This window comes from Hibiscus syriacus, unplaced genomic scaffold (assembly GCF_006381635.1).
Source record: "Hibiscus syriacus cultivar Baekdansim isolate YM2019G1 unplaced genomic scaffold, ASM638163v2 tig00111582_pilon, whole genome shotgun sequence".
NCBI classification, from domain to species: domain Eukaryota; kingdom Viridiplantae; phylum Streptophyta; class Magnoliopsida; order Malvales; family Malvaceae; genus Hibiscus; species Hibiscus syriacus.
In genome coordinates this window covers 7,126,230-7,198,318 of record NW_024063126.1, presented here as the reverse complement: position 1 = coordinate 7,198,318, position 72,089 = coordinate 7,126,230, and the positions used below count along the sequence as shown (strand labels likewise).

Sequence of the window (72,089 nt, the reverse complement as noted above, 5' to 3'; positions counted from 1 at the left end):
TGCAACTTTATTATTTCATCTGAGTTATTATTTTTCTCTCATAGACTAAAGGTAAAGTTTTAAGTTTGATCACATATTAAGTTATATAAAATGAGAAAAAAGATAAAATCATCTATAAAAGGTGATCATAGATTGGAACAAATTTAATGAGATAAAGTATTATTTTTATTATGATATGAAAAATTTATTAATATTTAATATCAAATAGAATTTAAAATAAAAAGTAAAATATCTTTATTTTTTTTATTAAGGTAAAGGTTATTATAAAACAATATATCTTCTAAGTAATTTTAACTATTTAATAAATAACACTAAAAACGGATAGATTAAGTACTAAATATATAATTTATCCTTCAAACTAAGCCAGCATGTATACAACTAAGCGGAGATGCACGTCAAAATCCACGCCAAACTTCATTATATAAAGGATAAATTACATCTTTAGTCATTTAATTATTTTTTAACATTTATTTCAGTCATTAAAGTTTAACTTTATTATTTCATCTGAGTCATTATTTTTCCCTCATAGACTAAAGGCAAAGTTTTAAGTTTGACCACATATTAAGCTATATAAAATGAGAAAAAAAAAGATATAAACATCTGTGATCAAAGATTGGAACAAATTTCATAAGACTAATAAAGTATCATTTTTATTATGAAATGAAAAATTTATTAATATTTAATATCAAATGGAATTTAAATTAAAAATAAAATCACTTTATTTTTTTACTAAGCTTAAGGTGATTATAAAGTAGTATATGTTTTAAGCGTTTTCAATTATTTGACAATAAACACTCAATTACCCTTACAGTTGCTAATACTTGAACCCTTGACCTGTAGGAAAAATAACAATTCCTTTAACCATTGAGGTAAATTGGTTGGTTCATGAAAAAATCTCTTATTTAAATCTTTAAAATCCCAACCCAACCCCACCTCCACGCCTTTAACATTCCAAACCCAAAACCTTGTACATCACCCCAATCTCAATCCTAGATCTTTCTTATTCCTCAAACAAAAAAACTTTTCCTACTAACATAAATGAATAAACATAAATTCATAGAAGAAAATAAATGAAAACAATTTTCGTAAACAAAAAAAAAAGAAATCTATGCAAATAATTCCTTTTGTTAGGGTTTGACCAGATTTGGTTATCAATTTAAAAATTAAGGGTAAATAATCCTTCACATTATCGATCCATCCTATTTGAATCCCTCTATTATTAATTCTCATTAACCCCTATTTATTTAAGTCGCTAACATGGTTGATGGACTAAAATTGAACTAAAGTTAAGGGTCGAGGGACTAAAATTGAATGAATCGATAACATCAGGGACTAAAATTGAATAGATCGATAATGTTACATTTTAATTTTAAATCGATGAACAAAGTCGGTCAGACTGAAAACATAAGGTATGAAGTCATTGATCTGGGATCTGGTATGAAGTCTCTAATAGTTTAGCTCCGATCAAGCTGGTAATTCCTTATGAACTTAAGGCGACCTTTGGGTGGGTTCTTAGGCCCACTGGGCCTAGGGTAATTCCTTATAGACCCTAAACCACTCCCTTAGGGTGGCTCCTCTACTTTGTGCATTGGGTAAATCCTTATGGGCCTAGGAGCAATCCCCTTAGGTGGACTTTCTTTCTGAAGCTCATTATAGTCCTTTGACTATGCATCCAGGAGGAAATAAAATGTATCAAGATTTGAAGAGTCGATATTGGTGGACATGTATGAAAAGAGATATCACTGAGTTTGTTTCTAAATGTCTAACCTATCAGCAAGTAAAAGCAAAACAAATGTACCTTCGAGGTTGTTGCAACCTATCTCCATTCCACAGTGGAAATGGGAACGAGTTACTATGGATTTCATGACAGGTTTACCTCTAACACCTAGTAAGAAAGATTCAATCTGGTGATCATTGATAGATTGACGAAGACATCACACTTTATTCCAATTCGAGAGGATTACTCTATGAACAAATTTGTGAAATTATATATCAGAGAAATATTGCGACTTCATGGAGTACCTATTTCAATAGTTTCGGACAGAGACCCAAGATTTACTTCGAGATTTTGGAAGTCGTTGCATGAAACATTGGGAACTAGACAAAGTTTCAGCACGACTTATCATCCTCAGACAGATGGTCAATCTGAGTGAACTATTCAAATACTTGAATACATGCTAAGGGCATGTGTTATTGACTTCAAAGGATCATGGGAAAAATATTTGCCTTTAGTAGAGTTTGCTTACAACAACAATTATCAATCAAGTATCAAAATGGCTCATTTTGAAGCATTGTATGGAAGAAAATGTCTAACACGCCTGAATTGGTATGAATTAAAAAATCGAGATATAATTGGTCCAGATCTGTTTAAGGAGGTGGAAGACAAAATGAAGATCATCCAAGATAATCTCAAGATAGCTGCCGATAGACAGAAATCTTATGTCGATTTAAAAAGAAAAGAGATTGAATACCAAGTGGGTGATAGAGTATTTCTTAAAGTGTAAAATTGGAAAAATATTCTGGGATTTAGACGAAAAAGGAAATTGAGTCCAAGATTCATCGGGCCATACGAGATTGTAAAGAGAGTTGGACCAGTAGCTTATCAGATGGTGTTACCTCCAGAGACGGACAAGATTCATAATGTATTTCATATATCGATGCTTCGAAGATATCAATCAGATCCTTCACATGTGATTACAATAGAGGAAATTGAGATTCAACCGGACTTATCATACGAAGAGGAGACAATAAAGATTTTAGCGCATGGAGTCAAAGAACTAATAAATAAGACAATTCCACTGGTAAAAGTTCTTTGGCGAAACCATAAAGTTTAGGAAGCAACTTGGGAACAAGAAGAATATATGAAGAAAAAGTTTCCTTATCTGTTTAAGTCAGGAATGTAGATACGTAAGGAAAATTCGAAGACAAATTTTCTTTAAGGGGGAGGAATTGTAGTACCCCAAATTTTTGTCTAGTGACTAAAATGTATATTTTGAAAGTTTGGAGACTAAAGTGTAAAGTTATAAAAGTTTAAGGACTAAAAATATAATTTTCAAAATTTAAAATATGAATTTGTAAATTAGTAGTTTAGCTCAAGACAATTATTTTAGTGGGTTTTAGAATTTTGATATGGAGTTTTCATAAAAGCCTATCAAATGACAAAGTTTGATATATTATTCGGATATCCGGATCAAATTATAAGTTTATAAAAATTTCAAGGGAGGTATATTTGGGTTGGAAAAATTATATGGATATTTTTAAATAGTGAAAATTTAAGTTGGATCGGTGAAATTTGGTGAGAATTGCACTATAAAGTGAGATAGTGCAATTTAGTGAATAAAATGAAATTTTGGAAAATTGGCAGGTCAAAAAGAAAAATTGAGAGATGAGAATTTTAAAGCTATTTAATAATATTAAAATGGAGATAAAAGGATGGTATGGTGGTAAAAATTAGGATTTATTAAGGGTAATTTTGACTTTTGGGCTAAAATGAATTTTTAATTCATTTTAAATTGGATTTTTAAAGAGATACTCTGCGAGAAATTTCAAGAAGTTCAACTCATCTTCTCCATTCTGCCGTGACTACATAGCCAAAGGTGAATAAGTTTTTATTTTTCATTTTTGATCCATTTTAGTGAGAATTTGGACTAAAGTGTGAAATAGGAAAATGTTCTACACTTAATTCTATACAAAATGGTGTAGGTATTTCATTGTTTCATGCTTAAATGGTGAAGTGGGTATTTATGGTGGTTGAAGGGAAAGTTTAATTTCAATGAAATAAGGTTAGTTTTTAAAGCTTGGAGGGTTGTGAATCATATTCAAGCATTAAAATGGATGGAAAACCAATTGAAAATCATATAGGAGCATTAGACCATTAGGAAAATCATATAGGAGCATTAGACCATTAGGAAAATCATGTGAATGCTTTGGTTATTGGTTAATGAGATTGCGTATTATAATTTTTCATAGAATTGGATGAATTCATGATAATTGTTTTAGTATCATGCATGATATTGTTGCGTTGCGTGCATGAAATAGTAGGCTTAGCCAATGGAACTATGTTAGTTATAGTTATTGTAAGTTAGCTTGATTTCAATCAGACAAAATGGAAGTTTGACTGCAGAGCAATGAGCTTATATGTTTTGATTTGACAAAGCGGAATGCCAGTTATTTACTCGAATCTCAATTTAAGTGAAATATCCTGGGAGGCCTAGGATAGTGAGCGAGTAATAATGTTGTTTTAAATGCAAGTTATGGCCTTCTATTTTGATCATGATCATGGAAGAAACATGGTAAAGATTTGAGAGTACTCTATAAGTTGTAGCTACCCATTTGAGAACATCCGAGGCGATGGAATTGTCCGGTTAACATTTTAGAATGCTCTATAAGTTTAGGGAATATATCCATTTCTTGGATATAATTTTTGTAGAACATATTGAAGCAAACAAAATCGAAGCTAACAAATATTACATTTTAGAATTCTTAAAGCACAAGATTGTCATGCTCGGAACAATGCATAGATTAAAAGCTCGAATCCGACATTAGTATAACACTTCAGAGTATAGTATTCCTAAGTACAAATTTTATTGGTTGAAGACGAGTTTTGCGAAAAGTAAAGTTATTATGCCCTTTTCTTTGATGAAGTTTAGTCGTTGTAAACTGATATGAACTTTCTATTTTCGGATATAGTAGGATTGAAATTAAGTTTATTATAATATTAATTAAAGTACTAATTTTATTCGAAATTGTTTATATTGGGAAATTGATGATGTGAAGATCGTGATCGAAAACAAATCGAATAAAAAAGAAAAGGGTTAAGTTCGAGGGTGCAAGGAAGATAGTAATTAAAGTGCAGTGAGGCAACAAGTGAGTGCAATTACTTATTTAATTATTTTGATCGATGACGACTTGCGATAAGTCAGCCTCATTTCAATTGACAATATGATTTATAAAGTTTATAAAGAATATTTTTATAATGTTCTATATTAGTTTTATAAATGATTTAGGGTATGAACTGCCTAAGCATGATATGTTTATGATGGATTTATTATGATACATCAGCCTATTGTGTATTATAGTGAGAATTGTTGGTATAATTGACATGCCATTAGTTGAGTATTGATCCATTATCAGCTTTGAAACATTCATGTATCAATGTTATCATATCAGCTTTTGTACATTCATGTACCAATGACCAAAACTGTTGGTGCTCATTTAGGTTATAATGACACTAAAGTGCATCATATCTCATTATTAGTTACGATTTGCATCGTGTTGTGCATAGTGCGCACCTTACTCACGTATCTTATGTTCTCATAAATATGCATTGGGCTATGAAAATGAATATTCAAGTTGTGAATGATTTCCAGTAAACGGAAAGCATGATATGCTTATTTTATCAGATATGATTTATTAGAATATTCATGAGTTCATGAATTAAAAGAAATTTAAGGTCTTAGTGAAGAAATCGACTTGGATATGTTGGTTTGCAAGTTTAATGTTTTAATTTGAATTATTTTATTTATGTTTATGATATTTTCATTTTTTTCTCTCACCTTAGATTATTACTGTCTCACTTAGTTATACTTAGCGCATGATGATTTTCATGCGTAGGTTCTAATAAGAATAAGTACGACCAGTAAGGAGCCATCAGAGCATCTTTTTGGAAAGACGTACCTATCATCAATATCAGTAAGACATCTATGATGTCACTTTTGACTTTTAGTGGCATGTATAATTATGTCAGTAGTTTCTATTTATCGTATTTATTTTAAATAGTATGTGATAGTAAACTAGAACTACTTTAGTTTATTTTACTTAGTATAGTTTTATCGATATTTATGCATGAAAAGAATATTTATATTATTATGATTTAAAAAGATTTTACGAAAAGGTATGATTTGGTAAATTACTGATTAACAAATTTATTTTTTTCTAAAACAAAGAATTTATTTATAAGTTAAGATATTCATAAAATATATTTTAAAGTTAAAATAAAAGTGTTTTAAAAATGAAATAAATTTTTAGACAATTTTAGTTCAGTAAATGTTTTTAAGTTGATGTGACATCTTTGACTCGTTTATCGAAATGTATACGAGTTAAGGGTGTTACATTTATTGATATCAGAGCTGTAGGTTTAGTCGATTCATAGCTTAAATCGAGCCTATTTTATATAAAAAATATGTACATACCACTAGGATGTCGAAATTACTGATCTGATATGGTCTGATGATTTTATTTAGGATGTTGCTCCTTACTAAGGTAATGTTATGTGTTTGTGGTTAGATGTCGAATGCAGAGGGCACTAGAAGAGGTACCGAATAGGAGGAGATACATGAGGGAATCGATAGTGGAAGTAGTAATGAGGTTGCGCATGAACCTCAACAGTAGGTAACACATGCACAACAGGAGATGTCAACATTAGATCAGGTAACTTTTGTTAAATGTCAGTCTTACTACCTTTCAAGATGTGGTAAATAAAGCTAAGGATCTGGAAATGGCACAAAAAGAAAGATGTTTGATCAGAGGAGGCATTTAAAGAGATCAGGAGGATCATCCTTATCTCAATCTAAAAGAGGTTGAGGATCAGGATACCAGTACCAGAGTAAATCAGAAGTTGGTGGTTCTAGTCGTAGAGGTTTTGAGGCTAAGGAAAAAGGGCGTTAGTCATAGACTAATTAGAATTAAAATCGACATTAGAATCTCAGAACCTGTCAAAAATCATTTCAAAACATTTGTGGCATAAAACTAATTAAAAATCCCATTTTCAAATCATGTTTACAAATTATTTTTATTTATCAATTTAAAATCATATGATTCAAGTGGCCTCCATAGTTCGAGGTTGGTGAACATAGCTCTGATGCATCTAAATGTAACCCCTTAGATCAAACCTAAACGTTACGGTCAAATCTAGAATGTTAAATTGATCACCAAAATGATCTAAATATTAATTCATAAATTTTAACAGATATGAAATAAGATTTTCAAATAATTCATTTGTTTATTATCACTTTGTCAGAAAATAATTGAAAAGAAATGTAATTTAAATATGAGAATATGATCCTCGAGATGTCAATCTGTCCTAACATCCTGAGATATCTGAAAGGGATAAATAAAGGGGGTGAGCTATAGAGCTCAGTGCAGTCAAAATGTGCGAATAAACAAAATATTCAAGAAAAAAAATCAACAAGCATTATCTCAATCCGAGTCATAATATTCTTGGTATGAATAAATATGCAAATGTAAATGCACTCATACATCGTACATTGTCCGAAGAGTAAGTTCCCTAGAACACTTTCTACTACACACCATTTGAAGTGGACTCCGCCTCTAAGGGAGGAGCCACTGAATCCGAAGTAAAAGTCACCCTGTCGAGTGAATACACTAAACTTCCCCTATCAATCCCAACCTAATATTACATGATAACATAACATATATCTGATTTCTGATATGATCCCATTGTAAAAAGAATTACATAATCACATAGTTTGAATCATAGCATAAAGTCAAAATTTGATACATCAACATGCGTCACATAGCATATAACCGATTTGCATTTAATACAAACAATTTTCATAAAACAATCATGCTTCCAATTCAATTTCCAATCAATCAATAGAAATAAAATAACTATAGCATCGGAAGAAGACACATAAAGATTCATATTCATTACCACTATATGTATCAGAATTTAAATATTCTAGATTTAACAGAAAAAACTATTAAACAAAATTAAAATGGTTGTAGCACGGTAAGACACACACCTTAAATCGTGTAGCAACAATTATACTAGCGAACAAAGACTTTTATGGTCGAATCTTGAGTCAAAGGTTTAGTGGAGAGATGTCTCACGATTTAAAAAAAACTAACTAAATTAATAATAGCAGAATTTGAAATGAAACAATAAGGGAGAAGATGAATTTATTCTCTCTTTATTTCGTGGCAATACATAGGGTTTATGAAAAATTAAAATATTTTATAAATTTATAAGATCAAACTCAACTAAAATAGAGATAGAAGCTCTATTTAAAGATCAACTCTAAAATAAATAGTTTACGAAATATATTTTAGAATTAAAGTAAATAAAAAAATATATTCCTTCTATCCCATAAAAAATATCCCTTATTAACTTTTTAAAAGTAAAAAATTTTAAACTTTGATCATAATTATTTTAAATATTTAAATTTTATAAAATATATATTTGAAAACTACTTGGTTGAAGGTTTTAAAATATATTTTTACTTATTTTCATCAATAATAAATTTTAAATAATAATTAGTAAAAATTAAAAAAATTGACCCAAAAAAGTAGGGAATAATAGATAATATAAAATAAACATTAAAAAAATATCAAAACTTGAATTCTAGGTCCGACAAAAAAAAAGATTTAATAGGATTACTTTGGTTAAATGACGAGACAAGACCTCAAATTTTATGAGGTTTTCAGAAAATATTTTTTAAAATTGTCATTTATTCAATTTAGGCACAAATCCAAATCTGAAACGAATAAAAATTTTGAATTATCAAGACTAAATTATCAACTTCTATTTTGGGGTGTGACAACTCACCGTCGATCGGCACCGCTGTGCCACTTTTATTTTACCTTTGAGTCGTTTTCGGTGTCGTTAGTCCAAGTTGAGGGGCGGACTCAATTGTTGGTGATTTTTTGAAGAGGTGAATGCTGGAAAATAGGGAAAATTAACTTTCTATTTTACCCACTTTGTTACCCACCCTTCCTGATTAATTTCCTTGCAAATGGAAGATTAATTCCATCTTTTCCACAAACAGAATGATTTCCACGTAAAGGGAATGGCTTTCAATGTTGCCTCCGCTTCTTCTTCCCTCTTTTTCAACTGTCAGTTCTTTGAAAATACATAATAGATTACTTCAAATTTATTCGTTTTAATTTTGTATTTTTTCCTTCTTTTGTTTCCTAATTCGAAGTAGTTGTATTATAAATTTTATATTTTCTGCTGCTGTTAGTGCATAACTCTTACTCTTTCCTTTCTTCTCCCCCTGTTCTCTTTTGAATTTTCTAGAGCAAAAACTGAAAATGCATTTGGTTAGAGCTCAAGTGAGGAATGAATACGGGCTTGGCCAGTCGGAGCTTTACAAGGAAGCTAATAGAGAAGATCCAAAAGTTGTTATCGACAGAGTCACCGTCGTTGACCTCATTGGGATCTTGATCTAGTTAGGGGATCTTGCTGAGTACGTTTAATTTTTTATTCAGTTTATTGGCTTTAGGATATCACTGGTTGGTTACACGACGAGGAAGATGAAGTACCTAACAGAAACTGGAAAATAGAGGGGGAAAGTTTTATTTTATATTTTTTAAAATAATATCTGTTTTAAAAGTGCCCTATGTCATTTTGTTAGTGGTCATAAGGTTCTGCATCATCCTCTGTGAAGAAAATGAGTGAACCCGTTAACGGTAGAAAACATCGATGTATGAAATCGAAAATTTTAAAACATCTTTGTCTTAGCTAAAATAAGCATATCTTAAGATTTTAATGTTCAATTGATGCATTTCAAAATGTATTGAAAAACTAACTGAGTCGATTTTGTTTCAAGAAGATATCATGTTTCAATAAAAATGTTTGGGTCTTGTAAATGGTAGGTCGGACGAAATTGTGTTTTACAATTGTAACAGCAACATTGAGAGAAAATATTACTTCATTCAAACAGTCAAGATGGGACTCTTCATGAGGCTTGGTATCAATTCAAGAAGTAGTTGAAAAAACTTCTTAGGCATGGTTTTTCACATTGGGCACAAATTGTAATTTTTTTTTAGAATGGGATGAATTTGAATACAAGGATTGTCATTGATGCTCGACAAATAATACACTATTAAATAAGACATTAATGAAGTGTATGCCAATCTAGAATGAATTGAGCGAATGATTTCCAATATTCCATTGTCAGAGCAGATACTGGAAAAAGAGTAGCAAGGGTGATCGAGTTGGACGCAATTGATTCACTATCACCTCAAGTTTCAACCTTGAAAAATATGATTAAGGAGATGAGAAACCAAATGCAATTAGTGCAATAGATGATTTTTTTTTCGTTTTGTGAAGGAAACCGTTTATTTGAGGATTATCCATCCAATTCAAAATCAGCTTGTTTTATAAGAAATGTCATCGAATAGTACTAATCAATTTCAACAAACATATACCTCAAGATGGAGGGAACAACCAAGGAGTTATTGGAATTATCAGGGAAACACGGATGTAAATGCAGCATATGACAACAATTTGGGCACTTGGATTTAATCAACAACAGTTTGGGTAACAACAACGTTTGATGCCACATCAAGCATCGTCTTTTTTTATTGGATTTTATGTTTAAAGAATACGTAGTAAAGAATGAGGTAATTTTGCAAAGTCAGTCCATTGTAATTCAAAGTCAAGCAGCATCTTTGAGGATGTTAGAAACGAAAATTGGCCAAATGACGAATGTTTTAAGTAATCATATATAAGGTACGTTACCCAATGACAATGAAGCTATGCAACGAGAAGGTAACGAGCAACGTAAAGTTGTTATTTTTGCGAAGTGGTAAACAAATTGATGTGGGAGAATCGTCAAAAGTGGAGAAGTTGGTGTCACAACGAACATAGGAGTTGGAAGATGAAGATGTGAAATCAATAGTTAAAGAGTTAGAGCATGTTTCGAATAATAGTAAAACTATAGCTACAATAGCCAAGAAAAATGTTTTAGGCAAGAAGAATGTGAATGCGGAGTACAAATCTTAGCCACATTTTCACAACGATTCCAGTAAAGTAAACAAGATTATCAATATACCATATTAGAGAAAATGTTAAAGCAAGTTAAGACAATTGTTCCTCTTATGGAGGCATTAGAGAAAATATCGAATTATGAAAAATTCATGAAGGATATGTTGTCAAGAAAGAGGAAGATTGGTGTGCATGGAAGGGTACCATTAATGGAAAAATGTTCAACGATATTAAACTGTAAAGTATTGTCTGTTGGAAATATTGGCTGCAAAATTACACCGTTAGCATTGACTGAAAAATAAATAATAATTCAAAACGTTGAAATCGTGTCATGGTAAAACCACTGCCTTAGAAACGAATTCGCCCCGATGTGTGTAATCGCTCCAATATGCAGATCGTCCCCTGAGGTTAGCACAGTTTCTCTGAGATTTTGTACACCCAAAATCGGAGTGGTTTGTCAGAGATATTGCTCTTCTTGATCGAAAAGTAGAGAATAGCTTAGAACACTTTTTTAGAGTGGATTGTGAGCTGTGTAGTGAATTGAGAAGCCGAATAAGACTTTTTATTTATAGGCTTGAAATAAAGGTAAAAGGGTCCAACAAAAAATCAGATTAAAATCTGATTTAATTATAAAATTAAAACCCCTGTTATAATAGCTGGATGAACATGATGAACTTGGCTACGAATCAGTCCAGATTTATTGCATCAATACTCAGTCGTGTGTAACTCCTGCAATTAAACCTTGTAACACCTAAAATAAATAGCTTGTCTCTCCTTTGAACAAAGCTGCAAATCAGTCCAGATATATCTTAACGTATATATTTAATTTAGGAAAAACAACTGTTAAATTATTTAATTTTCAAAAATCAAAACAACTAATTAACTAGTTGTTATCCTCTTAATTACTTAGAATTTAAACAATCTTCAGTAGCCTATAAATATGAGAACGAAGTCTTTCACATTTTCCATTTGTTATTTCATATTAGACATGTATTTTCATGAGCCTCGACCTCGACCTCGACCTTGACCACGAGCATGAGCACGAGCACGAGATGGACGGATGGCGGCGACGATGCACGAGAGTCCTCTTTGTTGTCTATCACTCAACAAGTGTGTGGATAATGCAAACCTTAAATATCCATTCCCAGTTGTATTTCCTATTCTATGTGGGATTGAACATTACCAACATTCCCCTACTAATGCGAAAGAATTATTCTGAAACTTGAAAACAATCCTTCCAGAATAGCAGTTGCGAGATTAGTTGCTTAAGCACTAGTGAACATATATATAACTAGTACATGGTGATGATGAGCAATCATTCTCTTAGATAAGTGAAATTATTCTTGAACTTTCTAAGATAGGGGTAAACTCATAACACACAACTAACCCCTTCATCCACCTGAGTCCTCGATGTGTAAGATATATATATTTGGCCATCTTACCTCAAGATTCTAGTAAGTGTGCTAGAAAAACAACCCAACGTTTTTCATAGAAGGTAGCTAACCCTTCTCACTGATGTAGGTTATTTCATCATATTTATCTCGACATAAACCACCCTTAACAGGGCTATGAAATAATTAAGAGCTTTTACAATAGCTCAACCTCACAAAGAGTACGCATGGTGACTTTCTTCAAGTTCATTATTAATGAACCACCCAAACTATGTGATAAGAAGTCATTAAGAATAAAAATTCATCTTCATTAATCGGCAAGTTAAATAAGTCTTTCTCACAAGAACCATCCAAACTCTTGGATTTGAATTTATTAAGAGTTTTAACAAACTCAACCTTTTTGTCGGTAAGTTCATCTTGTCCTTTTCAAATCGAATTACCTAATCAACTTTGGGTCATGAACTTGTTAAGAATTGATATTCAGCCAAAATAGGTAAATTCATCAAGTCTTTCTCATTAAGACCACCCAAGCCTGGGCTATAAATTTATTAAGAGCAATTAAGCTCATCCTGGACATGTACATTACTCATCATAAGGATAGGCAAGTAGAAATGTACACTATGAGTCTTTCCATGGTTTCGTTTAACCACATTGAACTTATATAAATAAGTTGGGTATCCACCACGAATTCCTCAACCAATGGACTTAAGACCCATCCCCCTCGACGAATCTAGGACTAGCTTCCAACTTAACCCTTTTGTAAGAGGATCTGCTAGGTTTATTTCGGACTTCACGTACTCTAAAGAGAGTACTCCATTCTTTATTAAGTGTCTAAGCGATTCATGTCTTACGCGAATGTATCTTTTCTTACCATTGTAAGCTTTGTTCTTCGCCACACATATTACAGGTTATGAATCACACAAAAAAGAAACTAGAGAAGCCAGTCTTCCACAACAGAGTTTCTTCTAACAAATTTCTGAGCCACTCATCTTCTTGCCCATCTAGGTTAAGCGCTATAAACTCTAACTCCATGGTATAACGAACAATACAAATCTGCTTCGCTGATTTCTACGAGATTTCTGCTCCACCTAAATTAAAAATATACCCACTCGTAGAGCTTACCTCATTATTGTCAAAAACCTAGTTGGCGTCACAATATCATTCAAGTACCGTAAGATAGCTAACAAACTCAATTTTCCAATCTATAGTACTCTTAAGATATTTTAGAAAGCGTCTAAGAGCATTCCAGTGTTCACTACTAGGATTATGGGTATATCTACTAAGTCTGCTCATAACATAGCCAATATCAGGTCGAGTATAATTCATTAAGAACATTAGGCTTCCGATCACTTTATCATATTCTATTTGGGAAATGCTACTTCCTTTATTCTTAAAAAGATGTATGCTAGGGTCATAAGGAGTTCAAACAGGGACGATGTCAAAACTGTCAAATTTCTTTAACACTTTCTTAATATAGTATGCTTTACTTAAAAAAATCCCTTTTCAGTTTTAGTAACTTTGGCTCCTAAGATTACATTGATTTCTCCCAAATCCGTCATCTCAAACTTAGTGGACAATAAACTTTTTGTTTTGTTAATGGACTAAATGTTAGTACTGATCATCAACATACAAACTTACGATGACACAAATAGTGTCAAATATCATCGAATACATATATACATCCAAACCATTCACAACAAAACCAAAACTAAGGATTATGAAATTTCTCGTACCACTGTTTAGGAGCTTGCTTAAGTCCATAAAGTGACTTTTTAAGTCTACAGACTTTGCCTTTCATACCAGGTGCTTCAAAACATAGTGGTTGCTTCATATAGATCTTCTCATCTAGATCTCTATTCAGAAATAAATTCTTAACATCCATTTGATCTACTTGCAACTTGTGAATAAAGGCTAGTTCAAATAATGCACAGATCGTTGAGATTTTCATAATGGGAGAGTAATTATCGAAGAAGTCTAAACCAAACTTTTGAGTGAACCATTTGATGACTAGCCTTGCCTTGTACCACTGGATCGAACCATCTGGTCTGAGTTTCTTCCGGAAGACCCACTTGTTGCTGATTGGTTTGAATCCTTTATGCAAGTCAACTAATTCCCAAATATAATTAGACATTATCGATTTTAGTTCATCATTGATAGAGCTTTTCCAGAAACTAACATCATTGGATCTTATAGCTTCTTTATAAGTCTTAGGATCCTCATCTAACAGAAATATTTGAGTTATAGGATCAGAAAGAGAGTCTAAATCAATTATCTCAGAAATAAATGAAGTAATGAAATCTGGTCCAAAAGAGGTTTCAACTCTTTGTCTCTTACTTTTTCTAAGCTCGAAAATGATTTCTTCAGAAGACCTAGCAGGTACATTAGAAGAAGTGGATAAAATATTTTTTATTTTTGTTTTTTCATTCAGTCTTGGTTTCTTTAAGGGAAAAGAATATTTAAAGAAAACAAAATCCCTTGACTCAAAAATAGAATAGTCTTGTAGAAACATGAATCTGTATGAGGTACTGTTTGTAGCATTCCCTATAAATACTGCATCAATGGTTTTAGGTTCGATGGTGGACATCTTAAAATCTGACAACCCCAATTTAGCCAAACACCCCCACACTTTAGGTATTGTAGATTTAGAGCGCATCCTTTCCACAACTCGTATGGAGTATAATCCAATTTCTTATGAGGTACTCGGTTCAATAAATGATTTGCAGATATAATGGCATCCCCCACATGTTATACCGTTTTGTTGAGGAAAATAAGGGGCTGAAGTTTCGTGAATTATGCCATTATTCTCGCACACCTCTTTTAAGAAATTTGATCCATATTCACCACCTCTATCGGATATATATTTTATACACAAATTTTACATTTGTTAAAGCTAGTTATGCCTGGTTTACGCAAAACATTCATTTTCATCAATTTCTTTAAAGCATGAATATTCACATTTCCTAATCTAGCATGCCACATATAAACATTTTCAACATTGTAAGAAGAAGTGGTAACTTTATTCTCATTAAGTTGAGTTTCTTTGACAAATAAACCCCCAGTTAGGAAACATTTTCCTACATACTCATTGTTTCGGGAAAGTACAAGTTTATCTCCCTCAAAAACTAACTTAATGTTTGACTTATTCAGAAGCCCACCACTTATTAAATTTCTATGCAAGACATGTACATATATAACATTATTCAAGGCTAAAGTTTTATCGAAAGTCAACTTGAGTAAAACCTCGCCTTTGCTTAGCACTTCATAGCTGCTAGAGTTCCCCGTATACACATGTTCACCTTCGTTCCCATCCTCAAACTTGGTGAAAAAGTCCTTCCTTGCACAAAAGTGTTTTGAAGCACTAGTGTCAACCACCTATTCAGAACTGTTCTCCACCAGATTGACTTTTGAAACCACCACAACAATGATGTCATCATCTTTTTCCGCAACATGTATATGTAGCTTGTTGTCCTTCTGGAATTAAAGTCGTTCGCCGATGACATACTTCTTGATGCCCACATCATTAGCACCGTACTTCTTCTCCAAAGTGTCCCATATCACCTTGGCACTTCTTTCTCTAAGGAGCATGTCGAACAATTTGTTAGAAATGTGGCTGAGAAGGTTTCCTCGTACCGTCTTATTATTATCCTTCTCGTATTTTTCAGTGGTAGTGATGGCAGTAGCGGCGGCTAAGGCGGCTAAGGTTAAAACCACATCAGTGATAGTATCATCTACAACACGTAGTTCAGATCAAGTTGCTCGAAAAAGATTGGAAAATAAATAATAATTCAAAACGTTGAAATCGTATCGTGGTAAAACCACTTCCTTAGAAACTAATTTGCCCTGATGTATGTAATCGCTCCAATAGTCGGATCGTCCCCCGAGGTTAGCACGGTCGCTCTGAGATTTCGTACACTCGAAATCAGAGTGGACTATCGGTGGTATTGCTCTTCTTGATAGGAAAGCATAGAACAACTTAGAACATTTTTTTAGAGTGGATTGTGAGTTGTGTAATGAATTGAGAAGCTGAATAAGGCTTGAAATAAAGGTAAAAAGGTCCAACGAAAATCAGATTAAAATCATATTTAATTCTGAAATTAAAACCCCTATTATAACAACTAAATTAACCTGATGAATCTGGTTACAAATCAGTCCAGGTTCATTGCATCAATATCCAGTCGTCTGTAACTTCTGCAATTAAACCTTGTAACTCTTGTAACTCCTAAAATAGAAAACTTGTCTCTTCTTTGAACAAAGCTGCAAATTAGTCCAGATACATCTTAACATACATATTTAATTTAGGAAAAATAGCTGTTAATTTAATTTTAGAAATCAAAACAACTAATTAACTAATTAACAACAAATTTAGCCACGAGCTCAAGCTAAGACGAACAACAACAGTAGCTCACGAGAGTCCCCTTATTCTCTATAACTCAACAAGGGTGTGGAGAATGCAAGCCTTAAATACTCATGCCCAGTTCTATTTCCCACTCTATGTGTGATTGAGCATTACCAACATTGTCGACGTTAAAACGGGTATGAGTTCGAAAACTCGGTGAATTCTCTAGGCTCTACCGTAAAAGCAATAGCATAGGCATTTAAATCCATGATGCCATCATGCCTAAGTGTAAAACGATATCAAACCAAATCATCATCGTTATCTCATGCCAAATGTTCTAAAATGTAAATCATACTTTAAGAAACTTTCAAAATGATGTTCATCATGCTTATCCATATATAATTCAAAATATAAAAAGTTCATTAATGATACATTGGGTTGTAGCACGTACGAAATAAGTATCGACTATGACATTGGATATACAGATCTTCTAATGACACCAAGTAACAAATGACTCATACGAATTACGATTTACATAAAGAGATTAGTGATTGGGATAAAAATAGGTCCTTCTAAATCGGGGTCAAAATGTGCCCATAGCAATTCCAATCACAATGAACCAAGAATAAAATACACCCATAGGAGTTTCACAACACAATTTCCTTAACGGTTTAGACTAATGAGTAATTATTTCGAGTATACTCAGTTTATGGCATGCAAATTATGTCCAACGATTTCTACGTTACTTTAAGTCAATATAACCGAGTCAAAATCATGAAAACTCCATGTTTTAGAACATGCTTAAGTATGATTCTCTTTCAAATCAAATTCAAAAAATTATCACAACCACATCGATGCATCATTTACCAAATGTGTGCTAACGGTCACCTATTGTTTTCAGATTTTCAAACATATTTCTCAACATGTTTATTTTTAGAAGAACGTGACAATTTACTAGACAATAAAGGTATTAAGTAACGTGTAATAAATAATTGGGTTTTTAGAAGAAGATTTTTTTTTTACAAATTCTAAATCTAATCCTAATCCTACATAGAGAAATGAGGGACTCTAGATAAATAAAGGGGAGTGCTCATATTGTGTCTAGAACTCATAATCTAAGAAAATATAAATAAACAAAGATTAACAATTTAGCTAACGACTAAATATACTTGCTCTAAAAGAAAAAGAAGTTAATTACAATAAGGGTCAGAAAAGTCTTGTAGAAACAGGATTTTAAAAAGTGTTGTATAAAAGTGTAGTTTAAAATTAACTGTTTGATATTTTTGTTAAAAAATGGGTTTAAAAAGATAAAATGTCCATTATAGATATTATGTTATAAATTAAAAATATAAAATTATAAATGAAAAATATAATTATAATAAAAATATATTTTATAATAACTCGCTACTAATATTTTAATATATAAATCATGAATTTTATTTACTTTTAAATAATTAAAATAAATTATTTTTTAAGGATGTTAGTATTAAATTATTAAAATAAAATGTACATATATAATTGAGTGGAGTCCATGCATTAGTAAGAGTAAAATTATAATTTGCTTCCAAATGCAAAGTTAAAAATGAAAAGGCTAAAAATCTTAACTTTTGTGGTTGGTTTGAAACCACCGTTTCCACTATAATTTTTTTTTTTAATTTTTTACCCGGTTGATGTTAATTTTGCGATCAAAACATATTTTTAAACTAAAATTAATTTTAAAAAAGCATTAGCAAACGGAACTTAACTTAAATAGAAATTATATAAACGGAACTTAACTTAAATAGAAATTACATAAACTTTCAAACATACAATTTTTTCTTTTATCCTATGCTTAATCATTTCTCAACTATTTTTTTATTTTCTCTCTTTTCCCTTATGAATTAGGTACCGTAATATTAGCAGGAGAGAAATATTCTACACCTGCTTTACCCATCTATTCGCTATCTTGACTAATAAATAAATAAATATTTGATGCTAAATTGCTGCCATTCTAACTGCAACTTGGTAATCAAATATCTACAATTCCTAAATGGAATGTTTACTGAGATTTGCATGTGTGCCAATGCCAACTAAGGCATTTACGACAATTGTGTCCACGTCCTCCAACTGCAACAACAAGAGGATGATAAATGGATGGTTATTCAAAGCTCAACTCAGCAATGAAAATGACCCATTGCTCCAATCGGCAATCCACTCGGCTTCTCTTCATTTTCAGGAGACCCACAAACAAGGCAACTAATGACCCATTTATAGTTTTCTATCTTTCAGGGATTTAAATAGTGGTTGTTTTATAATAGTAAAGCTATCGTCTGAAATCATTATTTTACAGTGGTGATACCCGTAATGACCATAATATCACCCATTGTTATTGTAATTATGATAAACGCAATACAACTGAAAATATAAATATAATTTAAATCTCTGCTATCTTCTATTCTTTCTAGTTTCTGAAACAATCTGTAATATTTATGTATTTACAGAGCCTTTGTTTGTGGATCCATATGCGGGATGCTTTGTTCCACCTCACACTCGGATGGATTTGGAGAATCCATTGAAACATTATTGCATTGCGACCAAGTTCATTGATGATAAGCTGCTACGCACCTCAAACCACATGGATGGGCTTAACCAAGTGCTTTTAGGATGGTCGTATAAATTTATGTTAGGTTGATCTCATAAAATTTTAGGATGAACGAACATATAAATTTTTAGAGAGACAATAACAAATTATAAATAAAAAATATTTATGAAAATTTAAAATTTTAAGAGAGACAACTGTCCCATCAATTCTCCTTCGGTCCATCCCTAGTTCTTTTACTTTCACTAAAATAGTGTTAAATTACCCCATTGCATAAGAATCTAGACCTCTTTTAGTTACAAATTGTAGGTTGTGATTTCAAGGATGAATATATGATTTTATGTTAGGGGTTACTTAATAAAAATTTAGGATGAACAAATTTATAAAATTTTAAGATCAATGAAAATAGATTATCAATAGAAAATATATGAAAATTTGAAATTTTAATAGGTCCACCAGTCCTCCTTCAGTCTATCCTGATTGTTTTACTTTCATTGAATTTAAGGTTGAATAAAATAGTGTTACATTACCCCCATTGCATAAGAACGCTAAACTCATTTAGCTACAAATCGCAGGTTGTGATTTTATCGAATGGAATGGATACTCGGGCATATAGACTTAAACCCTCATATTTGATATTTCTCCTGACAGAGTCTTCCAAAACGCAGCTGGAATGCTTCAAGGTATGATAAATTACATTTTTAGTATCCTAATTATCACTTTTGTTACATTTTGGTCAGTCAACTATTTTTTTTAAAATCATGCCTAACGTTTAGTTTTGATTTCATTTTGGTCACCCGCGGTTAAAAATCAACAATGATGTTGATGTGTCACCATAAGATAATGCTACATCATCATTGAAAAATAAAAAAGCCACATCAGCAGTTCTGTGAAAATTTTAACGGTGGGTGACTAAAATGAAACAAAAACGTAACATTAGGTATGATTTTTGAAAAAAAATATTTGGATGACCAAAACGAAACAAAAGGGAAACGTGTAGTTTACCAAAGAACTATTTATTCATGACTAGTAATTCAACATATACTGAGAGAATGTTGTTTGAACAAACTAGGTGTTGGGGCTAAGGTACCAAGAAACTGTTTGTATCTTCACATTCCATTAGACTCTACTGATATTCAACAGACATTGCGTTTGAAAGGCTTTAATGGAAACCGTCCAAGCGTTTGGGCGATCCAGGTTTATATATAAGGCTTTTCCCCCTCTGCAATGTATTATCAGCTGAAACTTGTGAATAACTTTCTGAAGGAAATTTCTTTGCTTTCATATTGTTGGTAGGGACTTCCTGTGATGATTTTGGAAAGGTTTGAAGAGGTTTTCTTGACAGTAAGTGCTTTGGTTATGAAAGGATGTCAGTTTTTAGGGGAGTTGCCTTCATGGTTGGCCTAGACTGAATTCGGTTCCAAGGTCTGTTGTATGAATATATATAGTCACTTTGACTCTTATTATTTTATTTTAGAGCATTTTGACCCCAACCATTTCATTTTAGGATAAAAAGCCCATGTTTTAGAGTGTTGGTAGTTTGTTAACTAATGATTTCCATTCACGGAAGCTGGAAGGGTCTTATTGTCCCAAAATGAAACATTAGAGGGATAATGCCAAAAAAAAAGGATCAAAATAACAATTTTAATAAACGTTAGGGGACAATTTAAGTATTGTGCCTTTTTCTTTAAAGAAACACATTCCATGATGTCTGGTCTATTGTTTGTTGCAGTCTAGTACAAAGGAATGGATGAACAATCTTTTTATGAGCAAGAGTTTCAAGGTGGACATGGTTAGCTACAATGACGTAGCTAGAAAATTGAGTATGGTAGTGAAACCGGTGGAACTCTAGAACATACTCTTCATTTCGGAACAATTGCAGTTGTCCGAAGACCAATTGCAATTTCTTGTTTTTGTTTCAAAGTAGTAAAGCATCAACGTATAGCATAAGTGTTCCATGTTCTTTTCATATGATTTTGGGGTTAACTAATGGTATCTCTTCATGAAAAGATGAAAGCTCGGAGGACAGAGATTCAGAGGGTGGAGGAAGATGGAAACAAGGAAGGTTTTGAGGAACATTAAATGTAAATGCAATTTGTGTTTTTTGTTTTCATCTGGTTTCTCTTCTTTATGTTTTTTTAATAGTATATAACGTGATTACATGGTAGTATCTATTTAGAATATTTTTTAATTATTGACAACGTACATGGATACTTGAACTCGGTACTTCTAAAAATAATAACATTAATGCTTCAAGAAATGATGAAAGAGTATTAAGTTGAGTGACAAGGTTGTAATTGTTCAGAATATTTCTTAATTATTGACAACGAACACAGAACTTATAAACACAGCTGCTAAAACTCAGAACCTAAAAAAAATAACATTAATGCTTCAAGTAATGATGAAATAATAGCATTTATCTTCTTTAAAGTTGAGTGATTAAATTGAAATAAATTTAAATTTCAGTGACTAAAATAAAATTGACAAGATAGTTGAATGACGAATATTGTATTTTACCCTTTCTTTATACATTAGTTAATATTTACTACATTGACGATTATGTGATTTGTTGTTATCCTGTCAGATTTTGATTGGTATTCTTATTCGAAGGTTGAAGGTCTTGGTTTCAAGCATCACGTATGTAGGGATATAACGTTTAATATCAAAGGATTAAAAATATTTAAATAGGTACCACTTTATATTCAGTCCAAATTTATTAAAAAATACATTAACGATTATCAATAAATCAAATAATAACCCATCATCTAAAGGGAAGCTTCTTTATACATTTCCCCCGTCTCCCTATAGGTTTGTAGTGTCCAGCTCTCAAATTGTGCTAGATAAACATTCCTCACTCAATATTTTTGTAACTCTTATTTTAGCCACTGAAGTTTAATTTTTTTCAATTTAATACACAATTTTTGAATTGTTCTCTTTTTAATCATTTGGTCATTAGATAACTAATGATATTATGATATGACAACCAACAGCAAAACCACCTATGGAAGAAAGAAGGCTAAATGTTCAAGTAATAACCTAATCTTTTAGTGGTTGTTCACACTAGGATCTAACTTTCAAAACAATCAAATAAAGTCGTGCGTTTTTAAATCTACTCAAACAAAAGTTTGACTTTTCACTTGATCGAATAGGTCCTAACATTTTTTAATATACTCAAATAATCATTAATTTAGTTGAATTATATGATACGGTACATAATAATCAATTTAATACTCTTTCATCATTTTGCCCCCAACCTTTAAAATTTAGTCAAATGGTTGGATTTTGACAAATAGAACTTCTTAAAGCATTAAAGTTGTAATTATGCTGACATAGCAGTTCGTGTAGTAGTCCAATATACATTACTGTTGAACTGGATAATTTTTTTAAAAATATTTTGAATATTTTGGTTTTTTTAATAATTATATATATATATATTTTAAACTTTTAAGTAATGTGAATTGTTTAGTAGATTACATATCAACTTTATTAAATTTTAAACCATCACCTGTAATGCATGTTTTAATATAAATAGGTGCCTTGTACATACATTTTGAATACAAGATTGTGAACATTATAAAATTTTTATAAATATGATCGTATCTCAACACCTATCGGTCCATCGTTGCTTACAACCACAATTTGTCAAAAATGACTAGCTGCAACAGGCCAGATAGAGTCGACTGAGCATTCAAATGATCTTTTGTGAAATTCTAAACACTCCTACATATAATAGATACACAATACTACATAATTAACAGCCTCAGATACAATACTACATAATTAACAGCCTCAGATACAATACTGCATAACTGTGGGAGAAAACCTTTCGATCTTGAAACCTGGTTTCAATCTTATCTTTCTCGGATTGCGGGAAAAATTCCTCTCCATCCATTTTTCCATGAGTTAATTACATCATATATCCCCAAACTATAACCCTCATTTTAAATTGTTCCTTAAACTTTTGAATAATCCAATTTCATCCCCAAACTATAACTCCCATTCTGAATTAGTCTTTAAACGATTAAACATTCTAATTTCATCCCTAAACTATGACCCTCTTTCTAAATTGGTACATAAACTTTTGAATATTCTAATTTCATCTCCAAATTCATCCAAATATGTAATTAGTTTCAACCATAGTTTAACCTAAATTTTATTTTTGGATAAACTACACATTTAGTTCCTAAACAATCAATTTTGATCCATTTTAGTACCTAAACTTTCAATTTTTTCAAAAACATGCCTAAAATTTAGTTTTTGTTTCATTTTAGTACTATGCCATTAAGTTTTGAAAAAAATGAAAGTCTAGGTACCAAAACATGTTTAGTACCTAAATCATACTTAAGTTTTGATTTTTTTAACATTTAGTTACTAAAATAGATCAAAATTGATAGTTTATGTATTAAACGCGTTAAATTTTTAACGACGATATATTAAAATGAAACAAAAAGTAAACTTTAGGTAAAAAATTAAAATTTTAGGTACTAAAACGGACTAAAATTGATAGTTTAGGTACTAAATGCATAATTTACCCTTTATTTTTTAGAAACATATAATAATATAACTTAGCCTGACGATTTTATTAACCAGGGATGAAATTAGAATGTTAAAAAAGTTTGGGGATGAATTTACAATGCAAGACATAGTTTGGGGATGAAATTGAAATATTCAAAATTTTGAGTACTAATTATTATGGATTTACCCATGAACCATTTCAGATCATTGTCCTTTCTGCTGATCAGCATCTTGATACTCGAAGCCAGGGCTTGTATTCCGGAGAATCCTTACGGATTTACACTAAAAAAGAATAGTTTCTACAGCGTCCATAGGGATATGCTCGGGGGACCATATTCTACAAAACAACATTAAGCGTGCAAATAGCTTGCAACAGAAACAAAACTAAGATGATTTCAAAAGAAATCTCTACCAAATTCTTGTTTCCAGACTAATTATTTTACGTTTTTTTTCCATTTTTGTAAAAGGAAGAAGCAAACAAGAAAAAAAAGATAATACCATTGAATGCAAGGCACCCCACAGTAGAAGCGTTTGTGTAAAAGGTTAAGCAGCTTTCCTCCACGTAAATCATCACTCTCTATCTCTAAAACAAGCTCGTACAAAGGCCACAAAATAACAAAGAACTGCGACCAATAAATAAAAGATAAGCTTATGAACTTAGAATAAGGACAGAGAAAATAAAAAGAAGCTTAAGGCCTTGGGTGACAGTTGCTAAAATGGGCATGGTTTCCGACAAACACTTTCTGCTTGATTTGAAGAACAGCAGACCTATAAGCAGTCACATAAAAAATTATATTGAAATGGGTAAACTACATTATTAAGTATTTGAACTTAATCAAACATGGTTTGGGGTTTGTTTCTGCAACTGCATTATTAGTTATGAACTAATGCAGTAGAGAAAGAGGTAGCAAAAGAGTGAAGAAGAGGAACCCATGTCGGAGAAGGAGAGCACGTGCAAAAGCCAAAAGGGTAAAGGGATAAGTAATTTTGCACGTGCCCTGCTTCTCCAACAAGGAGCTACTCATCTGCTAAAAACGTTTGAGGATAAATGAAGAAACTAAAAACTCAAAAGCAAGTTTATAAGTGCGAAACAGAGAGAGAATGGTGATGGGAGGAAATTGAAAACAAAATCTATAGGGAAGCATTAGCAACAAAAAAAAAAGTAATGAGGATGGCATGCCAATGACATGCCAATGACATGCACTCATAGTGGAACCGTACGCCAGAGAAAAAAGAGATGTCGGGGTTGATTTCAGAAAATCTAGGCATTCCACTAGCAGAAGACTCTAAAAACCTATACATCAACAGTACTATCGAAAAAGAGACGATTTGACTAAACTGACACCTTTATGCCATAATATTTATTCTCTAACACCCTTTAACCAATATTTCTCGAAGTAGTATCCTTTTGGCTGAGATGACACAAAGACGCATCCCCATGGACGCGTTTTACCTGGGTTTATGCTGACTGGGATGCCACGCGTGTAAGGCGCATCCCCGGGGACACGCTTTCACGGGGTTCTGCTGAGTCGGATACCACGAGGGTAAGGTGCATCCTCGAGGACGTGCCTTTCATTAAATGCCATAAATGCCCATCCGTTTTTCCCCCAACTACCCCTCCTCCTCCCCTATATAAACCCCCTCAACCCCCCTCATTCTTCACACCAAAATCATCTTCTCCTCTCTTATATAACTCAAATTCTTCAACTATTTGAGTTTTAAATTTCTTATTAGTAGTAAGAAATTTATTTTTGAGTTAGTAGTTTTTAAATAGTTTTATATTTTATAGTAATATAATTATATAAATATTATTTTTTATTAAAATAATAATTATATAATAATTATTTATTTGAATTTATTAATTAATTATTTTTGTGCTAATTATATATTTTTTTGTCTACAGTTATGATGGAAAGTGAAATGCTGTTGCGATTAGATGCAAACCATATCTCCAGACATTTTAGTGATATGATCATATTTTTTTATAATTAATGTTAATATTTATTATTATTTTTAATTTAAATTTGTAATGAATTTATATTAATTATAAATTTTTATAATGCATATTGTTTAGGAAACTGATCGTATTTTAGAGACTTTTATTAAAAACCCACGTATACCGACACAACAACATATTTTTCATATTTGTCTTCTGTCGGGTTCGGGTATATTGCATCAATTATTGGCGGTTGCAAAATCGAATCTGTCCTAATTTATGCATTGATTGAGAGGTGGAGGCCCGAGACACACACATTTCATATTCCATGTGGAGAGGCTACAATTACATTGGAGGATGTCTCTATGCATCTGGGGCTTCCCGTCGATGGGAATATTATGTGTGGTATGACGGATGGTGATTGACAGTCAATGTGCATGGAGTATCTTGGAGCTGCTCTGCCAGAGTTTAATGGAGGTAGAATATCTTTATCATGGTTGAAAGCTAATTTTGAAGTTCTGAATAAAAATGCTTCAGATGATGAAGTAAAGGCATGTGCTCAGGCTTATATTCTACGAATCATTGAAAGAATATTGATGCCCGACAAATCTCGCAACCAGGTGCATTGTATGTGGTTGCGACATCTGATTGATTTTGATGAAGGTGGAAGATATAGTTGGGGCGCTGCATTGTTGGCATTTCTCTTTAGAGAAATGTGACGTGCGACAAATTATAAGAAAACTGCTATCGGTAGATGTCTCCTTCTTCTACAATCATGGGCGTGGTTTCACATGCTTTTCTTATGCCCAATCATCAATGAACCATACGTATTCCCCTTATCATTGAGGTAATTTTCGAACTAAAATTTGATTTAAATATTGTTTATTAAATAGGGTGATATTTAGTTTATATTATATTTCATAGGTGGTCGATGAAAAGAAAGAACCATAGAGATATACCTACTGGACTAGAGGAAATATGTTTACTTATTGATACAAAAGCTGGGTCTGAGGTATGTTTTGAAATATGTTTAAATATGAATATTTTAATTTAAAATGTTAGATATAATTAGAATATTATATTTATTTGAATTGTATATTTATATTTCAGTTTCAGTGGATACCTTATGCGAGCGATGAAGTAAAGGCTTGCATCCCACCCCATTTGAGTGGGTCATTAGAGGTTTGAATGTCAATTGTACCTCTTATATGTTATGCTATTATTGAGTGGCATCCAGTTGATTGCGTGCTCCGTCAGTTTGGTTGTATGCAATATATTCATGGAGCACCTAGGAATTTAGACGACATGCATAACATAGATAGGCGAGGCAAGAAAGAGGTTAACTAGGTGGTGAGACACAGAGATTGGATTGCGCTTTGGGAGAACCGATATGCACAGTTGGCCCCTCCACAATTTTACGCTGAAACTGGTCATATGGTTACGGATAACTATATGGACTGGTTTAATGAAAATGGAAATTCGTTTCTACTTTCTGCAGAAGCATGAGGGGTTAACATTCCTAGGCGCCGAGAGAGACGTCCACCGTCTCAATATCATCATCCCCTGACTCGTGGACGGAGAGAAGGCGCTATCGGTTCTGCATCAATCCCACCACAACATCCTATCCACCGATGATGATACCCAACCCTCCAGTTCAGATGCCATCTCTTCAGGGGTATATGCCAAGCCCACCAGTTTATATGCTATCTCCTCAGGGTTATATTCCTAGCCCTCAGGGTTACATTCCTAGCCCGCCAGGTTACATGCCTAGCCCGCAGGGTTTTATGACACCATATGGAGGTGCATATACGGCTATGTTTAATGATCCAACATATGGTTTATATGCATCTTATTTGGTTGGTGGTCCTTCTCCACAAACACCTCAATCTCCATATGGATCACAGACATCGATGCCAATGTTTTCACACTTTTCTCAATTTTCTATGAACGGTGGGATTGTTAGTAGCACTCCTCCAGGGACGTTATTTTATACAGGCCCTTCAGCGTCATCTACAACACCAGCTGAAGAAAATACCGATGATGATGATGATAGTGAAGATGAGGAGACAGAAGAACAAGTTCCACGAAGAAATCCTCAGCGAAATAGACAACCACCGCCCTGTGAAACTCATTTGAGAAGACGACATCGGTGATCCAGTTGCATTTTAATGTTATTTAAATTGTTATATTTCATAAATTTATGTAATTTGGTTATGTTATTTAAATGTTTCATGGTTGTTACAACAATATTTTTAATGTTATTTTTTATTCAAATTTAACATTAAATGTTTTTAATATACAAATTATAGTATTCAAAATTTAAAATTAAAATACAAATTATGGTATTCGAAATTTAACATTAAATTCAACTTAATATTCCAATTGTATTCAAAATTAAAAGTTATATTCCAATTATAGTTCACATTACTTAAATTGAAATTAAATTTATCCATACGCATGATTTTATCCTTAACATATACATTAAAACATATACATTAAAACCAACTTATCACTTCACATTTATTCATAAGAACATGTCGATGCTCATTCCATACAATTTCAATGTCACAACCAACTTTTCACTTCAAATTTATTCAATTTATCCATAACATTTTATCCAGTTTATTTAAACAACCAACTTATCACTTCACATTTATTCGTAAAAACATGTCGATGATCATTCCATATAATTTCAATGTCACAACCAACTTATCACTTTACATTTATTCAATTTATTCATAACATTTTATCCAATATATTCAAACAACCAACTGATCACTTCACATTTATTCAATTTATCCATAACATTTTATCCAATTTATTCAAACTTCACATAATGTTTTAATTTAAGTTATGAACTTAAATTTATCCATATGTAAAATTTTATCCTTAACTTGCTGAACTTCCAAAAAAAAACATAATTTTTTTTTTATAATTTACCTGATTTCACCATCCATCTATAGTTCCCCGGGGGACATGAGTGACATAATAGGGCAATGATAACATATTCTCTGACAAAATAATGGAAGGCGCGTCCTCGGGAACGCGCTTTCAAGTCCCCTAAAAAATAATAGGTACTGACATGAATAGTTCCCTAGGGGACATGAGTGACATAATAGGGCAATGATAACATATTCTCTGACATTTTGGGTAACAATCGAAGGCGCGCCCCCGGGAACGCACTTTCACCACTTTGGGTACTGACATGAATAGTGCCCCCAAGGGACATGAGTGACATAATAGGGCAATTGTAACATATTCTCTGACAAAATAATGGAAGGCGCGTCCCTGGGAAAGCGCTTTCATCACTTTGGGTACTGACATGAATAGTGCCCACGAGGGACATGAGTGACATAATAGGGCAATGATAACATATTCTCTGACAAAATAATGGAAGGCGCCCCCCGAGAATGCGCTTTCACCACTTTGGGTACTGACATGAATAGTGCCCCTGAGGGACATGAGTGACATAATAGGGAAATGATAACATATTATCTGATAAAATAATGGAAGGCGCGCCCCCAGGAACGCGCTTTCACCACTTTGGGTAGTGACATGAATAGTGCCCCCGAGGGACATGAGTGACATAATAGGGCAATGATAACATATTATCTGATAAAATAATGGAAGGCGCCCCCCAAGAATGCACCTTCACGTGAATAGTACCCCAATTATATACACTATTATATGCAACGTATTATGGACTTTCAAAACAAACTTCAGTTCACAAGCTTTCAAATTCTCAAACTCTAAATTTCTCAAAAATCTCAATCCTCTATTCTTTGAAAATGAGTCATCTTTCTGTTGTTGTTTTATATGATGGAGAAATTAAGGAAGCTGAACAGGGGGTTGTTTTTGGGTCAGATCATTATATCCCCTTAACCTCGAAGAGAAACATCTTTTTTGAGGAGTTAATCACAAAAATTTCATTAAAGATTCGTGTAGCTGGCCGGAGAAGACTATCTTCACTTCAGTATAGATTTCCTACTGAACTTTTTCCACTCATGTATACATCATTTCAGCTTTCAAACGATGATGATGTTTCTATGATGGTTGATGCTCATATGGGGAGTTCACAATCTCTTATTAAAATATATGCCACTTTTATTGAGGTTCGTGCTTCTCGTGGTCTCTCATATTCCTCTCACTTTGGCATTGCATACCAAGCTGATCAAGTTAATAGCCCGACGCAACTGATCTGTAATGATTTCACATCATTAATGGCGGATCCAACTCCAGATGCCATGCCATCAAGTTCAATAGGAAGACATTCATCAGCAACTGCTTATGATCTCAACCTATATGGCTTCACCAATAATCCATATGACAACATCTCTTCTACTTCAAGGGGCAGACATTCATCTGCCAATGTTTTCAACTTACAAATGGAAATGCCATCGAGACGACAGCCTATTCACATCCCACATGATACAATGGCCTCAAGTTCAAGGGGAGGACACGTAAGCGGGAACTTATTTGACCTCAACATTGAATTATCGGAGGAACCCTCATTTCCACCAGAAGAACCTCTTCGGGAGCCAGGTACAGATGGTGCTGAAACGGGATTATTCGTTGAACCTGACTCACCACAGTTTAATGTACATTCTGATGATGATGAGGATGATGTTCCGATAAATACAACACCAGCCGAACTTCCTGCACATATGTATGGGGCTGATTATGATGCAATGTACGAGTCTGAATTTCAGGATCTTCCTGATGTTGGTAACTATGGACTTCAGTCATGAGTAAATGACTGTGATTTACATATTGGAATGGAGTTCGCATCGAAGGAGGAAGCAATGATGACAATAAAGAGTTATAATATTCGTAACTCAGTTTAGTCCCGAGTTGATCGATCTACCACAGAGAAATATGTCTGCTACTGCGTCCAATGTGACAAAGGATGTCAATGGATGGCCCGTGTATCAAAGAGGAAGAGGAAGAACAACTTATGGGAACTAATCAGATACAACGGTCCTCATACGTGTTGTGCAAGTAGTATAAACTAGGATCATTCCAACTTGGACTCCAACATTATTTGCTAAGCAATCATGCCCATTGTGAAGCAAAGCTCTCATATAGCTGTTTCAGTGTTGATTTATGCTATACAGTCACAATATGGTTACATCATCTCATATAAAAAGCTTGGTTGGCAAAACAAAATGCCATTTGCAAACTTCATGGAGAATGAGATTCCTCTTACAACGAGTTGCCTAGTTAGTTTCATGTTGCGCAAAGACTCAATCCTGAGACAATTGTTGAGTTCAAAACTCAACATCATTACGTGAATGATCGAGTGGTTTGCGATCACTTCCAATTCTACCGTGTCTTTTGGACTTACCCTTAGTGTATTAATGCAGTCAAGTACTGTAAACCAGTTGTCCAAATTGATGGTACTTTCTTGTATGTGAAATACAAGAAAGTTTTATTATTGGTTGTGGTCCAAGATGGAAACTGCAATTTCTTTCTGTTGCTTTTACCCTCGTTCAAGGAGAAGACACTGAGTCCTGGGCTTTTTTCCTTAAAAGAATTCCGTTTACATGTTGTCACCAGGGAACAAGTATGCATTATTTCAGGCCGAGGAGCCGGGATAAAAGAAGCAATGGAGTCTTTGGGTACAATGTATAGACCTCCACATGTTCAACATCGTTATTGTGTCCGTCATATTACTGCAAACTATTATGGAAAGTACAAGAAGAATGATGAATGTAAGTTAGTCGTGCGGATGGGTATGTTACTTTTTCCCAATTTTTCTATCATTTTCGTATTACTTATTTATACTTCATATTAACTATTACATATTCCTAATGGCTTAGGTTACGAACTCTTACCTCAAAGGTTTGAGTCTACGCTACAAGAGCTGTTTGGCAAAAATAAGAAGGGGTGTGAGTACATTATGGACATCAACAAAGAAATGTGGAAAAATGCGTATGACGGGGGGGGGTATCGCTATGGTCATATGACAACCAACTTGGCTGAAGTAATAAATTCAACCTTAAAGGGGGCGTGTCATTTGCTAGTCACGGCGTTGGTCAAAATAACTTATTTTCGTTTAGGTTAACTCTTTGCAAAGCTCGGTGGACAAGCTCTTACTTTAATGCAAAACGACCATATTTACCACCCAAGACTAGTAGCTGATTTACAGAAAAAAGTGGTTGCATCAAATGGGATGTTGGTTACAAATTTTTCTCGCACCCGTGAATTGTTTCGTGTTACCGAAATGCCACGTCTGCTACAAGGGATTGAAGCTAACTTTTTCAGAGTTAATCTGCAAGAGAGGTGGTGTGATTGTGGTTTCTTTCAAGCACTCAAATATCCATGCTCTCATGTCATTGCAGCTTGCTCACATTCGCATTTGGACTACAAAAATTATTTTGATCCCGAGTACTCAAGGTATATGAATTTGAGTTTCCGCCCATAGGAAACGAAAGAGACCCAGATGAGATTCAAACTTGGCTTACAATTGTACCAGATCCATTGCTATTAAGGGACTCAGGTCGTCCAAAATCTACTAGAATACATTGTGATATGGATATTCGGGAGAAGTCAACAGAACAAAAATGATGTGGGCATTGTAGAAACATTGGGTACAACTGGAAAAATGGTCCAACTCTGTTATCATCACATAACCATTAATCCTTATGTAATTAATATTCTATTTAAATGAATGTTTTTGTTTCTAATATTTAAATGTAATTACTTTTTCTATAATTTCTCAATGTATGTACACCTAAATAAATTTTATTTTTTTAAAATTTTTATTTAAAAATTATTTTATGATAGTTATTTAATATAATAATTAATATTATTTATTATAAAAAAAGTAATTATTAATTTTAAAATATTATAATAATTCCACCTTCCAATTAGAGAAAAAATATTAAATTAAACAAATTAAAAGTTATAAAAATATTTATGTATACGATGACACAATTCATGTTCTGATTGGAAGATTAAATTTTTTAAATTAAATTAAAAGTAAGACTAAATTGATAAAAATATGTAAGTATTGAAGATTAAATGTGTAATTATACTAATTTTATTAACTTATGCATCAATATTTTCGTTAAATATTGATAACAAATGACTAGATTGATAACATTTAAATAATTAAGTGATAAAATTAATAGATCGATAATAAAAAAATAGATATATAACCATACATGTAATATTATAATTTCATATATTTTTCCTATAACTACAATAAGATCAAAGATGGTTTTCATCTATTGTTCTATCCGATTAATGTCGCGTGGAATAGGTGAATGCCAAAGTCCCTGAAACATATAACACTAAAAACTAAATTCACTCCACCTTTAACACACATTTAAAAAATACATTAGATAATTCTTATTATTAAACAATAAAATAAAATCTTTATTATTAAAAAATAAAATAAAAGCTTTATTATTAAAAAAATACCAGCGTGGCATCTGACTCAGTAGAACTCATATAAAGCGTGTCCCCGAGGATACGCCTTACACGCGTGGCATCCTAGTTAGCATAAACCCAGGTAAAGCGCGTCCCCGGCGATGCGCCTTTGTGTCACCTCAGCCGAAAGGGTGCTACTTCAGGAAATATTGGTCAAAGGGTGTTAGAGAGGGAATATTACGGCAAAAAGGTGTCAGTTTAGACAAATTACCCGAAAAAGATGTGTAACATTTCTTTCTTCCCTATTGGACCCATTTTGTGGGTATATGTATTACCATTTAACCACCCCTTCTTCTTCTTTTTCTTTTCAAATTTTAACAACTCCTTGGTGATGAACCTGTAGATGCAAGAAGTAGAAGGGAATAATGTAGGAGTGCACGTAGGCTTTGCGTGTTGGACGTAAAGGTGCAAACTTTTTTGTAAAATTGTGAACTCTAATATTAATCTCAAAACTCAACGTAATTCAAATTCAAATACAAGTTTCAATGTGATGATGGAAACAAGATGGGTTGGTCGGTCGTGAGTAGTTCACCCGTTCTGATTTAGGCGGAGTGGTGCAATCAATGAGAGTACAATCATTGATTGGTGTGTGAAGGAGGAAGAAAATAGATTATCATAAGGCGGTTGGTTACAAGAAGTCCATCACCTTTTTCAGTCTTAGTTAAAGGTTTTTCTGGTAGCCTTTAGCAGGGTTTCAAATAGCGGTCGAATAGCGGTATCGTGGTCATTATATCACAATCGCGGCGGTGTCCGAAACTACTATCATTGAAAATAACGGTGTTAAGCGGGATCACACAATTAGCGACGGATCGCGACCGTTATTTTAATTTAAAAAAAAGGGTTTTTATTAAAAAAAATAAGCTCCTTCGAAAAAATTTACGATCGTGATATTCACAATGACCGCAATAGTATCCATTATATCCACAATCATGATAAACACGACGTGACCGAAAACGTGACCGCAAATGCTATTTAAAACCCTGGCCATTATTACACATGCCAGTTGTAGGATCTTGATAACTATTTGTAGACTAAATAGGCTAGGTGGATCCAATAGACATACTTATGATTTCGTTCAGGGGCATCATGTGGGCCTATTAGTGGGCTTGTCTATTAGAGGTCTTATGATCTATGCAATATAATTGATCTGAATTTCTCTATGCTTATGGGATGTAGGCTAGTCGGAGGCTTGGGAGTTTCTGGAGATAATCTCTAGAGGTATAACAAATAGTCCCCATCGAGAGGAATGCCATAAAGTGGTTGGACCTGAGAATTATGAAGAAAAACGTGTTTCGTCGATCATAGATGGTTCACCCCTTTGTTGGGACCGTCGACACACCCCATGTGTAACACACTCAACCTGTATCCAACCCAGATACGAGTCTGAGGTGTCACATTGACTTTTTAAACTTTGACTCATGACAAAAAATCAAAGAAATTTAAAACTTTCATTATAATAACATTGTTTTACACAAGTTAACCAAAACAAGACAAAACTGATCAGAGCATTTGTAATTCACAATTTCGTTACATGCCAACACACTATATACAACCAAATATCTACACTTAACTATAATTCTAATCTGATCTGTGGAAATGAGAGTTTGATCTGTCTTGCTCCTCTTCACTTCTCCTCTCGCTTTTCAGAACCTACGTGTGAAACACTCACACGCTAAGTCGATGACTTAGTGAGGCAAATAAACATATAATGTAAATTATAACTTGTAATCATGCATGAATAATTACTACTATTATATCATACCACTCATATCCTTATTCATGTAACAAATACATACATACATACATACATACATACATACATACATACATACATACATACATACATACATACATACATACATACATACATACATACATACATACATACATACATACATACATACATACATACATACATACATACATACATACATACATACATACATACATACATACATACATACATACATACATACATACATACATACATACATACATACATACTACATACATACATACATACATACATACATACATACATACATACATACATACATACATACATACATACATACATACATACATACATACATACATACATACATACATACATACATACATACATACATACATACATACATACATACATACATACATACATACATACATACATACATACATACATACATACATACATACATACATACATACATACATACATACATACATACATACATACATACATACATACATACATACATACATACATACATACATACATACATACATACATACATACATACATACATACATACATACATACATACATACATACATACATACATACATACATACATACATACATACATACATACATACATACATACATACATACATACATACATACATACATACATACATACATACATACATACATACATACACATACATACATACATACATACATACATACATACATACATACATACATACATACATACATACATACATACATACATACATACATACATACATACATACATACATACATACATACATACATACATACATACATACATACATACATACATACATACATACATACATACATACATACATACATACATACTACATACATACATACATACATACATACATACATACATACATACATACATACATACATACATACATACATACATACATACATACATACATACATACATACATACATACATACATACATACATACATACATACATACATACATACATACATACATACATACATACATACATACACATACATACATACATACATACATACATACATACATACATACATACATACATACATACATACATACATACATACATACATACATACATACATACATACATACATACATACATACATACATACATACATACATACATACATACATACATACATACATACATACATACATACATACATACATACATACATACATACATACATACATACATACATACATACATACATACATACATACATACATACATACATACATACATACATACATACATACATACATACATACATACATACATACATACATACATACATACATACATACATACATACATACATACATACATACATACATACATACATACATACATACATACATACATACATACATACATACATACACATACATACATACATACATACATACATACATACATACATACATACATACATACATATACATACATACATACATACATACATACATACATACATACATACATACATACATACATACATACATACATACATACATACATACATACATACATACATACATACATACATACATACATACATACATACATACATACATACATACATACATACATACATACATACATACATACATACATACTACATACATACATACATACATACATACATACATACATACATACATACTACATACATACATACATACATACATACATACATACATACATACATACATACATACATACATACATACATACATACATACATACATACATACATACATACATACATACATACATACATACATACATATACATACATACATACATACATACATACATACATACATACATACATACATACATACATACATACATACATACATACATACATACATACATACAACATACATACATACATACATACATACATACATACATACATACATACATACATACATACATACATACATACATACATACATACATACATACATACATACATACATACATACACATACATACATACATACATACATACATACATACATACATACATACATACATACATACATACATACATACATACATACATACATACATACATACATACATACATACATACATACATACATACATACATACATACATACATACATACATACATACATACATACATACATACATACATACATACATACATACATACATACATACATACATACATACATACATACATACATACATACATACATACATACATACATACATACATACATACATACATACATACATACATACATACATACATACATACATACATACATACATACATACATACATACATACATACATACATACATACATACATACATACATACATACATACATACATACATCTCTTATTCTCTTGTTCATATAATCTCTCATGTTCATATCATATATCTTAACATATACTCACTTATATCATATAACATATACAATCAAGCAATTATATCATCATTTTTATTTTTATCACTATCATAGATTCCTTTTATCATCTGATCTTATAATTACCATTTGTACAATCATATATCACACATAACATTTCACAAGGAAACAAACATATCATCATATCAAGTTTATTTATATTATCTCTTTATTAGCCCATGTGCACTATGCTGTCACCACAACTCGTATAATTCCCTCAAGGGGCACTGAATATTTGTCCCAAAGGATCACTATGTCCCGAAGGACCACTGATAATACCTCGACTCTTGGTATGCCAACTATACCCCTAGCTCTCATATCACATAACATGGGCATTATCTTTTATACCATTACACATCTTCACATAGCCAGATAGCTTTTCACATAACATTTCCATTTGCACATGTAATTACTTAACTTATTTTCACATAGCTCATGTTCCATATTCATATCTCATAAGCACGTAACTCATATTACTTATATTCACATATACATTCACATCACTAATTCATATAAGCTCATGTATTCACATGGGTCATCTCTCATAGCATATCACATAGCTTCACAACTCATCTCATATAATTTTATGCATATACCCTTATATCAATACCATATAACTTATCTTACCGATTTGCATAATCCCTTACAACATACAAAGTTTATACTAATTCCATTTATTTACTTAATTCAACCTCACGTATTTTATTATCTAAACCTATATTCACATATGATTTCCTATATAATTCTTATATAACTACTATTAAATGTTAGTATAATAACTTATGCTAGTGTTTCTTAGTTACATATGATTCTCATTTTCTATCATATATATACATCAATGATACTCAACTTATTTCAGTCTTCATTTAATCATATGAGTCCATCATATTAGTTACATAGAATCTAACTTACATAACTTATACTTGGTTATCATATTTCACATAAATCATTGCCCTACAATATACTATATGTCATATAGTTCCCTTCCACTTATAACATTCCCTAAAGTTTGTGTACACTTATTATATATTTTACCCATGGTTCTTATATATTCTCCTAGTCATACCCATAATTCATCATTTCCTAACCTATATTACTTGTTTATATAATTCTGGGTATTTATACCACCAAATGTATACCACTTTCTCTTGTTATTACATAAATCTTTATTATCTACATAGTTCATGATCATATAACCTATATCATCTTCTTATATATTCACATGAATTAGATATATATTTATATATATATATATATATATATATTCATATGATTTACTACTCTAACATATATCCATACATATCATAAGATATAACACATATACTTATACAAACCACATGCTTATATTCATTAATTCATGCATTCTAATATAGGAAATAGACTTAACACAAGTCTTATTTCCATGAATCACCATATACAATACACTATGCACTCACCATAGCCTTGCTTTGGTTCAATCCTAATTCTTCGATTGTTCCGAAACATGATTACGCTCTAAACCTATATAGTAATACATTGATACGTATCAATATACTAATTGATATCTTCTAAACTATCACTTTTTGGGCTAAAATAAAGATTATTTTCATCTTTTAATAAAGGTATGCATCGATGCACTACACCATGTATCGATGCATCCCTTGACGGGTGCATCGATATACTCCTTATGCATCGATGCACTAATTGCATTTGATGTTCATTTATTTGAGAGTGCATCGATACACATTGAATGTGCATTGATGCACACAGCCCAAAAATGATACTTTGAGCACGAAAATCCCTTCCTGATCCTCTCAACTCTTTATATTTCACCTTCTTTAATATTTTTAACTTTCATACATATATTTACACTTATTTCTACTCAATAATCATTTCTTTAACCTCCCAACCATATCCTTTATATGGCATTCAACAATAATACAAAAATATCAACATATTCCAAATCTCATTCTAACACTTCATATTCCTTATTTAGATTGATGAGAAGTCAAATTCAATTTCCAATTCTAAATATCAACTCTATATCAAGATTTCATTCAAGAACTCATAATCTTTAATCTCTCCAAATTCCATCATCTTTTGATTTTAAGATAACTTAAGCTTTCCTTAAGCTTAATTATCTTCTAATGATCGGAACTCAACTTAAATTTAACTAATAATCAACTATTAAGAAATCTTACCTTTTGAAGTTGTAGTTCACGGCTGGAAGAAGGAAGAAGAAAACTCTGGAGAAATCTCTCCTTTCCCCACGTGGTTCCCTTATCTTATAAGAGGGAAAAAATATCTTCCATGCTAAATGACCATTTTGCCTTTTGATTCCTTTAATAATTACTAAAACCTTCAGGAAATATTTTTGAATAAATCATTGAACTATTCAAATATCCTACTTTAATCACCACATTCTTAAGTTTTACAATTTAGTCATTAACCATAGTTTGGGATGTTAGACCATGGCGCAGCAGAAACAAAACTCGATAGTCTCACCAGTGATCCAAGTACAAAAAACTGAAGTCGGGAGGAAGGGATGCGAATACTTACAGCGGGTTCCTTGTAAAACAACAAGAACAACAGTGAATACTGGTGGTGTAGATCGGTTCGAATCGTAAGCCTCCACGAAATCATGTCTCGACCTCTACTAAGTTCACCCGATTGAGAGCAATATTTTTCTTCCCCAAAACAGTTTTGAGAGAAAAACGGCTGAAGGTTTTGTTTGTGTGTTCTTCAAGAACGGTTGCTAGACCTAACACACCCTTTTATAGCCAAGTTACCCTAATCATATTAGGGTTTCTATTATTTCAAATTAATTAAATCTATATTTAATTAGTTGGAATTTAATAATCCTTTTATATCCAAGTTACCCTAATCATATTAGGGATTTTATTATTTCAAATTAATTAAATCTATATTTAATTAATTGAAATTAAATATTCGAGGTTATTAAAATATATACTTAATTAACTCTAGATATATTTTAGTATCGTACAACAAATTGTACATCTTTGCTCGTTTCAATCCTAGGGTGTGACCCTGTAGGTTCTTGTAACGTTAGTAGTAATTATTAGAACAATTCTAATATTACATACAATGAGTGACATCTAGCAATATATCATTGTCACCTAAGTTACAAGAAAATATGATTCGATATATCATCTTGGTGATTAACTCTTTTATGTATTACATCCTTATGTCATTTATATCTATAATAGGCACAAGTCTTGGAATAGTCACACTTGTATAGTCTATTTATTGTTTCTTGATATCTAGAGTAGACTTTAATTAACGAATAGTTTATGATATCTCATATCAACTGATTCGAGCACGTCCATGCGTTTCTAGTCTTACTCAATCAAGTGGCCTGTGATATATTTCCTATTATGTAGGAAGGACAAATCCTATCTTAATCATACTCAGCCACTACATATATTGAGATATATTCAATAACAGTCTTTATAGAGCAACCAGTTACAGAGCTTGTTTAGCTGCATCAAAACATACAACAACATATGTTGGGATAGTATTGATATCAAGTCTGAGGATCATACATATAGTCATCACCATGAGCAATGTTATGATTGTCATATAATAATCCAAGACATATGCTCATGGTGGGTTAATCCAATACATTGTTCTCTAACAATATAATCATTTATCAATTTTGACATCTCTATGTTAATGACAACTTGTTGTTATCAATCAATAACATGTTAGTCTTAATCGTATTATTATTGTCCATGCCCATAATAATACTTGACTAGGGATCTTTTAATAATAACAATTATGTCATTATATGGACTTTATTATCTTCCAGTTTATGTTAAACACATATATATAACTAAAAATAATAGCAACAATGCCTTTATTCAATAAAATCGGTAAATAAAAGAATTAATACAATCATCATATGATTGGTCTTTGGGCATACTCTAACAATCTCCCACTAGCACTAAGACCAATCACTCCCATATCTAATACCGAGTGACTCAGTGTGACGATCATGCCTTTGCTGTGTAAGAGGCTTCGTAAAGGGATCATCAATGTTGTCATCCGCGTGTACTCTACATATTTCCACACCTCCTTGATCAATGATCTCTCGAATGAGATGAAAGCGCCTAAGAATATGTTTGGATCGTTGGTGAGATCTGGGTTCCTTTGTTTGTGCAATGGCTCCATTATTTTCACAACGGATTTCTACAACATCTGATATGCTGGGAACAACCCCTAATTCCATTATAAACTTCTTGATCCAAGCAACCTCTTTTGCTGCTTCACTGGATGTAATGTATTCAGCCTCTATTGTAAAATCAGCTACTGTGTCTTGCTTCAAACTTTTCCAGCTCACAACACCTCCATTAAGACAAAACACAAAACCCGATTGCGATCGTGAGCTATCCTTGTCAGTTTGGAAGCTGGCATTAGTATAACCTTTATACAAAGATCTTCCTCCCCTCCATAGATAAGAAATTTATCCTTAGTTCTTCTTAAGTACTTAAGGATATTTTTAACCGCAACCCAATTATTTTCACCAGGGTTCTCTTGATACCGACTCGTCATGCTTAAAGCATACAATACATCTAGTCGAGTACATATCATGGTATACATGATAGAACCAATAGCCGAAGTATATGGAATCTTATTCATCCATTCTCTTTCTTGTGGAGTTGAAGGACACATTTCCTTCGAAAGAGAAATGCCATGTCTCATAGGCAAAAAATCCTTTCTTGGATTCTTCCATACTAAACCTTTTCAACACTTTGTCTGTATATGTACTTTGAATTAGACCTAGAAGTCGTCTTGATCTATCTCTATAGATCTTAACTCCTAAGATATACGCTACCTCACCCAAATCTTTCATAGAAAAACAACTACTTAACCAAGTCTTAAGAGACTGTAAAGTAGGTATATCATTTCCTATGATGAGTATGTCATATACATACAAGATTAGGAAAGAAACAATGCTCCCACTAGCCTTCTTATAAACACAAGGCTCATCTTCATTTCTGATAAAACCAAACTCTTTGATTGCATCATTGAAACAAAGATTCCAGCTTTGAGAAGCTTGATTTAGTCCATAAATAGACCTCTGTAGCTTACAAACCTTTCCAGTATTTCCTGGAAAGACAAAACCTTCTGGTTGTGTCATATACACATCCTCTTCAAGTTTTCCATTAAGGAATACAGTTTTGACGTCCATTTGCCAGATTTCATAATCATGGAATGTAGCTATTGTGAGCATGATCTGGATGGACTTAAACATAGCTACAGGGGAGAATGTTTCGTCATACTCTACAACATGAACTTGTCGAAAACCTTTAGCGACTAATCGCCCCTTGTATGTTTGTACATTACCATCTATGTCAATTTTCTTCTTGAAAACCCATTTACACCCTATAGGTTTAACCCCTTCAGGTGGCTCAACCAAAGTCCATACTTGTTTTACTGACATGGAATCCATCTCAGATCTCATGGCTTCAAGCCATTTCTCAGAGTCTGGGCTAGACACTACCTCTTGATAAGTCCTGGGATCATCTTGATCCATAAGAGGAACATCTCAATGAGTCGTAACGAGAAATCCAAATATCTCAGGTGCATAATGTTCTCTTGTGGATCTATGCAGTGATTGTGTTTATAAATCTGTTGAATGCTCCTCAACAACTTGTGAAACATGCTCAACTTCAGATTCATTTATTTGTTGCTCTTGAACTTCTCCAAGTTCAATATTTCTACCCTTCCCTTTCTTTGAGAGAAATTCTCTTTCGAGAAAAACTCATGTTTGAGCAACAAACACTTTGTTCTCGTTAGGGTTGAAGAAATAGTATCCCTTAGTTTTTTTAGAATATCCAACAAATATACACTTATGAGATTTAGGTTCGAGCATTGTAGACATCTGATGTTTTATATAAGCTTCACAACCCTAAATCTTCATAAAAGATATACTGGGACGTTTCGTAGTCCATATCTCGTTTGGTGACTTTTGAACCGATTTAGATGGAACACGATTTAGTGTGAAAGCGGTTGTTTCAAGTGCATGTCCCCAAAAATAAGTCAGAAGATCACTATGACTCATCATCGATCAAACCATGTATAACAGTGTTCGATTCTTTCTTTCAGAAACTCCATTCCACTGTGGTGTACTAGGTGGTGTAAGCTGTGAGACAATCCCACATTCTTTTAGGAGTTCATCAAACCCTATGCTTAAGTATTCTCCACCTCGATCTGATCGAAGTGCCTTAATACTCTTTCCTTGTTGATTTTGTACTTCATTTTTAAATTCCTTAAACTTTTCAAGGGCTTCATATTTATAGCGCATAAGATAAATATACCCATACCGACTAAAGTCATTGGTAAAAGTAATAAAGTAATGGAATCCACCTCTGGCTTGTGTATTCATTGGTCCACATACATCATAATGTATTAACCCCAATAAATCACTTGCTCGCTCACCTTTACTATTAAAAGGAGATTTAGTCATTTTTCCCAACAAGCAAGATTCGCATAATCATATTGTTCGAAAACAAATGAATCTAAGAATCCATCTTTATGGAGTTTTGATATGCGTTTCTCACTTATATGGCCTAAACGACAATGCCAAAGATAAGTTTGATTCGAGTCATTTGATTTTGATCTCTTAGTATTTATGTTATAAATGGTGTTATCTTGATCCAAAATATAGAGACCATTAACAAAATTATGCCGAACCATAAAAAACATTATCGAGATAAAAAGAACAACAATTATTCTTAATAATAATATCAAAGTCAATCTTTTCCAAACAAGAAATAGAAATAATGTTCTTAGTCAAACTAGGCACATAATAACAATCCTCTAAATTTAAATCAAGTCCACTTGGAAAAGATAAAACATATGTCCTTATAGATAATGCAACAACTATTGCTCCATTTCCCACTTGTAGGTCCATTTCTCCTTTAGCCAGATTCCTTTTCTTTTGCAGTCCTTGTACAAAAGTAAAAATATGAGAACAACAACTGATATCTAATACCCAAGAAGTAGATGTTGACAAATTAACATCAATAACATAAATACCTGAAACAAATGTTCCGTTTGCTTTTGCTTTCTGGACCTCTTCAAGGTAAACAAGGCAGTTTCTCTTCCAGTGTCCGGTCTTATCGCAATGGAAACATTTTCCTTCTTTGCTAACTCTCCCTTTGGGTTTCAATGCATTTTTCCCTTTTGGTTTGGTCTTACCATTTCCCTTAGACTTTTCCACTACCTTTTTCTTTCCCTTTCCTTTGTCCTTGTGGACCATCAGAATGGGCTTAGGTCCAACCTTTTTCATGTTACTTTCAGCAGTTCGTAACATGCCAAGTAACTGTGGCAAAGTCTTGTTAATTTCATTCATGTTGAAATTAAGGACAAATTAGCTAAAACTATCTGGCAACGATTGCAGGATAACATCGGTAGCCAATTCATCTTTCAGAGGAAATCACAGCTTTTCCAACGTTTGGATGTAGCCCATCTTGATGACATGAGCTCCTATAGGAGTTCCCTCTGCCATTTTGCATTGAAATAGAGCTTTAGATGTCTAATATATCTCTTGGCGTGCTTGCCCTTCATATATTTCTTTGAGATTTTGAATCATCTCATATGCAACCATGTCCTCATGTTGCTTCTGAAGCTCAGGAGTCATGGTGGCAAGCATTAGACATCCAACATCTAACATATAATCCATATGTTTCTTGAATTTGTCTTTGTTAGCTTTTGAAGTATTAGCTGCCGGTTCATCAGGAACATGTTCCTCAATGACATATTCTTTCCTTTCCTGTTTGAGAACAATTTTCTTATTACGAAACCAGTCAAGGAAGTTTATGCCATTAAGTTTATCCTTCTCAAGGAGTGATCGTAATGATAAAGTGTTGTTTGCCATTAAATCTACAACAACGGAAATATTAAAGTAAGTAAATTTACCGAATTAAAATTTATAAATAGGACTTTATTTACAAATTACTCCCACTATTTTATTCAAAATTAAAAATGCTCTTTGTTTTAATTTTGGAAAAATTCAACGAAACTTTTTCTAGTGGGTGAGGATCCATAATACATCAATTTGCTAAATCAGCTTTGGCTTTTCTTTTAGGATAGTGATTATTTAGGTAAGTAACACTTTACTAGTTACATCTAATGTAACTCGTCATTTTGGTGAACAACTTTTGTTCAAGTCATCTCATGACTTATCCAAATATTTAACCTCTAGATTTCTAATCCTATTAGAATAACCTAGCTAAGTTATTACCAATATTTCAACTGGTGAATATCACTTGCTTATTTTTCGCATTTAACCAAGATAGATTTATGTGCCAATGCTTTGGCAAAGCCCACACAATATCGATCAAAGCCTTAACGAGGGTAAATATTGGACGGTTAAGTTAACTTAGATTATAAAGAGGGATTTGCGTAATTATATCATCATTGTTCGTTTTAATATTAGGCCCTTTTTTATCTCATCAATATTTATTCTTATTTTACCATTTGATGCATTACATACATAACAAATATAGCAATAAATAAGGTGCAACGGTTATAGCCTAAAATAATGACTAAGGTGGCCCATCTCAAGCTAATGGGAGAACCAAGAACCCTAAAGCCTAAGAATGTTCTCTAGGCATCTTCTATCCATTCTTCTGCTCCTTGTGAATCTTCATAGGTTTATAATTTTAAAAGAAACTTGTTCTACATACGAGGGAGTAAGATAAGAAGAGAAATACAACATAGATATAGAAAGGCATCGCTCGCAGACCGTATTTCAAAATAAACCATTGTAAATTGAAAAAGGGCTATAACCATGCATATAAAACACCGTGCAAAACAAACATATCATATATATATACACATTGTTACGCCTTTGTTAAAAATGTTAATATGGGACTTCAATTTGTACTGCTGATGAGGGGTCGCGATACGGCCGGTGGGATTTTTTGAAAAACAGTACTTATGTTTCCATGGAAAAACTTCACGATTTGATAACTATTATGAATAGAATCGTGCTTTTGGGATTTTCAATCCCGAAGGTTTTCTGCATCCGAACAACCATTGTTCCACTTCCAAACGCGATCTGCTATCACACTCCCACAGATCATCCAAGAACAAATCGATTGAAAACATATTAACAAATTAACATATTAATCTTTATCGATTCGAACAATAATATCAGCATATTTACTGAAATCGATAAAACTAAAACAAGCATCTCATACATATCGCATCAACAAAAAATTTAACCCAAATTCAGATCGTACAAGTGGCTCTGATGCCATTGTTGGGACCATCGACGCACCCCATGGCACAACGGAAATAAAACTCGACGGTCTCACCAATGATTCAAGTACGAAAAACTAAAATCGGGATGAAGGGATGCGAATACTTACAGCGGGTTCCTTGAAAAACAACAAGAACAACAGTGAATACTGGTGGTGTAGATCGGTTCGAATCGTAAGCCTCCACGAAATCACATCTCGGCCTCTACTCAGTTCACCCGATTGAGAGCAATATTTTTCTTCCCAAAACAATTTTGAGAGAAAAACGGCTGAAGGTTTTGTGTGTTTGTTCTTCAAAAATGGCTCCTAGACCTAACACACCCTTTTATAGTCAAGTTACCCTAATCATATTAGGGTTTCTATTATTTCAAATTAATTAAACTATATTTAATTAATAGAATTTAATAATCTTTTTATATCCAAGTTACCCTAATCATATTAGGGATTTTATTATTTTAAATTAATTAAATATATATTTAATTAATTGAAATTAAATATTCGGGATTATTAAAATATATACTTAATTATCTCTAGATATATTTTAGTAACGTACAACAAATTGTATATCTTTGCTCGTTTCAATCCTAGGGTGTGACCCTGTAGGTTCTTGTAACGTTAGCAGTAATTATTAGAACAATTCTAATATTACATACAATGAGTGACATCTAGCAATATATCATTGTCACCTAAGTTACAAGAAAATATGATTCGACATATCATCTTGGTGATTAACTCTTTTATGTATTCCATCCTTATGTCCTTTACATCTAGAATAGGCAGAAGTCTTGGAATAGTCACACTTGTATAGCCCATCTATTGTTTCTTGATATCCAGAGTAGACTTTAATTAACGAATAGTTTATGATATCTAATATCAACTTATTCGAGCATGACCATGCGTTTCTAGTCTTACTCAATCAAGTGGCCTGTGATATATTTCCTATTATGTAGGAAGGACAAATCCTATCTTAATCACACACTCACTACATATATTGAGATATATTCAATAACAGTCTTTATAGAGCAACCAGTTACGGAGTTTTTTAGCTGCATCAAAACATACAACAATATATGTTGGGATAGTATTGATCTCAAGTCTGAAGATCATACATATAATCATCACCATGAGCAATGTTATGACTGTCACATAATAATCCAAGACATATGCTCATGGTGGGTCAATCCAATACATTGTTCTCTAACAATATAATCATGTATCAATTCTGACATCTCTATGTCAATGACAACTCGTTGTCATCAATCAATAACATGTTAGTCTTAAGCGTTTTATTATTGTCCATGCCCATAATAATACTTGACTAGGGATCTTTTAATAATAACAATTATGTCATTATATGGACTTTATTATCTTCCAGTTTATGTTAAACACATATATATAACTGAAAATAATAACGACAATGCCTTTATTCAACAAAATCAGTAAATAAAAGTATTAATACAATCATCATATGATTGGTCTTTGGGCATACTCTAACACTCTTTTGGTTTGAGCGAACAGTTGCAACCGGTGAAGGAATGTTCATATTTTTTAGCTTGTTTGTCATTAGAGGTTTCCTAACAACCCGTCATTTGTAGGGGCAAAGGCAGCTTATTTTTTCCTCTTTAAGGAGAGTTTGTTTGATGCTTAAGCGAGAGGTAGCGACCTTATTCAAACATGCGCAGGAAAGGTATGCCTTTCATCATTTTGTGATAGTAGAGTCGGCATCGGCTAATCTCTTATTACTAGGGGAGGAATACTAAAATATATGGGGAAATTTTGACAATAAGTGGAGGCATCTTGGTGTTGAAATAGAGGATTCTCAACTCTTAATGTAGGTACTGCAGTGGGAGTGGAGACATCTCTATGCGTACCAACACTACAAGTAGAACTGAGACATATTTGTAGTGACATTTCCAAAAAAAGGCATCTCAACACCGGAGTGGAGGCATCTCAATCCCTTAGGCTGTTTCGTGGATGCAAGTCAGGGTAAAGATAACTCAACACCCTACACAGACAACTCACAGTCAGCGGGTACGAAGGTAACTCAACATTTCTGTAGTGAATGGGTAGAAACTTCTCTCGCGTTTGGAGGTTTCCCGTCTTTTACGGTGAGTGGAAGCATTTAAACGCTTATAGCATAGGTAACTCAATGTTCTTTTAACAGAATATTATGGGCATCCCCAGTATGACTGCATAGTGGGGGCAACTCAACACCATGGTAACATGATAGAGGATAAAATGAGCATTCCATGATATTTGGGATCCATATAAAGATACTAAATATCTGCATCCATTAATTTTTCAAAATGTTACATGGTACCCTATGAGGTTTACCGAGTATCTAAGCATAGCGAGGCCCATCGAAACTAGAGATCTGCTGAGATAGTCGTTGTAGCTACTGTGCATGCTTTTTCATGTCCCCCTTACAGACGACGTCGTCAAAGGCGTTGCTTCTTTGCGCATGTTGTTTGGCCTTTCTCCTTGTAGTTTATGTTTCTATAACTTTGTCTAATGAGTTGGCCAAAGAAGTTGGGTAAGTTTTGCGAGAGAAAGAGGACACGATGATAACCGTTTTGGTTTTTTTGAGGGAGACGAGGATGGTTGTTTTGGTTTTTGGGTGAGATTTCAATTGATTTTGTCAATAATGAAGTCTATCCACACTCACTAAACCAATTTTTGAAGGGAACAAGGTGGGCTCGTTCGGTGGTGAGTGATTCACTTTTTGTGGTTTAGACACATTTGTAGTAAGTGAGAGAATGATCGTTAAACTGTGTTTGAAGAATGGAGAAAATGGATAATCATAAGGAAAAAGAAAGAGGGTCGATCAGTTACCAATGATCCATGACTGATTTAGTCTCAATCGGAGATGTGTATGGTGTCCTTTAATACATGTATCAGTCGTAAGATCCTAATGACTATTTGTAAATTGGTCAAACTAGGTGAATTTGGTGGTCAAACTTATGATTTCATTATGATGTATCAAATGGGTATGATAGAGGTCTTGTCTATGCTTTAAAGTTGATTAAAAGTCAACATTTAAAGGATGTAAGCTATGCAAACATTTATTTTCGTTAGGGACTAATTTTTTATTTATATATATTTTTATATTATTATTACATTTTGTTATTATATAATATTATTAGTACTTACTATTAGTATTTATTTTTTTATATTATTCTTATTTATTATAGGATTAAATGCACCATTACCCCTTAAAGTATATCATTTGTACCGAGTTTCCACTTAATGTATTTTTGGAACGTTTTGCCCCCTAAAATTAAAATCTTTACTTTGTTTACCCCAACTCGTTAACTCCATTAAAAAATACAATGGTAAGTTACATATTTAGTCACTCAACTAGTCATATGGTTTCGCTTTGGTCATTCAATTATTATTTTTTTCAAAATCATCACTAAATTTAATTTTTTGTTTTGTTTTGGTCACTGATTATTCTATCTAATTGCTTAAGAAACTTGATGATCATGATCAAAACGGAACGGAAAATGTTAGCTAATTAGTGTATTTCTTTTCATTCTAGAAAAACATAATAAAACTCGTCTATTAAAGTTTACAATGTATAAGGGAAAAAATAACTTGATAATCCCTTGCGTTCAACTATCAAACTAATTCTTTTCACTTTGCATATTTCACCGATTGAGAAAACGAACTTCCCATGGATTAATAAAACAAAAAGATAACTCCGAAATGCACACAGTTACAGCCTCATTTGCAGGAACAAACGAAAAGGCATAGTATTGATGCTCGGAAAATAGACACGAAAAGAAGGAGAGAGGGTGTGATTACATCGAGACCAAGCCATTTGATGTGTGTGAGTAGCGATTCTTTGCTTTTTGGTCGTCGATTGAACTGCTTCCATCTTCAGTTTTTTCTATACAATTTCTCTCTTTCTCCGAATTTTTAGTTCTTTTCTTCTCTTTTGTTTTTGTTTTCTGTCCGAGAAAAATGACAAGGGCTTTTCAGTTTACTTAAACCTTATCCAGCTCTCAGTTCTGTATATGAATTTGAAAACAAATTGAAGAAAATTTAGATTTAAGTGTGGGCACGTGTCCATCCTAAGTAAGCAATATATTTGCCACTACATGAACCCAAGACATTCCATGTTTAAGTTCAACAATCTCATTAGCTAAACAATATAAGTCTCCTACTTTCCTTATTCTCTAACTAAGGTCCTAACCATGAACTCCTAATATCAATATCTACCAAGGCAATAATGAATCACAACAACATCAATATCACAATATCTCTTGATCTAATCTAGAATCGAGTATAAGTATAAAGAAGTGATCTTGGATATTCGTATAGATCTTGTCACTAAGGCCATAGTAGTATACACATATGTATCTACATCTCACCACTAAGGCCATATTAGATAGATATTTATCTTCCACTAAGGCTAGCGTATATAGATACATCGTATATGTATAGAAGCAATCACCACTAAAGCCACACAAACAATCTTACCTACACCACTTAACCTACATTTAATCTTAGTAATGCTACTAAGGTCAATAACAATATCCTTATACTACTAAGGACAATCTTATTTTACACTTAGTCATATAGGGACATTATTGTAACTCTACTCTTTTATGTGTATTTTAGACATTTGATGAATTAATATTACATAACAAGATCAATTGATCAACTACACTCAAGTCCCATTTCAATCCAGGCCTTTAGCTAAATTCTCTTTGTTGGTATCGATACTCTCCTAAGGATATCGATACAATCCTTGGGTATCAATATTATATCTCAATATCGATTTTAAAACAACCTTTAAAATGATATTAATTAAAATGGCTTTTGATATCCAATTGCTAGTATTGATACTCACCAGTATTGATGCTAATTTCAACTTTGATGTTTGAAAATTGAATCTTGAAATCAATACACTATAAACAATATCGATACTTGAGGCTATTTTCATCCAGATTTCAACACTTATTCAATCAGAATCGATACCACATGAACAACATCAATAACAAAGCCTGAAAAAATACATTAAGCCTAAAAATCACCACTAAATCTCCTCTATATGCTACCATTAATTATAAATGTCATTTGTAAAGTTTAAGGGGGTCGTATAGGTTTATTTAGCAACTTATAAACCTATGTTTAAAATTCATTTGATCTTCTACGACAAAAATGTTTATAATTAGAGAGAGAGAGGGCCTCTCCTCTCTTTATAATTCCGACTGGTCTTCGGGCTCTCAATGACCGCCGTCCCGGTCGTCGTCGGCCGCCGTCGGTAGCCACATCACCGCCGCCAGTAGCCGCGTCGCTGCCGCCTCCGGTGGTCGTTGGCCACAAAAATTTATCAGGAGACTCGTCTCGATGCGATGGTCATGGATCCGAGCTTGGTTTTGTGAAAAACGGCCCCCAACGCCTCGAAATAAGCCGATAACCCCTCAGCTTCCACCGCTCGAATCTCCGTTGTCCACTGTTGGATCAGGCACAAATTTAAGTATGTTGTTCATATCCTCAAGATGCTCCTGCCCACCATTTGGATATGCGAAACGACCCCCCGAATGTCGGTGAGGCTCCAGCAGAACATAAGGTACTCTCATTTTTATTATATTTTTTTGTTTCGAAAACTAATAAAAATAAAATAAAATTTGAATATTTTTTTTACTTTTTATTGATTTTTGAATGGGAATGAAACCCCCCAAATACATTTTTTTCTTCGGGTGTTTATAGCCTCGATTTTACAACTTTTTTTCTTTACTTTTTCTTTTTCTTTTGCATTTACTTTTACTTTTTCTTTTTACTTTTTCTGAAACACAATGATGAAAGTAAATATTATTGATATCATTTTTTTTTGTTGTAGATCCAGCTGGAATTTGGTTGGTGGCAATTATGGATGTCGGTGGATGAAGAAAATGGTGGTCTACCAGGTCGGGTCGAATCTTGGGCCTGGTACGAGCTAAAAAATGGTGATTATGGTGGGCTTGTTTAGTGATGGGAGTGGTGATGGTTTTAAGAAACAAGATAGATGGGGTTGATAATATTAACAAGAACAAGGAAGAACCTAGGCTATATGAAAGTCTAACTTTGTTCCTTATATGTTCAAGTTAGGGTGGTAGCAAAGGACTTAGACCCACTAGTTATAGAAGAACTAGGAACCACAAGTATCTTTGGAAGTGAAGGGGTGACGCCACAAGAAAAACTTGATAAGTATATAAAGTTCAATTAATAACTTGAGGAGAGAATAAACTTACAAAGGTTTGATAAATGTATGAAATGAGATGCCTGACAAATGCCAAGGCATTGGTAATTTATAGAAATTAAAGGGTTTTGGCCGAGTAAACATGTAATGGTTTAGCTATGGTAGAAATCCCTTTGAAAACACATTATTTTAATGAATGTTCGTGAATTTTAATGAAAGTTCATGCCCTTGGCCGAATGATTATATGTTGGTTCAGCCTAGAGGATGTTTGAATGCATTATGATTGTTTGATTCAATTTTAGGCACCAAAGATGAATGCTTGTGTCCTTTTGTCGGATGCACATGTATCCTTGATGCTTTAGGCGTCAAAATGAAAGAACATGATGCTTGGTAGCAAGGATGGTGTCTTAGGTAACTAACTAGGTGACTAGTAGCTAGGTAGGCTCAACCTAGCACCTAGTGTCACTCTAGTTACTCAACTCACACTCCAGCTCCCCTGCAGTTAGCTACACTCCACTGGTCAGCTACTTGAATTTCAGCTCCCTTTTAGCTAGTTTAGCCACCTTCCCAATTATTTTAGCTACCTTAGCTAAGCTCTAAGCTATCCTTTAGCTAGTTTAACTACTCTTATTGTGTATTGAGCTTCTTTTGAGCTAGGTAAGTGATCAGTCCTTGTCCTTGAGCTGTAATGAGTTGTCATAAGTTGTATTCTTTGACCATAAGCTGCCATAACTTATATAATTCAATCTTTTCACCTATTTGAATCAAGAAAACAACTAAGTTAGCTATGAAATGTCATGAAAACATGATGCAAGCCTAAACGAATGCAAATGATATTATAACATAACTAAAAGATGTGTAACATGAATATGCATGCTTTAGCTAAGTATAAGCATAACATAAGATGTGGATCATAGGTTATGCATGAATATCATATAATACTCAAATGAATGACAACATATGATAATTCAAGTATACGCTAATATGCAAATGCATGCTTATAACACGATATAACACATAAATAAGATAATAAAAGATAAAGTAAGGTAGAACTCCCTTAGAATTAGTCTTAATGGTATTCATTGGGTGATCAAGTCATGGAGAAAGTTGGTACTTGATACATGCATCACAAGGCTCACATCAAAGGAAGAAGTAATAACTCTTCCAAATGATCCACTCGTCCAAGCATTGGAAAAGAAGATCAAAACAGAAGCAAACTTACGATGACTTTTTGAATGGTATCCTGATCTTATTTAGTCAAGATGTCTTCTGGAGATATGACCTTCTGTCTCTTATCTTTCCAAAAGTTCTTGAATCGCATCAATCTGATATCGGGAACTCAAGATATGGCTATTTTATTGAAGATGATGCATGCAGAAAATCCTATACGGGATTAATACGGGATTTTGTAAATATTACGAATTTTCAATATTTTTATTGATTATTTGTAATATAACTTAATATAGGATGATGCATTATCTTTTAGGATTAGATTTATTATTTTATTAGGAATTAAGATTGGGTTAAAAATATTATCTTTAGTTTTTATTATTTTATTAGGAATTAAAGTTAAGATATGTTTAGTTTATTATTATTTTATTCATTAGTTATTTAGAACCTTTAGAACTCAGTCCCTATATAAAGGAGGCTTCATTAAACTTTGTAATTCAAGATTTCTTTGATTAATAATACAACGAGAGTTCGTTTTTGCAAGTGCTGACTGCCTTGTGCCTTCGAAGCTTCTTCTCCTTGAGTTCTTTCAAGTTCTTGAGAGGGAGATTAATCTTCACACTCTAATTTGCCTTTTCATCGCGACTAGGAGGGCTGGTTAGAGCCATATTATCGTGTTTTCCTTTTCATTGCAACTAGGAGGGCTCGATAGGACACTTATCCATTTATTTTCCACAAATTCATCCTCACCATCATCATCTTTACCGTTCCCCTTCATAAGGGAGATCTTTTTATTTCTTGGTTATCTTATTTTATTTTATTTTCAATTTCTTTATCTTTTATTTAGCTTGTTCTAATATTTTTTCTTACCTTGTTTTCAGCACCTCAAAGAAACCCTAAAAGAACCCTAGTTATTGCCACCACATTCTCTATTCATTCCTCATTGTTCTTCATCGAGTCTAGAGCTTTCTAGGTTTGATTCTTCAACAAGAGCAACGTTCATTAACCCACCACCGCTTCCCTATCATTACTGATTAGGATCACATCACACCTAAATGGGAAAAGAGATTTAATTTGTGCACTTATTTTTATATTAGGCCTTGAATAAATGACCAATTGATACATGTTTTAGTCTTAATTTACTTGATCATTTTGAATGGATTGATCTAATGGCTATTGTTAGAAAAAAGAATCAATTAATCAGATTTTAGCATGCGTGACACTGTGCTGAAATTGTAATTTTAGGTCCTTCTAAGCTGATTTGAACTTTGGCTTCCCAAAATCAAATATTTTCAAAATGTTGACTAAATATTTTGAGTTGAAATTAAGATCCAATTTTAATTCAAATTGAGTGGCTTTTCTCATGTAGTTTATTTAATTTTTGTGAGCACCATTTTTTTACAGAAGCAAATCCAATTCCAAACCAAAATAGAACCCAAAACCTGACCCGATAGCCGCCCAAACACCCAATCGAAGGCCACCTTTAGTCCCTCAACTAGAGGCCACCCCTCTCTATCCCACTGCCGAAGCCACCCGTACACGCCACTGCTCAGCTCCACCAGCACACCACCTCTTGTAGAAAATACACAAAAAGCAAACAAATTATAATGAGTGGATTTTAATTGTAAACATGTATAAAATCCCGAACCAAAAATTATAAAAGGGGCTACTTTTTTTTTTGTTGAAAAAAACCGTGTAACGGAGGGGTTATTTATCCCCTTTCCTTTGGCATTCGAAAAGTAGTGTAAGAAAAGGATTTCTCCCCTTTGTAACACCCCAACCCGTATCCGACCCATATCCGAGTCCAAGGTGTCACATTGACTTTTCAAACGTTTTTATTTACAAAATGGCTAAAATTTAAATTGAATATTCAAGAAAATTATTACTTTTCATTAATTAAAATCAATTGGTTTTACAAAACCTAACAGAGCATATTCAACTCAATTCTATTAGTACATGCCAACTATATTCAATAAAAAAATACATAATCATATCCATTTATTTTCTGATCTGAACATCGTAAAGGAGATGCTGACCTGTCTTTCTCCTCTTAGCTTATCTTCTCGCTTTCTAGAACCTACGTGTGAAACACTCACACGCAAAGTCGATGACTTAATGAGGCATAAATAAATGTACTATAACATATCATTACTAATTCCTACTATGCACACTTCATGTAATCATAATAAACTATAAAATACATTACACATCAAAACATTGTTAACCAAACAATGTACATATCATCATATAAATTTTTGTAACACATTTCAAATATTAACTTAATACAAATATCATATAACAATTCATATGACAACTATATATATATATACACACATCATATATCACATTTATCACTTCACAAAGAAACCAACGCATCATCATATCAAGTTTATTTATATTATCTTTTATTAGCCCATGTACAAATGTGAGAACTAAAGATATACGATTACATAGAGGTTGTGCACACATATGGTCTCACCACAGCTCATATAAGAATCCACTGAGTGGCATGTGGAATCTATGTCCCGAATGACATCATCTATGTCTCGAAGGACCTATCCATATGTCCCGAAGGATATACGTAACCCTCGACTCTTGACATGCCAATTGTACCTCTAGCTCTCATTTCACATAACATGGGCATTCTCTTTCATATCATTTCCTATATTCATATAAACATATGGTTCACTTTCACATATCACAAAGCTTATCACATAAACTTTATTTCATATATCTCATGTCATATCTCATATCTTGTGATCATGTAAGCACATTACTTATTTTCATATAGTTCATTGTCATACGTTACATATCACATATATTTATACTCACATAGTTCAATATCATTGAACTTAGTTCACTTTCTCATATTATCACACAGGCATATAATCTTATCATATCCATACCATTTAGTAAGCTGATATACTCATATCACATATTAATTGCATCTGACTATATCTTATGTTCATTTCTATACTTAAATCATATAACACCAAAGTCTTATGTGTATAGTTTATGCTACATATTCATATAATCTTATATGAATCCTATAGGTAAATCCTACTTATCTTATCTTAATTTCCCATTATACCAGTTTACATGGTTTATTATACTAACCTATACAATAACATATAAACTAAATTACTTATCTCACATTATTTAAATACTAGTTTACTCTATTTATTTGATTCAGTTCCACATAACTCTTATAACCTTCTCATAGGGTTTATAGTTCTTCATTCTATAACTCCTATAGGTTCGTATCATCATTATATTCATGTCCTCTAATTTATATAATATTCTCAGAGTGTCTCATAATTTATTATCTTATGGTTTATATTTTATTCTCTTAAGTCTTCTCATAGACACATATCTACATGACTCATCACTTATATAAAGCTTATATTACATTATTATGTATCACATTATCTTATCACATGGATTGCCTCTTATAATTATATAATTACATAACTTGTTTTATGTTCTCCTATTATCACATAATAGTATTTTACATAAATTAGGTAGTACATACAAAACATATCAACATATATAGTCATGCATACATACAAATCATGTCATTCACACAAATCATGTAATATATATAATCACATATAGCACATATACTCATATCAAGCACATGCTCAGGTTCATGACTTCATGCATACTACTATAGGAAATAGACTCATTGCAAGTCCTATTTCCATTAAACACCATATGTCACTAGTATGCACTCACCTGACCTCACTAGTCAATACCGATCTCTTATTTCTTCCTTGCTCAACATTATCTCGTTGATTCCTCAAATACTCACTTCCGATCAATATCTACACACTCAAACATTTGATATGCATATCAGAATTCTAAGTGTTATAATTCGATCCTTAATAACTCAAGCTAAACGAAATGCTTAATACCATTTCCACTTTGAGTAGTATCGGTACCCCATGCATGGTACTGATACTTCCCTAGCTATGGTATCGATACCAAGCCTAGGTATCGATATTCTTTTTGTATTCGAAATCCTTGTTTCAAAAATGGGTACCGATACTGACCTTGTGGTATCGTTACTCTTGGTATCGATACTACCCTCCAGGTATCGATACCCCGTGAATGACTTTGTCAAATTTAAGCTTATAGTATTGATATTGTTCAACCAATATCGATACCCCTATACCAATTATCACTCTTTTACTCTTGAAGTATCGGTACATGATTATGCAGTGCCAATACTCATAGCCCAAAATTCACTTCTTTAACCCGAAAATCTTACCAAACTCACTTAAATCCTCTACCATAACCTCCTTTTAGCCTTTTGAGCTTAACTACACTTATTCTAATCAACTTAGATCACTTTAATTCATCCTAATATCCAATATCCCATATACACTTTTGAATTCAATAATTAAGCCAATAATTCAACATGTTCCAAATTCACTTCTATTGCTTCTAACTTCTTAATTACACCATTGACAAGTCAATTTTCACTTCAAAACTTATTTACCAACTCTTTCTCAATATTTCACTTAGAAACCTCTTATCTTTAATCCTTTATAACTTCATCTTTTAGTTTTAAGACAACTTAAGCTTTTCTTAAGCTTAAGTTTCATTTAAAGAACATAAACCAAGCTTAAAATTAAGAATTTATCAATTAACCTGATACTTACCTTTTACAACTAGGTTCACGGCTGAAGGAGGAAGAAGACTCCACTCTCCAGACTTTTCCTTTTCTTTTTCCTTCTCATTCAACGTGGTTAATTCCTTATAAAGGGAAAATAAAAATCTTTCCTATGAAAAGACCAGTTTACCCCATACTCCATCAAATATTTACAAAAAAATTCTTCACAAAATATTCCTAATTAAGTTCCAAAACTTTTAAATTTTTTCGAAATTGAGCAGAAAATTTTCAAAATTTACATTTTAGTCACTTGCCCTGAATTTTGGGATGTTACAAATCTGCCCTCCTTTTAAGAAATATTATCCTCGAATTTTCACTGCATACATTGATAAGAACATATCTTCTAATGTTCTCATGTTGACATTTCCTGTCACCATCAGAAAACTTGTCTTTCATTACTTCAATTACTTTTTTCCCTTATATATCCATATCATGTAACTTATCATGTAGACAGTAACATCAGTTCTTATCACTCAAAATCATAAATCATTCAAATTCCTCATAAATCTCTAATTGCCTTGCAATAATAACCAAACTTTTATTCCATCATCACTTGACTGCCCCTTAAACTTCCTTAATACATATAAATCATTCTTTATTTCTCTGACTATATCTACTTGAACAATAAACATAACCTTAAATCTTCATCATAGATGATTAAGACATACAATTTTGCATAATCAAACAATCTTTCACATCATCTGACAAACATTTCTTACTTATAATCAACTTATGATCTATACCTCACATAACATTTATCATATATGATCCTTTAAACTCCATCCTTTTTCATTTCTTTATCCATATATCCTTTCATGATCAAGATCTCCTTATAACATAACTAAATCACATCTTTCCTCCATGCTCTCATACTTTTTTTATATATCACTTATACTTATGTCTAATTACCCATCTTTATCACATCTTCATAACTCTTATAATCCACATGAATTGTACAAAATCTTGTTCTAATACAAAATCCTTATTCTATTTACAATACACATATTCTACTACAATCTTTAGCTTCCTTTGGATACACAAATCCTTATATTCTTAACTATACCACATTTACATAATCAGAATACACCACCATATCCAAGTCCACACCATACTTGCTTAGCTTAACTTATCAAATTCACATCCTTTCTCATACACCATGCAATTTCCTTTGTTCAAACGCAACATTTCAACTTCCTTTTTCTTATAAATTAATCACCGATGTACCAATTCTTAAACTCTTCTGAAAAAATATCCACATCACTTGATCTATTTTAGATACTTTTTCTTCTTAAATTTACATAATTTCTAATAGAACTTTTAATCCATTCCACCACTTTCATATCTAAACTTAACTTCATATCTATCTTTAACTCCTTATTTAATTTTCCAGTACCAGACTCTACTACTTAAGTGAGTATGACTTTCATCAGATTTGATTCAACATGGAATACAACTTATTCAAACCAAGTATGTAGTTGAAAATCATAATCTCTGTCTCTCTTCGATAGTGTTGATTTCTATGAAATACTGATTCTCTTAATTCTTCTAAGCTCTCTCTAGATCTTTAACACAATTAACCACTTCTTGAAAAGGGAACAATTTCAACACCAATAACACTCTTTTAGTCTAGGCACAAGCCCTCCACACATCACTTATATACATCATTTTCATTTAAATTAGTTTAACAACAATTCACTCAACTTATCAAACTGTACTCTTAACCATACACATTACGATTCCCCTGTTTCAAACTCATAAACTATGGCTTCATATATCTGATAAACTTATCACCAACATACTTATTATCGAACTTTTCTAAACTAATAACCACATCACTAAATATTCTATCATTCTCATGATAACATCTGTTCACTATACTTCAACTCATCTTTATAGTAACTAAAATACATCATTTAACTCCTCCACTTCAGAACAGTGGATATCTCCTAACGCTATTCTAACATGTTTTCAACTTTCTGAAAACAACCTTCGATTTTACAAAGCACTTCCTGAGGTGTCCGCTCTTCATCCTGCCTGGCCAGGGCAGGTGAATGGCTACCACCATCAAGTTCATCACCTCTCATTTTTCTTAAGAAATTCTTATGGCTATACATCTCATATAACATAACCATTCTATTCTATTAGCAAGGCATCATACTCCTTACACTATCAGATCAGATTTTTTTTTCACTTTGGGTTAGCATGTACATATTTTAAAACTCAGTTGACTTTGGTTTAAGTCTAGAATCGGCTAAACCTTATCTCTAATACCATTAAATATAACACCCCAACCTGTATCCGACCCGGATCCGAGTCCAAGGTGTCACATTGACTTTTCAAAAGTTTTTCTTTACAAAATGGCTAAAATTTAAATTGAATATTCAAGAAAATGATTACTTTTCATTAATTAAAATCAATTGGTTTTACAAAACCTATCAGAGCATATTCATCTTAATTCTATTAGTACATTCCAACTATATTCAATATAACAAAAATACATAATCATATCCATTTCTTTTCTTATTTGAACTTCGTAAAGGATATGCTGATATGTCTTGCTCCTCTTAGCCTCTCTTCTCGCTTTTCGGAACCTACCTGTGAAACACTCACACGCTAAGTCTATGACTTAGCGAGGCATAAATAAACGTACTATAACATATCATTACTAATTCCTACTATGCACACTTCATGTAATCGTAATAAACTATAGAATGATTTATGCATAAAAACATTGTTAACCAAACAATGTATATATCATCATATAGATTTCTGTAACACATTTCAAGTATTAACTTAATACAAATATCATATAACAATTCATATGACAACTATATATATATGCACATCATATATCACATATATCACTTCACACAAAACCCAACGCATCATTATATCAAGTTTATTTATATTATCTTTTATTAGCCCATGTACACATGTGAGAACTAAATATATACGAGTATATAGAGGTTATGCACACATATGCAGTCACCATAGCTCGTATAAGAATCCATTGAGTGGGATGTGAAATCTATGTCTTAAAGGACATCATCTATGTCTTGAAGTACCTATCCATATGTCCCAAAGGACATAGGTAACCATCGACTCTTGGCATACCAACTATACCTCTAGCTCTCACTTCACATAACATGGGCATTCTCTTTCATATCATTTCCCATATTCATATAGACATATGGTTCACTTTCATATATCACATAGCTTATCACATAAACTTTCTTTCATATATCTCATGTCATATCTCATATCTTGTGATCATGAAAGCACATTTCTTATTTTCATATATCTCATTTTCATATGTTACATATCACATATACTTATACTCACATAGTTCAATATCATTGAACTTAATTCACTTTCTCATGTTATCACACATGCATATAATATTATATGTCCTATCCATACCATATAGTAATATCATATACTCATATCACATATTAATTGCATCTGACTATATCTTATGTTCATTTCTATACTTAAATCATATAACACCTAAGTCTTCCTTGTATAGTTTATGCTAAATATTCATATAATCTTATATGAATCCTACAAGTAAATGCTACTTATCTTATCTCAAATTCCCTTTATACCATTTTACATGGTTTATTATACTAACCTATACAATAACGTATAACATATATCACTTATCTCACATTATTTAAATACTAGTTTACTATATTTATTTAATTCAATTTCACATAACTCTTATAACCTTCTCATAGGGTTTATAATTCTTCATTCTATAACTCCTATAGGTACGTATCATCATTATGTTCATGTCCCCTAATTTATATACTATTCTCATAGAGTCTTATAATTTATTATCTTATGGTTTATATTTTGTTCTCTTAAGTCTTCTCATAGACATATATTTACATGACTTATCACTTATACATAGCTTATATTACATTCTTATATATCACATTATCATATCACATGGATTGCCTCTTATAATTATATAATTACATAACCTATTTCATGTTCTCCTATTATCACATAATATAATTACATATCAACATATATAGTCATGCATACATACAAATCATGTCATTCACACAAATCATGTAATATATATAATCACATATAACACATATACTCATATCAAACACATGCTCATGTTCATGACATCATGCATACTACTATAGGAAATAGACTCATCGCAAGTCATATTTCCATTAAACTCCATATGTCACTAGTATGCACTCACCTAGCCTCACTAGTCAATATCGATCTCTTACTTCTTCCTTGCTCAACCTTATCTCATTGATTCCTCAAATACTCATTTCCGATCAAAATCTACACACTCAAACATTTTATATGCATATTAGAATTCTAAGTGTTATAATTCGATCCTTAATAACTAAAGCTAAACGAAATGCTTAATATAATTTCCACTTTGAGTAGTATCGGTACCCCATGTATGGTACCGATACTTCCCTAGATATTGTATCAATACCAAGCCTTTGTATCGATACCCTTTTTGCATTCGAAATCCTTATTTCAAAAATGGGTATCGATACTGACCTTACGGTATCGGTACTCTTGGTATCGATACTATCATCCAGGTATCGATACCCCATGAATGCCTTTGTCAAATTTAAGCTTATATTATCGATACTGTTCAACCAGTATCGATACCCCTATACCAATTATCACTCTTTTACTCTTGAAGTATCGGTACTTAATGAAGCAGTACCGATACTCATAGCCCATAATTCACTTCATTAAACCGAAAATCTTACCAAACTCACTTAAATCCTCTACCATAACCTCCTTTTAGCCTTTTAAGCTTAACTACACTTATTCTAATCAACTTAGATCACTTTAATTCATCCTAATATCCAATATCTCATATACACTTTTGAATTCAATAATTAAGCCAATAATTCAACATGTTCAAAATTCACTTCTATTGCTTCTAACTTCTTAATTAGACCATTGACAAGTCAAATTTTACTTTAAAACTTATTTACCTACTCTTTCTAGATATTTCACTTAGAACCCTCTTATCTTTAATCCTTTTGAACTTCTTCATCATTTAGTTTTAAGACAACTTAAGTGTTCCTTAAGCTTAAGACTTCATTCTCCAAGCATTTCCTTTTCTTTTTCCTTCTCATTCCACGTGGTTAATTCCTTATAAAGGGAAAATTAAAATCTCTCCTATGAAAAGACCAGTTTACCCCTTACTCCATCAAATATTTACTAAATAATCCTTCACAAAATATTCCTAATTAAGTCCCCAAACTTTTAAATTTTTTTGAAATTGAGCACAAAGTTTTCAAATTTTACATTTTATTCTCTAGCCCTGAATTTTGGGATGTTACACCCTTAATCATTTGAAGCAATAAAAAACGAAGCATTCTTGTTTTCTTTTTTTTTCTAATTTTATTGTCAAGTGTTTCCTTCTATATTTCCAACCATATTAAATTGTTTTTCATATATATGTTATTTCATTCGAAAAAGTACAAAGAAAGCAAGAGACTTACTTTCGGCTGGAGCTTTGCTGGTGGCAGTGACCTTTGTTCGCGAATTCGATTGGTCGAAAGGGAGAATAGGAGTCAGTGAGCAACATATTTGAAAATTGAGACGATCAGATGACAGACGGCGGAGATCGGAGCACGAGAAAGTCAAAATGTGTTTGGTTATTTCACGACAATCATAACGTCCCCTGACAAAACGTACCCTAGATACGGATTAATCTCGTCGAGATGAGTCTTTTGGTGTAATTTTGTGGCCAATTGCCACCGACGATGAGGGCGACCGTCGACGGACGGGACGACAACCGTCGACGGACATCACGACCACCGAAGACAGGCTTATTTCTAGAGAGAGGGGAGAGCCTCTCTCTAGTTTTTTTAAAAAAATTAAAAAAAGAAAAAATTATAAAAAGAAAAAAGAAAATATTTGTATTTATAAAACGAGTTAGGGGAAATTGTACTTAGGTTCCCCTAACTCACCCGAGTTTTGACAAAATGGTCATCGGAAGGGACTATTTTTATAACTCACCCGTGTTATAACTCGCCCTAATCAATTTATTTTTATTTTGTTGAATTTAGCCTTCAAATTTTGATTTGTTTTAATTTAGCCTCTGTTGCATGCCTAATTTATTTGTTTTGAGCTTGGTAATTTAATATTTATGCAATTAAGTCCTTGTATTTATGATTATTTTATTTTTTATTTTTTATTTTTTTAATTATTTCTTATTTTATTTCTTAAATTAGGTTTATTAATTGTTTGATTATCTCATAGTTTAAACTTTTAGACTTAGTTCTTAGATTAGATAACATTCGAATCGAACTTAGAAATTAAGATGACGCTCTAGTTTAATTAGAGAGAAATTTGAGTCGAGTTTTCACATGAGATGCCCGATTACTCGAATTAATTGCTTGACTTTTTAAAATTTATTAATAATTAATATTTTCTAAAAAAAAACTTTAGGTTTAATTCCCTTTTAAAAGGTTAAATTAGATAACATTTAGAATTTTGTTGTTAATTAGTCCTCAACTTTAGAATTTTTTTATTTAGGTCCTTAAACCTTTAGTCTTTTAGAACTCGATATTTTAGATCTTGACCTTTTAGTCCTCGATCATCGATTACAACCTGAATATTGACATAATTAAATAGGTTAAATAGATCCTCCATTTTTAGCTAAATTTTGATATAATCGTTTTAATTTAGGGACTAATTCGAGCCGGCCCTCGCGTATATGCTCGAGAGACCATCTTAGTTATTCGATTTAATAATTGGTTTAAAGATCAAATAGGGAATAATATTAGAGCCTACACTTTTAGGTTTAATCCTCTAGGTTCCTTAATCTTAATAATTTGACATCTTAAGCTAGAAAAAACCTTTAATTTACCTTAGCAACACAATTAGGATTAATAAATATTTGTTTGATTGCATTTTATTTTCAAACCTAAGGCAATGTTCACTTATTAGGGAATTAATAGTATATCTCCCACAAGTATGCTCAGGGGTGACTACTGGTGATTCCCAAAATAGGTCGACATCCTTTTCAAAACCGCATCATGATTTCTGAAATTAAGGCAATGTTCAGTTATTAGGCACAATAATTGATCTCCCGCATTTATGCTAGGAGGTGAGTGATATCGGTCTTAATAAACGAATACCCTTTTCAACTTTGCATCCGTAATGATTTACAAATTAAATAAAGATGGAACTAAAAATTTCCGATTTTAAATATAGGGTAATCAACTAAGTACCAATTTTTGGGTGCTTGTGTGGGTGCTAATCCTTCGCCACGCGTAACTGACTCCCGAACCCAATTTCTGGATTTTCGCAGACCTTAAAAATTGGTATTTTCATAAAAATAATATGTTTTATTAAAATTACCCGGTTTTTATGGTGTCCCAATCGTACCTTAAATGATTTGTGGCAACTCATCACATTTCAAATTCTTTTCAAAGAAAAAAACCCCCAAGTCGGTATTGGTCTTTTCCCAGCTCGAAGAAAAAACGGTGTTGATAGCTTGACGAATCCACTAGGGATGTTTTGTTTTTGAAACAACTTGAGAGTTGAGCCACGAGTTGGTTACCCTCTATTTATTATTTGGAAATTACGAGTTCGATCTTGTTTAATTTACGGTTCATTATGTTATTTATAAAAAGATTTTATCTTTGATTAATGCTTACACTTCTGTGATTATTTTAATCTATTGCATATCATAGCTCTAAACCTGAGCTCCAACCTGGTTTACCTAAGTAGGGAGAACCGTCACACCTCACGAGGAGCATTGAGCTTCCTTGTATGGGTCTGATAAAGTATCTCTGGAAAGCATCCTAAGTTGCCTATCCAGATATCAGATATGAGGTACGCTTTTAGTGGTGTAATCCCCTGAACCGAATTCAATTCGTAAGTCTATAATATGCCAGAATTAGAGTCAACCTTAGCAGGTTGTAAAGATGGATTGGGAACCCGTTGCTAGAACCTAGCCTCATGTAGAGAATTTAGTAAACCTACCCCGCTAGAGCCATGTGGATAACCTAGGAAACTAGAATGCATGCAGTTAGGATTATTAATTTCCTTTGTATGCTTTATTTTTCATTCTCAACTTTGAGTCATATTTAATTATTTTTGCTACTATTATATTTCTTTGACTAATCATTTCAACTAACTTTATTCTTTTTGTTTTGTTTCTAGCATCATTGATTTCCTTTTGTATGGTCTTGTTGCATTTTTGCATGAACATAACATATCCTTCAAAGGTATTGATCCCTGAACTGATCATTTAGAAGGTTCTTGAAAAATAATACCCATATTAATGTCTTTCACCAGGATCATTAGAATTTTGAAGATGTTCTACGTAGATCGAGTAACGTCAAGAGAGAGTCTACCTACTAAGGAGACAAACCAGGCATCTACCTGCTGAGATAACACGGTGGACTCAAGAAGATTCTATACTGAAGCCAACAGTTGAAGATCATGAACCAGCTCGAAAGATTTCTGAAAGAAAGAGACAAAGTAGAAGCTTTGAAAATGATGCAGTACCCAGATGCTTGTAGGAGCTGGACAACTTATAGATGGACCAGATTTTCACTTCCCCAGTGTACCGAGATATTGTCAGTTTTTCAAGAATTTTTCAAGGAACATTTATTTTTGGGATCAAGTCCTTGTTGGATTTCCATCTCGCATTTTGTACTCCAATTTTTACATTTTTGCATTTGCATGTGCATCTTTGCATTTGTCTATATACATTGTACATTACATGTTATACATTGCATCTAAACGTGCATTAATCACGAATCCCGAGAGTAACTCGTAGAGAGTCTTGCGATAAAACCTTTGAGGTAAAATGAAGTCACCCCATTCTTACCAAAAAGGATTGAGAGTTATAGATGTGATGTTATCACCGTCTGAAGTTTGGGGCATACTACTAAGAATTGTGGGGAATTGAAGCGCAAGGTTCAAAATTTAATTAATTATGAGGCATGGACATTCAATGAATGATGGGGCATTCTGATGCAAACTGAGAAAAATCATTGCAGTAACTAGGAACTTTTGATGCACTCACATATTGTCTTGTTTGAATTTCTTTTCTTTCTCTTGTCGTTAAAAGGTTTGTAAGTCATTTGACAATAATTTTTTTTAAAATAAAATGCTACCTTCTGAGGTTATGAGCAATGAGTAATTTTTAAACTTGAAATTCTTTAAATATCCACTGGAATAAAAGTTCTTTTAATAATTAGGGTTATAGATCTTTGAGAAAATGACAATATTGAAAACTGCTAATACAAGGACCCTTGACCTTACCTCAGATGATACATTCAAACACCATACCCTTCTCTTATAGGGACCAATTAAAGCCTTCTCCTCTTATGAGGAAATGATCAAGAGGCTTGGCATTCAAGTATGAATAGGAGCGGCCAACATGGGGCAACTCTTGTGTATGAGATTACAAAACTGCCTAGACTACACTTTTGTTGAAGACGTTCAATGATGATCTTAATCTTCGTAGATGGAATAGTGGAGTTAACGAATTTAGTGTAGGTCAGTTGTTTGAAAACTAAACTCTAAATGTGGGATTTCATGATCATCAAAGAAACCTAGACTATAACAGGCTCTTCTCAATGAGCTTAAGAAATTCTAAATCTGAATACTCAAAAGGCTAATAATTATTATTATTATAGATTATACAATAAAGTTGAGCGATTCCACTAAATCAACTGGTTATAGACGAAACTCAAAAGCCTTGGCTTTATGAATAAATTGCATTCGAACCATGACATTACTTGGATACTCAACATTTCAGTGTTTGCTCCACTCTAATTATCAAGTCGAAGATATTGTGATGAGACGAATCCTTCAGTTAGCCCAATAAAGGCGATTATAATATATATACAATAAATATGAATTCAACTAGCCAAATAATGGAAAATTAAATCAAGTTGATCTAATAATGAGTTCCGATGAAAATGGACTAAGGGAATTGAGGAACACCTATTATAGTAGACTTCACACAAGCACTCAGGAATTTTATATTTTATACAGATTTCTATGCACTACCTTTTCTAAGGGAACTCTATGAAGCTTGAAAAAATAAAAGATTTCAGAGAACCGAAATAGAAGTGTTCTAGAAAGTCTAGTGATTAATTATGCTAGTTGTGTCATTTTTTCCGCATCTGATTAAAATACCAAGCCAAAAAGAGGGGCATGTCGTAATGTTCACAAGGACCAGGAAAGAAATGAAATCTTGATGACTGTAGCCTTATAAACTTTAAGGACCTACTTTGAAACCAATCCATCAATTTTGACACTTGTCAAAGAGGTATAACTTTGAAAGATTAAAAGAGCTATTGATTCTTTTGATATTTAGTGAACTCATGTTCTATGATTTACTCCAATTGTGAGCCTAAAAGAAGGACATTTTTCTTAAACGAACTTTCCTTATTTTGAAAATAAAAGGAAAGAAAATATTTTCAAATAGAAAAATCTCTCTAGACAGTTTAGCTTATAAATTGACGAAGGTCGCTCAGACCTAGAAGCTCAAAATCAGAAATTCGGGCAAAGAATTTGAATGTTCGGGAGTGATAAAAACATATTTTTGCAAAGAAATGTGATGGTACACCTTGGTGTGGGAAAACAATGAAGACGAATAGATCGAGGAGAGAATCAAGATTGCTTGAGAACCTCTTTACTGTCCTTAGTCATGAAAGCATACATCGGCATACACATACATGATTTTGTATCATTGCATCAAACATCTATCATCTTATACAATGAAAACATTAATTTTTCCCTCTCATGAGGGTACCATTAAAATTTTTCTTGAAATCCTTTCTTTTTCAAGGACTTTTTCTCTTATCATGAGGACATTCAGGATAGTTGAAGTCATATACATACTTTTTACAGATCTTTTAGGAAATAACGAAATTAAAAGACAATAAAATTGTCTTGCTTGAGACAATATCATTTAATACGAAGATTCATCTCACTTGAGATTGTTTTTCTTAAAACAATTTTTTTCTCGCTTCATATAGATTTACTCGAAATAGAAAAATTTATATCGCTTGAGATAGTTTCACTCGAAACAGAAGATTTTATCTCACTTGGGATAGCTTCACTCGAAACAGAAGATTTTATCTCGCTTGAGGTAGTTTCACTCAAAACAGGAGATTTTATCTCTCTTGATATAGTTTTACCCGAAACAGGAGATTTTATCTCGTTTGTGATAGTTTCACTCGAAATAAGAGATTTTATCTCGCTTGAGATAGTTTCACTCGAAACAGAAGATTTTATTTTGCTTGAGTTAGTTTCACTCGAAATAACAGATTTTATCTCTCTAGATATAGTTTAACTCGAAACAGGAGATTTTATCTCGCTTGAGATAGTTTCACTCAAAACAGGAGATTTTATCACGCCTGAGATAGTTTCACTCGAAATAGGAGATTTTATCTCGCTTTAGATAGTTCACTTGAAATAGAAGATTCTATCTCGCTTGAGATAGTTTCACTCTAAACAGAAGATTTTATCTCGCTTGAGATAGTTTCACTTGAAACAGAAGATTTATCTCACTTGAGGGATCAACATTTCCTTTGCTCGATTCAAAACACTTCGAATCAGTGATGCCTCACGTGAGCGACAAACAGTACTAGTAGAGAATTCATAATGAATAGCTTGTCCAACCTTTGCTCGATTCACTACATTTCAAATCAGCGACACCTCACTCAAGGGACGAACATTTCCAGTGGAAACACCATGATAAGAAGAGCCCGTTCCTTGAAGAGCAGAGATTGAGTCAAAAATGGCGCTATATTATCTTTGCTTCATTTCTGTTTCACAGTAATGAGCAAAAATGGGTAGTTGTGAGAACTATTTTTATACAGAAGCAGATCCAAGCCCAAACCAAAACAGAACCCAAAACCCGAACTGGTAGCCACCTAAACACCCAACCGAAGGACACCTTCACTCCCCCAACCAGATGCCACCCTTCTCTGCCCCACTGCCGAAGCCACCCGCACACGCCACTGCTCAGCTTCACCAGCACGCCACCTCTTGTAGAAAAAACACAGCAAGCAAACAAATTATAATGAGTATATTTTAACTGTGAACTGGTATAAAATCTCGAACCAAAAATAAAAAAGGGGCTATTTTTTTTTGAAAAAAATGTGTAACAGAGGGGTTATTCATCCCCTTTCCTTTGGCATTAGGAAAGCATTGTAAAAAAGGGATTTCTTGCCTTAATAATTTGAAGCAATAAAAAATTAAACATTCTTGTTTTCTTTTTTTTTATACTTTTTCTACCAAGTATTTCCTTTTATATTTCCAGCCATATTAAACTATTTTTCAAAGATATATATGTTATTTCAATCGAAAAAAGTAAAAAACAAAACTAGAGACTTACCTTCGTTCGAAGCTTCTTCAAGGGTAGGGACCTCCGTTCGTGAATCCAAACAGTGGAAAGGGATAAGAGTAGTCAGTGAGAAACATATTTAAAAATTACAACGATCCAACGACGGACGACGGAGATCGGAGCCCGGGAAAACCGAATAGCCTTTGTCCATTTCACGACGATCGGAACGTCCTCTAATGAAAGGGACCCATATCTGGATTACTCTTGTCGAGTCAAGTCTGTCAGTGTAATTTGGTGGCCAACGGACACCGGCGACAGCGACACCCGACGACATACGGTACAACGACCGAAAGAGGAACGGCCACCGGCGACATGCCGATTTCTAGAGAGAGGGGAAGTTGCACTTATGTCCCCCCTAACTCACCTATGATTTTACAAAATGATCACTAAAAGGGAGTGTTTTTATAATTTTCTCTTATTTATTTTTGATTTGTACTTTTTGGTTTAATTTCTTTTTAGTCCAACTAGTTTAGCTGTGTTTTTCATGTTAATTACTTGTAGGGACTGTTTTTATGATTTTCCCATTTTATGCATGATATTTATTTTTATGGTTATTTTCTGTAATGCCCCAATTATCGAATTAGGGACTTTATTGAAATGATTTAAAAATATGAAGATTTATTCGATTAAATGATGAAAGATGAGAATGATTTAGATTAGTGGTTTAGACTATATTGTAACAATGGAAGGTTTAGAGGGCATTTTGGTTCTTTAAAGGAAAATGAATTAAAAATTAGTATTTAGTAAGGTATCAAAAATAAGGGAAAAAGGAAGTAGATACCAAAAATAGCTATTTCCTTTTCTTCTTCTTTCACATGTATAAAGCCTCCTCCATTGCTCCAAAGGTAAGCTTCAATTAATCAATTTTTCATTTTAATTATGGGTTGTTTTTACAACCTTAAGTGGTATAAAAGCTTAAGAAAGGATTCAATGAGATTAAAACTATGAAATGGAGGAAATAATGGAGATTTTAGAAAATGGGTTTTGAAATGATATGTTAATATATGAGTGTTTGTTGATGTTTAATGGTAGATTTGACTTGTCAAAGAGGTAAATAATAGATTAGAAGCATTGGATAGGATTAAGAACATACTAGGAAAAGTAGTGTGATTCTTAGAATTAAATGTTCTTGAAAGATTTTAGAGGTTTTAAGAGATTAAATGAAGGAATATTAGTATGGATAGTTAAAGAAGAGTTTAATAGTATTATATGGTGTAAATATAAC

At 32.7% G+C, this 72,089-nt stretch overlaps 1 pseudogene; it reads left to right on the top strand.

Moving 5' to 3' along the window:
* Positions 1-18,460: 18,460 nt before the first annotated feature.
* On the top strand, positions 18,461-52,424 carry LOC120165407 (annotated as a pseudogene).
* Positions 52,425-72,089: the final 19,665 nt, after the last annotated feature.